The sequence below is a fragment of the Quercus lobata genome, chromosome 4 (assembly GCF_001633185.2).
Source record: "Quercus lobata isolate SW786 chromosome 4, ValleyOak3.0 Primary Assembly, whole genome shotgun sequence".
NCBI classification, from domain to species: Eukaryota; Viridiplantae; Streptophyta; class Magnoliopsida; order Fagales; family Fagaceae; genus Quercus; species Quercus lobata.
Window position 1 is genome coordinate 23,024,235 of NC_044907.1, and position 72,089 is coordinate 23,096,323.

Genomic DNA, 72,089 nt, shown 5'->3' on the forward strand with positions numbered 1-72,089 from the left:
TTTGGTTGACTCTTTTCTCAAAAAAAAAAAGTTTAGTTGACTCTTTCTTTATACATTTATTAGTTTTAGAGTCCGTTTTGATACAATTTATTTTGCTGAAAACTAAAAATTGAAAACTGAAAACACTATAATAAAATAATTTTTAAATTGGTGAAAAATTACTGTTCATTTTTTTTTACTGTTCATATGCCTTGGTGCACTATTCATGTCCCATGAACAGTGCACCAAGCGCTGGTCTTTAAAAAAAATAAAAAATAAAAATAAAAAAAGAAAAAAAAAGCGTTGAAAACGTGCAAACGCAAGGAAACGTTAATGTGAACGTGAACGTGGATCCAAACCCACACTTAAAATACTTCATTTACATGTTGAAAATATTGTAATCTTTTTTTTACATTGTTATTATTATTTTCTTTTATATCATGTGTGTCCAAAACTAATTGAGAGTGCTTGATGACTATTCCTCCAAGCATGTGTAAAATTTTCTCGTCTCACATACATCATATAATTATTATTATGAGGAATTATCTTTATTCCCAAAATACTGGTTAGGAGTTTTGGAACTTAGTCCACTAGTGGACCAGTGTTGGTGACATAGCCCACAATCGTTTTCGCCATTCTGATTGTTGTTTTCACTTTCGTCCTGCCACTCATGATACCTTCATCTACTGATATTATTATTCGAGTCACTAATACGACCATAACATCTAGCAATAGAAACCATCGTCTATCCACTGCCCGTTGCCATATATATATGGTGTCAATTAATCTAAATTGACAAATTGAGAGATGTTAGAGATTTTAGTTTGAGGGAGATGTTTGAGATGTTAGTCTAAATTCAATGTTATTTGTACAACTTGTTCTACTACATCACTTGTACTGAACATCATAACTTTGACTACAATTAATAATTATGGTTAGTTTAGAACTAGTCTCTCTCTATATACTCTTAGTAGTTTTTTGTTGTAACCCAATAATTTCATATACTAATGAGACTTTGTGTGTGCTGGCATAAACAGTCAACTGAACCAAAACAATAATCTTTCACTTCGGGTCTTAATTTATCCTTTCTCCCTCACAATGCTCTCTATTACATAAACAATTCCAATATAAATGAATAGAAAGTCGAGTCCCTCTTTTTCCGTCGTGGTCTGCGAGCAAGTGAGCAACTATGATATCCCTCACCATTTAAACACCAAGTGGTTGGTCCTCCAAAAAAAAAAAAAAACAACGACAAATGGTTGGTGGAATCTAATCCAACGTAAATACTATATTCCAGATTAATCAAAAAGAGTGCCGCTGAATGGGGACCATTACTAACATATTAGTGTTTTCTTGAGGTACAGTTTATTAAAATAATTAAACATTTCTCTTTCTTTTTGGTGAGCTTTTAAAACATCTATATCTTATTAGAAATGATGATCACTAATGTTTGAAAGTTAAAACACAGGTAAAATCGCTTATAGATTCAGAGTCTAATCCTTAATTCTCATAAAAAGTTCATTGGCTCACAACAAAGTCCTCACATACACGTGCTTGTGCACGTTTAATCTTATTTCCTTGATAAGTTTCATTATCATTGACAAATCCGAATCATTTACTAATTCATTTTTTTGCTCTATAGCTGTAGATTAAAACCAAGTAAAGCCTGTTCAAGTTTCAACTCACTGTATCATTCAGTACGTAATTAATTATTATACACCACAAAATGAGGTACTTCTCTTTCTCTCTCTCTCTCTCTCTTTATTGGCCTAATAAAAAATTAAAACCCAAAAACATTTTTTATGTTTTGGGGCCAAGCACGATGCATCCTTGGACATAGACATATACATCAAACAATTCACCCCATGTTTTACATTACTTTTTAAAAAGCTCATTAGAAAATAAATTAAACTAAACCACCAATCAAGAACATAATCTACAAGATAATATTTTTGTTCTTTTTTTAATACAAGTTTACTTTTTTGGTTGAGAACAAGTGGGAATGGCTACTTCTGCTACACCCTTTTATCTCTTTCCCTCTTCTCTTCCCTATTTCCCTTCTCAACTCTCTGCACTTCTCCGATTCCCCTTTTTCTTTTCTTTTACTCTAGGGTTTTCAATCATCATGATCTCTCATTTTCTTTAAAAACAACCTTAAAATATTAAACCCCACTAATTATTATTATTAATATTCTGAATTTCACTTTACATTTTTTACTATAATTTTTTTTTCTCTTTTGGTTTTTTGTGTGTTTTCTCTCTCTCTTTCTATAGAGCTTTAGCTCGATCTGTGTATGGCTGGCTTAGACTTGGGCTCAGCATCTTCTCGCTTTGTTCAACACCTTAACCTCCAAAGACAACACAACAACGACGATGATCATGAAGAAAACGACCACAACAACAACAATATTCCACAAGAGCTCGAGCTGGTCAACCCTAACCCCACTGGTTCAGGCGATATTGGGGGTCGCAGACCAAGAGGTCGACCCCCAGGTTCCAAAAACAAGCCAAAACCTCCTGTGATAATCACAAGAGAAAGTGCAAACACTCTCCGAGCTCATATCTTGGAGGTCACAACCGGCTGCGACGTGTTTGACTCCATCGCCACCTATGCTCGCAAGCGTCAACGTGGGATCTGTGTTCTAAGCGGGACGGGGACCGTCACAAACGTAAGTCTCCGGCAACCCTCAGCTTCTGGCGCCGTTGTCACGCTACCAGGCCGTTTCGAGATACTATCACTGTCAGGTTCTTTCCTACCACCTCCTGCTCCGCCTGGCGCCACTAGTTTGACCATATATTTGGCTGGAGGACAAGGGCAAGTCGTCGGAGGTAACGTCGCCGGAGCTTTGATCGCCTCAGGACCTGTCATCATCATTGCTTCGTCGTTCACTAATGTGGCTTATGAGAGGTTGCCGTTAGATGAGCAAGAAGAATCATCGCTACAGCAAGATCAGCAGCAGCAGCAGCAGCAGCAAGTCTCACAATCCTATGGTGGTGGTGGAATTAATAATCCATTTCCGGACCCGTCTTCGGGGCTGCCGTTCTTTAATCTGCCGCTTAACATGCCGAATGGTGGTCAGTTATCGGGCGATGGTTGGGCCGGGAACTCAGGTGGACGGCAGCCTTATTAATTGACCTAATTTGGTTCAGGAGAATTAAGGTTAGGGCATCCCTTTTAGACCTCAAAATCTTTGTACAATTACTAATCATCTACTGTGTACTTGCTTGTTTAATTTGCTGTGCTTGTTAATGGTTGTGAACTTTAGTTTCTGACTTTCTGAGATGGATTTTGAGGTGGATGTTGATCTTTTATGGATGGAACTTCTTTTTTCTTCGTTAGAAGATGTGGTTTGTTCGGTTAATTTCTGCTCACTGACCATCATGGAGTAAGTAATATTGTATAGTATTATAGTTTATAAATAATCTATAAGCAAGCCACAAAATCTATCAAAAGGTCTTCCAAATTTTAAGCAGTTGAGAAAAATGAGTGAATATATTATATCTAATTGAATAGTATTTTTTTTAATAGGATATCTAATTCAATCTTGAAGGGTCAATGATGAACTTGTCTTTAAATCTTAGTAAAGAATGTATAGTTAGATTAAATAAGATTTAGTTTTTCTATTTTGAAGATTAAATAAGATTTTAACTCCAAAGATAATTGGTATATCCATGTGATCTTGGTGGACCTGCGGGTTAATAATAATAATAATAATTATTATTATTATTATAGTAATAAATAAAATACTAACCAACTTTAATTTATCTCCCTCCATCACAAACTTTATTTATCTCCCTTAAATCCCTCAAGATAAAATCTAGGAACGTTCCTAATATTCAGGAAAGTCTGTCTATGGAATTGATGTTTTTTTTTTTTGGGCCAAGACTTGTTTGCTGTTGGAACAATTCCTGTAATAATTTGGATGATATTCTCTTGGACCAATCATTTCTAGGCATCACTTGATCGTTATTTTGATAAACTGACTCAAAAATTCATTGAACAACAAATAAGAACAAAAATAAAATAAGATCCATTAGATCACATCAGTTCCAGGAGTTCAACCAAAGAAGGGGAAATTTTGTGACGATATCACTTATGTTATGTCACTAAAATTTCTTAGGCAGTCGCACTTTGGTTATTTCCCTTGAGAAAAATCACTATTTTTTGGGGGGTATTTGGTGTGTCTACCCTTCAAGAAATACTGTGTGTACAAAATGAATTATTATATGTATCTATATAAACTTATGTTGTTATTAGTAGGCATTCTCTATTGAGCAATTATATGTAGTTTGCTCTTGTTAAGCTCGAGGAAATTGGGGGCGAGAGCTAGCTAGTTTGTAAATGATCAATTAGGCCATTTGATGCAATGGCCTTTTTTATGAAGTCATATTCATTTACTTAACGAAAAGTATTTCTAATTTCTTTGCATATATTAAAGGTTATAACTTTTCATCATAACGACTTTATTCTGGGGATAACTGCATCTAAGACAATGTCCAAATGATAAGAAACCTTAGAAGAAATGTTGAGTAGAATTCTCTTTAGTGGATGAGCTAACTTTGATAACTAGATTGAGTGTATAACGTTCAATCTTTTATGAACATATAGATTAGATGTCAACATTCTTTTTTTTCTTTTCTTTTTCTTTTTTTTTTTGAGAAAGGGATGTCAACATTCTTAATGGGAGGAATAAAATAAATTCAAATTTATTTAACCTACCAAAATTATAGGTTCAAATTTCAGAGTGAGAGTTAGTGACAAAACACTTCTAGAAGACAGCTGTTTATATTTTTAAGCTTGAAAGCAATCGTAGTTGTTTTGATATCTATTAACTTAACTTTTTCTCTCATCAAATCCTATTTTATGCCCTACATATAATTGTAACCTTATTTTAGATTTATAGGCAGTGACGTAACACAAATTCAACAAGTGAAGAAAATAAAAACAAACCAAGAATTAGTAATTAAAGTTGCTTGAAACCAATACCAAGTATATAGAAAGTAAATCTAGGAATCAGTACTGATTAAGATTGAATGAAGTCAGGAGAAAAGTCTCAATTCCATGTTATTCATCGAATTCAACATATCCTATAATGTTAGTTTGGAGCCTTTAAGTAGAGCTCAACAAATAAGGATAGGAAAAACAAGGTGATAAATTACACCAAATTTCATACATATAACTAATTCAATAAGAGTATAAAATAATAGTAAACCTAGGGAATCAAACACCTAAGGAGGCTAAAAAGAAATTCAACATGTCCCATGATATCTTTCTGGAGCCTTAGTAGAGTTTACAAGGTTAAAGCATTCCCATTAGGTGAGGTAAAACCCTAGAAAATGCAAAATGCATTTTCTAGTAAACCTAGGGAATCAAACACCTAAGGAGGCTGCAAAGAAATTCAACATGTCCCATGATATCTTTTTGGAGCCTTTAAGTAGAGTTTACAAGGTTAGAGCATTCCCATTAGGTGATCCAAAACCCTAGAAAATGCAAAATGCATAACATTTGTAAAGGAAATATTTTATGTAATTGGCTAATCGTTTGACAAAATGCATTTTACTTGTAAATGGGTAGATCTAGGATAGGTTTAGTATTTCAAGAACATATTGTTGAAGCCAAGTATTAAAGCTATGAAGATTGGACCAAAAAACAAGTGAAGAAAAGCTGTTAATTAAATCTTGATAGATATCTCTACAGAAAATCTATCGAGACTTAATGAAGGAAGCTTGATAGAAGCTGAATCTATCGAGACTTACGAAATCAGAATTTTCAGATCTGATTTTCGGTCCATGCTTGTATATTTATATGAGGTTTCTTTTTCCACAACCCTAGACATATATAAGGTTTATTTCAAAAGCCGTCATGTATGCATTGAGTGAGTATGCACATAGAGAACATATGAAAAATTGACTGAGTGTCTTATTCTCTCTGTAACAAGTTACTGTGTCTTTTGCGCCTTAGGGTTTTGTAACCAAGTACTTCTTAATCTTTATTGTTGATGAAGTGAAGAACTTTACAACCAACAACATCTTCTTTAAGTTGCTATAGTTAGTCACGTACTGGGATTCATGCATCATTGATTAGTCACGTATTGAGATTTTTGCAAAAGGGTGACATTCATATATTTAAGAGTTCAGAAGTTCTGAAGTGGTAGAAGTTTTCTACTGTAAATTCATCTACGGGGATTGTAGAGTCTAGGGACAAAAGTTTTGTACTAGATCTGAAACTTCTCTTTCAAATATTGAAGAGTTCAGACGTTTTGAAGCGGTAAAAAATTTCTGTTATAAGTTCATCTACGGGGATTATAGAATCTAGGGACAAAGATTTTGTACTAGATTTGAAACTTCTCTTTATTATAGTGAATTGCTTTTTGGGAAGGTTTTCCCCTAGTTTTTTTTACTGTAAAACTAGTTTGTTTCATTAGTTTTCCTGAGTCATCATATCTTGTCTTATTTACTATTCCGTTGTGCATGATATTGATGTTTGTTTATTTTAACAAGATTTATTCATAATAAATCTAATTAACAACTTGAGTTTAATACTTATTAATTCTATCAACCGGGGTTTAAATTTTCCAACAATATTATTCACACAAATGCACCCAAAAAAAAAAAAAAATGCTCCATCCAGTGAGGAATTTTGCATTTGAATTTTACAACTTGCTATAGTGTCATGTACATTTACGTGCTGCTGTAGCAACATGTAAATTGTTTTTATTGTTATTTTATTCTCTCTTTTTATTCTCTGCCCCTCTCTCCTCTTTCTTACACTCTCTCTCCTCTTCGAATACTTCCCTAAACACCAATGTTGCAACTATTGCATGTGGTGGTCATTGCCGGTAGTCTTTGGGTGGTGTGAGTTAGGTAGTCACTGGGTTGTTGTGACAGTCATTGGTGTTGGTGGTCGTCGGCATTTGCATCAACATGTTGTTACATTTTGTAGATCTAGGTTATCTTGGTGAGTTTCTCTCATATTTGGATTTTTTTTTTTTTTGGTTGTATGTTGTTAGTGGTCATTGACATTAGTGTGGGTTGTTGCTGGGTTAGAGGTGGGTATAGTTTTGGATTTTGGATCTTGGTGGCAGCTGATTTTGCCGTGAGGTGGTGGTGTTTTGAGCTCAGTTGCTATCGTTGGTATGGGCAGAAAATAATCAAATATATTATTTTGATGTGATAGAATGTAAAATAAAGAATGAGATGCAGGGTATGTTGTAAAAATGGTCATGTAAAATAGATAATGTGTCTTTTTGATAGGTAAAATGATTTTTCTTTTTTTTTTTCTTTTTTTGCATTTCTAGATGAGAATGCACTTACAACAAACAAGGAAAGAAAAAAAAAATGTTATCAATTAAATTAAATTAAAATGTAAAATCAAAATAAAATGTATTACTATTAATTTTAGTTGCATCCCATGCATCATTTTTTCTTGGTTGGAGAAAACTTCACCTCAAATTTAAAGTATTTAATGATAAAAGATGTTGAGCTTGACATGCACCAACTCTTGAAGCACTTTTGATAGTACTAAAAAGAAAAGGTTTCAGTTCTATCAATGAAAATGCATTTAAAATGATAAAATTAATGGGTGAATCAATAATGCATAATATATAATATTATCTTGATACATAAGAACCATCATTGTATAATATCCTTTTCACTTCATGTACTATGAATTTTTTTTGTTTTTTGTTTTTTTTTTTTTCAAATAATGTGCACCATGGAGATTTGAAGAGTAACGTATGCATCAAACTTATTTTCACATGTGCACCCTCTAATACTTTTTTTCTCTTGTTGCACTTTCCCTTTCAAGTTGTGACTCTTTGTTTCTCAAAACAAAAATGAAGTTTTGACTCTTTAATAGGCAATATTAGGTCTACATATGGTTGACTCTTGGCCTAGGGCTATTATAAAAAGGCCCCCTTATTGCAATTATAATTTTCCTGTAAAACGATACTTAAAATTAAATTTGATAAAAAACTAAAGATAAATTATATCACAAGATCTTCTTATCAAAAAAGAGATGAGAGCAAGCTTACTAGATGCAAAAACTTAAGTAGTAATAGTGTATCTTAAAAGGCAAGAATAGTGGTTTTTAAATTTAGAACAATTATAATATAGAAAGTTAAATAAAGGTTATTTACATAATATTAAATATTAAAATTTTCACTTAAATTTATCATCTTAGGTCTTGAGTCGGTCTTGGGTTTACTACACATGGTTTAAATTGTATTAATTCTACATATGTCGGTACTTGTGTTTCATTTTTAGAATTAGGCTTTGATGGTACTTGATTTTCCTCATCACCAAGATCTTGTTACCATTGTCACTTGTGTAGGAGTCTGTAATTTTATTGTCATCCTTAGAACTAGAAGCTATGTGAACACCTTGATATTTATTCGGGTAAATATCTCTTGATGGGGTTGGCGTATATATTTTTCTCCAAGTTCTTTAATTTCTTTTCAATCAGTTGTCACAAACTGGTGCCTTCCAAGTAGATTATTACCATACCAAAAATCCTTAGCTCTACTTATGAGTTTCAACTTTCTATGAGTAGAATGTGTGTTGTATCAAGACTCTAAAGCATTTTTTATTTTTTTTTAGAATCAACCTCTAAGCAAATAAATGTCACAAAAAGAATAACAAGTTTTTAGGAGTATAATTAAAAATTATAGTTTTTAGGAGTATAATTAAAAATTATAGTTGCTCTCTCTCTCTCTCTCTCTCTCTCTCTCTCTCTCTCTCTCTCTATATATATATATATATATATATATGTATGTATATATATATATATATATATATATAGAGAGAGAGAGAGAGAGAGAGAGAGAGAGAGAGAGAAAGAAAGAGAGAGAGAGAGAGCCTCATACATTCCCCACAATTAGCTCTCTGCCCTTTTAGTTCAATTAACAGATTCCTTATGTTGATGTTGCTTAATATGGATTTAGGGTTGCGCATTTTCAGCAAGATATACTTCTCAAAACATAGCTAGTAAGCCGTAATTTAATGAGTGAGCAAGTTATGGCTGCTTTATGTTATCCGGGTGTCATCACTAACTTGCATTTTGTAATTCCCAGAACGCTGAAGTATGGATTATAATGGATTAGTAAGCAATATATAAACCATAAATGCAAACTAGCATTGTAAATAAATAAACAAAGTTGTAATGAAAAACATAATATGGAAAAGATGTTCAGTTTGATCTCAAACAAATAAATCTTGGAATATAACAAAAAGTTTCTTGCTTATATAAAGTTCTTTTGCATATTTTGATAATTCCATTTATATTTCAATTGTAGGATAAAATTAGGGAATTAAGAATCCCAACTAAAGTCAGAACACTCTTTCTACATTACAGAACAAGCATTTGGATTTTCATCACTAAACATTTGGGGAGCATAAACGTAATGAATAAAGTATGGCGCATTGCCCTCTTTAGTTTTAACCTCCACAACCTTCTCTTCCTTAAATTCTACAATCTTGGTTGTTTCAGTGATTTTCCCTTCATCTTTCCCAGTAGTTTTGCCATCTCCTTTCTCACTGGGTTTACTTTCACCTTTCTCGGCTGGTTTACCTTTCTCTTTCTCTTTCTCTTTCTCTTTCTCTTTTTCTTTTTTCTCCTCCTTTTTCTCTGACTTTATAATCTCTGCATGTTTGTGCACCTTCTTTTTCAAGTACGATAGTAGTTTTTTAGGCTCAATGGTTCCTTCAACCGTTAGATTTTGTGCTTTCATGTCAGTTTTAACGTTGTGAATACCTGCATATATATGTTGTTGACAGACTTATTATGAACCCTACATCAACATGGAACAGAGTTTAATTGTTTTAACACTCTTTTGGTTGTTACCTTTGTGCCTTAGTAGCCTTTTCCTCAGGTCTTGCTCACATTTGTCACAGTGCATGTGAACTTTCACTGATGTTGTACGCGAAATCAACTTGTGAACAAATAAACAAGACCAGTTTTTACATTTCCATAAGTATATAGTAATTGAAGAAATGTGTGTTTAGAAGATGCTTTTTTACCTAGGGATGAGTATAATATTTGATAAAATCAAGATAGAGCACTTATAAATGAATGGAAAATTGTGAACACCATATTGGAAACGCAATCAGTTCAGATAATAATAATAATATTTACTACGGTCCTCCAATGCTAATGGACACAAGATATTCTGCTATGTGTTACATATTGCATTCTTCAAGTTGTTTGAAATAATTCTATTTTTTGTTGGGTGTGAAGTATCATCCATAACATGCATGAATGACAATGTTTTTCAGTGATAAAAAGCAATGTCCACCTCATTGGAGACCATGCATGTTGGTTTCTAAAATGAAAATGGGAGGGTTTCTGTGGTGCATGTGATGCTAGCTGTAATGGCTCAGTTCTGGATGACAGAGTTTCGTCTGGAAATGTTATGAAGTACAAAATTGTTATTTTGAGTACTCCATGTGAAATGCAAACATGCATGCATCCAGATCATAAGTACACACACATGCAAATATTGCTTTTTGTGATTTCCATTATTAGTAAGATGCAGGTTCTGGTATTAAACTTTATAGTTAGAATGAAATGATACTGACTTCTTTAGTTTCTTTGACTTTCTTCTCTACTGTAACACTTTCCTTGGCCTTGATTTTTGGAGATATCAACTCAACCTTTCTCTTACTTATTTTCTCTATTTGTTTCTGAATTTTAACTGGGTCGATCGCACCTTTAACCTTCAATTCACTCTTCTCCATGTCAGTTTCCACAGTGTGAACCCCTGGTCACAATGACAGTGCCATGACAATTTCGCTTTAGGCTCCACGCATATCAGGTTAACAAGTGAATAATAATGAAGGAAACAAAATAGAAAACTTGAAACCATATATGAGAAATCTTTAATATATATATATATATATATGTGTATATTAATTTTAGCAATTTTGTTCTATAAAATTACATTTTATTTGCCTTGAACAATATCATTGATTCTTTTAAGAGTAATATTATATTCACAAACTTTTTTATAACATTTTTACAAACCTTTTTGGTAGCAAAGTTTTATTGGTTCGCATATGGACACACCATTTACATCATTTTTTTTATTTACCAGTAACCACTTATTATTTAGGTAATTTATAAAAAAAACTTGAAGTTCTAGTATTTTCCTCATTTTAGTGACCATAAAAAAATTTATAGATCTAAAATCTAAAACAAAATATACAAGCCAAAAAAAAAATCTCAACAGCAAAAATTACTAGTAAAACTAAAAACAAAATTAAGCTCAATTAACTAATTTTATCCAAAATAAATAACCCTACCCTTTAAAAAAATTCTTAACAAAAATAATTTTGTTCTTATCTACAAAAAAAAAATAATAATAATAATAAATAGTCTTAGCAGCTAAGTAGCAGAATTAGAGGTTAAAATCACTGTACACAGCCAACAGTAAAACCGCCCCCCCTAACTCAAAGTTCTAGTTCCATCCCTGCCGGGAGACAATTAAATAGTTCTAATTAAAAAGAACTGCATGCAAATAATTCAATAAGATTTTATTTCCGGAATTCAATAGTATACAAAGTGTCATATCATTTAATAGACACTTATAGATCGTAAGGAGTATATAAACTAAAAACATGGTATTGGATTTTATAGCACAAAGATTGAAATCTAGTGAAAAGACTACGGAAGGAATCCACAGGTACCTTGTGTACGTAAAAGAGGCTTCTTGATATCGTTTGCGCATTGCTGGCAATGGAGATTAACATTGTAAACCGCAGTAATCACCTCAATTTTTTCTTTCTCTTTCTTTTCATCTTCAGCTGCCATCACTCACTATAATGAGAAACAAAAGAACAATTCCAAAAGCAAAATGGCAGAGACTATGAACAATTTAATACCGTCTCAATGTTGCTTTCAAAAAGTTCAAGAAAGAGCATTGAAGTATTGGTGTTTGCTTACTTTTATTAGGCAACATATTGGTGGGATTTGGTGAGGGTAGATCACCAGCAAATTGAAACTTTAATATATAGTATATGCTGAAAATGCATGGTTTCCTTTTTAGTGAGTGCACGTTAGATGACTATTATTCACTAATATCTATATGAAACTTGCACGTATAAAATTTTAAAAAAATTTTAAAAAAAAATTAAAAAAAAGAAAAAAGAAAAGAAAAGAAAGTGGATATTTCTTCCTAGTGAGGGGCATATTATTAGGTGCTTGTCTTTCTTTAGGCAAAACCTAAGGCAGTCGTCTACTTATTAAGTCCACTAAGATGATAATCATGTGCTATAAAGTCCATTATGACGATTTGATGTGTGAATCTTATCTCTCCCACAAAAAGCTAACACTGTAGCAATTTATTGACAAGCAATTTTTAGTGGTATTGGACATTCGGACTATCCATGTTCACTTGTCCATGTTTAAGGGTATGTATTTCTACATTGTCATATATACCCTCTCATGGGTGTGTCTCCTTAAAGATTAATAAATTACATAACACGTTTAAACTCTCAAATATATCTTATTTTTTGTTAACTTTATTTCTATTAATTCATAGAATTAATCTCTATTTTAAAAACATTTGAAGCCAAAGGCCTTGTAGTTGAATTAGCACCTCCCCATGCACAAAATGCTTAGAAGTCTAGGGGAGAAAAAGTTCGAACTACGAGTTTAGTAGCATGTTGTAATTATCTCTCAAAAAAAAAAAACATTTGAATTTACAACCTTTAACGAGTTGGTTTATCATTATTTTGCCTTTTATTTTGTTAAAATTCTCAATTTCAAAAAATACCCAAAAATTCTTATTTTATTTTTAATCGAAGTCACACATTTTTATTTAAAGCCTAAATATCATGTTTTTATTAACCAATAGTTTTCTAGTCTTTTGATCTTAATTTCAAATTCAAATTTTTTTTGGCTTTTATGAGCATTTAATCTTTTAATTTTTCCAACCCTTACATTTGGTTGATTATTAAAAACTTTTGAGGATAGAAAATGTAGGAAGGATAAAAAGTAAAAGAATGAAATTTTTTTCAATTTTCACTTATGTGTGTGTTTGGTATAGAAGATGAAAAATTGAAATGATAAAAAAAAATTATGTTTTATTTAGTTGAGACAAAAAAAAAAAAAAAAAATTGTATAAATTTATCATTGTACCATCATTACATAAACAGTAATTTTTTATAGTTATCTAGTTTCTAGAGATAAAATTATTTATATAACATAACTAGATTCAACCCTTATACTAAAACTTTCGAATTAAAAGGTGCTCTATTACGTTAAATCAATTCCTCGGATGAAATAATTTGATAATAATTTTTTTACAATCTATTACAATAGTAAATACGAAATTGCAAAGAATATATAATTGTAATAACCTAATATCAACTATTTCATAATCTATCGAAATGACAAAATGAAGTAATTATTTATTACAATGAAAATATTATTGCAATAATTTAATTCAACTTATTTTTGTCAATTATTTGCAATCTATTACAATAAGACTCACGAATTAATAGCCTATACCTACAAGATATTCGAAACAATAAATTGTTTATTGCAACAATAAATATATATATATATATATATATATATATATAATTTCATCAAAGTTATCATTAAAATATTTTGGAGTTTATTGCAACAAAAGTTTTTTGTTGCACAAACCTATTACCCTCATATTTTATTGCAATACCTCATATCAACTATTGCAATGATGACCCATATATTATTGAAACGATTTTTTTCGTTGTAATAAACTTTTTAACCTTCACTTTCTATAAATTTTAACCTTCATTGCAATTCTATAAATTTTAGTTGTTGAATGAATCCCCATTTTTTCCCCAAAAAAAACAAAACCTCCACTTTCACCTTGTCTGCCTTTTCTCCTATCTTAGATGCACGTGCACTTGCAAATGAACTCTCGCTCCCACCGTGACACTGTTGCTTCTAGTGGTGGTGGTGGTCAATGAAAGGACATTGTTTGCCTCTTTGACTAGTACCCTAGCAAAAACGCAACAACAACTAGAACACAATATTTCAAGAAAATTCCCACGATTAATTAAATCAGAACTTTCATCTCGTCCTCTAAAAGCAAGTCCTTGAAACGCAAGCACTTTGAAAACATCAATTGAGGCCTTTAACCGCAATCGATTGCTTACAATTTGATCAGAATTGAAATTTTCAAGTACCTTTTGTATGTGTTGAGACTGGTTCATCAAATCTATCATGGCTTGCTCAGAAGCTCTATGAAAAGAGTTAGGTTCTTTCCCCATATGATTCAAAAAGGAACAATTATTTCCATCATTAACTTTCTTCCAATTCCGAAATCCATCCTTAGTGAATATATGACTCCCAGAATTCCCAGTTGGCTTGTCAAAGAGAAAGCAAGGTAGACAAAAAGCAGCATCTTTACTAGGTGAATATTCAAGCCATGTACTAAATGCCTTAATTGCAAACCATGAATGTTTAAATTTACGAGAATGACTTCCAAATTTAGTTTTCTTGTACTCATCTAGTTTAGGCTAGTATGGACCAAGCTTAATGTAAGCTCGTCGAATTTCATCCCGTTCATTAGCATCATATTCCCATATTTGATTACGCATTCCAAGATCACGTACAAAACCTGTACTTTCATCAATGGTGACATTTGGAACTTTTGTTTGGAGATTTTCAGAAATTGGGACATCAACGCTAGGGGTTGGCAATCTTGCATCATCAGTTATGACTTTAGAATTATTTAGATTTTTTCTTTTGAAAAAATTTAATATTGTAGTGGACTTACTCATGATCTAAAAATTTAAAAAAAAAAAAAAAAAAAGTTTCATTATTTCCATATTTCATGGTTCTATACACCAACTAAAAAAAGGGACTTCTCAACCAAAAAAAAAATCTAAAACCAAAATAATCACAAACAGACAAGCACAAGTTTATATATATTACTAATATTAGCCACATCACACAAAGTGACAAAGACAATTTTTGATAAAACCAAAACAATCAAACCAAAGACTTGGTCAATTGGTCACAAAAAAAGTCACTTATGACTTACCAAAGACTAGTCTTCACAGTTAACAGTATTCACAAATGACAAAACAGTGACTACCAAAGAGGCAAAGACTACTCTCACAAATTCACTATCACAATTCAATACTCATATCCTATTGTCCCGGTCCCACTTTATTTCTTTATAGATAAAACCAAAAAAAAAAAAAAAGGTTACAAACACTTAAACCAGTCCACACAATCACAAAAAGCCACAAACAATTATACAGTAGTCAATACAAAGCCACAAACACAAACTAGTCTATGGTCCAATGGTCCACACATGACACAACACACCAGTCCATAAAAAGCCACAACTCACAAATACTAAAATACAACAGTCACCACAGTTCATAAAGAACGCAAAGCAAGAGGGCTAACTGGCTAAGGCAGAGCAATATAGCAAAGAAAAAAAAACAAAAATATGAACTTAAGAAAGGAGAGAAATTTCTTAGATTTACCATGTGTGACTGTGATCAAGGATCTGAGGAGCGGATGAGTAGCAACAGCAAGAGTTTGGATCTGATCTGAGGAAAAGAACAGCAGCAGCAACAGTGATGGAGGAGGCATTGATGCTTGATGAGGTTGAGTGGAGGAAGAGCGAGGTTAGGGTAAAATTTTGAGAATTGTAATTTAGGTTTTCAGTCCATATTTATTTTTTATTTTGTAGTTTTTAGTTTGTCGATTATTATTATTATTATTATTATTATTATTTTTGTATGAGAGTTTGTCGATGATTTTTTCATATTGCCCCCCTCCCCCCGCCCTACTGTAGGTCCATCCCTATTGATGGGTGACAATTCCATTGTTAGAGAGGGCGGCAAAGTGAGTCCAACAGCGACGGCGATGGGGTTGGCAGCAACAATAGACATGGCAGGTGCGGTTGGGAAAAACGATGATTCATAGAAAAATTAGTGGTAATCCATTGGTGGATCGAGGTGGAGGTGAGTGATTGAGAGGAAGAGACAATGGAGAGATATAGAGAGAGAAAGGGGGATTCCGGCTTAGATAGTGTAGTCAGTGAATTGTGGATTATTAGCCTACTAGCTGCCCATTCTAATCCTGAAACTTTTTTCCTCATTTTGAATCTGAGTTTTTTCAATATGATTTCAATTCTAGAATGTTTTGTCTCTCCTCTATCTTAATTCAAGTAGAAAATTTAACTTTGTTTTGTTTTTTGTCTCTAGAAGTTGGTTATGTGTTGAAGTTGCTTATGTGCCAGCTTAATTTAAACTGAAAAATTAATCTAGAAGTTTGTTATGTGCTAACTTAATTCAAACTGAAAAATTAATTTAGAAGTTGGTTATATGCTAGCTCTGAAGGTAACTTAATAATCATCTTAGTGGACTTAATAATCAAATGATATAATGCCTTAGGTTTTGCCTTAAAATTGTTGCAATAGTAACTTAAAAATTTTAAATTACTGCATCAACAATAATAAGTTGCAACAACTTATAATTTTCAGTTGCAATAACTTTAAATGAAGAAATCATATAAATTGATATCAATTATTTTTGCAATCTATTGCAACTAAAATTTTGAACTAATAGCTTATTTCAACGAAGTTATTATAGCAATAATTTGATATAAATTTTTTTACAATCTATTGTAATGACAAACATGAAGCTGCAATGAATATACCATTGCTTATTAAGTTTAATGTCTATAATTCCTAAACCTCCCATTTGCTTAGATTTTGTATTAGTGTCTTAAGATAGTAAGTGAATGTGTCTTTGGTGTTCAGAATCTCCCCCTAGAAAGAAAGGCTCTGAAAGCTTTTTCATGAATAGGCAGTGCATGTGATAGTTAAGAGTAGGTAAAAGTACATATTTGATGAGAGTTAGTCTTCCTTCCATAGACAACAACATTGGCTGCCATGTGCGAATTAGAGCATTAATTCGATCAAGCAATGGTGCAAAAGGTACTATTCAGAGGTGAGTGATTGAGAGGAAGAGACAATGGAAAGATAAAGAGAGAAAGGGGGGTTTCAGCTTAGAGTGTGTAGTCAGTGAATTGTGGACTATTAGCCTACTAACAGCCCATTCTTTTTTCTTTTTCTTTTTTTGAGAAAGTACTAACTGCCCATTCTAATCCTGAAACTTTTTTCCTCATTTTGTATCTAAGTTTTTTCAGTATGATTTCAATTCTGGTATGTTTTGTCTCTCCTTTATTTTAATTCAAGCTAAAATTTAATTTTGTTTTTTGTCTCTAGAAGTTGGTTATGTGTTGAAGTTGGTTATGTGCTGGCTTAATTCAAACTGAAAAATAAATTTAGAAGCTGGTTATGTGCTGGCTCTAAAAGTAAAGTGAGAATGGTTTTTAAAACCGGACCGACAAATCCAACTGGGTTAACTAGGAAACGGTCATAAACCGGTTTTTTTATGAGTGAGAACTAGCTAAATTTTTCTTAAAAATAGACAAGGCCAAAGAGCTAACTCTCAGACACTCAATTAAGAACAAAGACCAAAATTGTAACCATCAGACCACTTGCCCTACTTGTATTTAACTATAATCTATTATTATATTTATTTTATACTTACATGATTTATATAATCTCAATATATTATGTTACCTCTCTCTCAATTTATTAAATATTACTAAATTTTTTTTCTTTGATAGATTTACTTGTGATTTAATAATAATTCTCATTTGCATATAGGAATTTACTAAATTAATTAAAAGTATTTTTTTTTAATTTAACCAAAATGATTTATACCTGAAGGATAATTATACAAGTTTATTTTTATGCTTATTGATGTTGTATTAGTTTATATTAACCTTATAATATCATGAAAATTTATTTGAATTTTTTTTTTCAATTTTTTATAGACATTTTTAGTCAATCTTGCTAATATTTACAAATTTAATACAATTATTTTATTTTAATTAATTACTAAATTAATTATGACATCATCACAGTTCGACCTCGATTGGACCTCAGTCCAACCTTTATAACATAAATAAATAAATAAATAAATAAAATAAAATAAAAATTCCAAGTAGATTGAGAAAAGTCAACAAGGCCCAAAAATTCATAGTTGGTCAAATTTATAGAGATAGAATTTATAAGACCCTCCTTGTTACAACCTGTCGAAAGCAATGCAATATTAGGAGGATAGTGGCTATACCAGTACTGGTAGCAGCTTACTAATTGGTAGCTAGAAGAAACTGATAGTGTGTAATAGATCTAGCAAATTCTGTAGCATCAAACAATTTTCTGTGGGCTGTTGGGACTTGGATTTGTAACTTAGATGGGCCAAGATCATCACAGCCCTTTTAGACAAATCTCTACTTGTAGTAACTATATAAAAAGAGCGAATGATTTTATGTACAGTAACTTTCGCTTAGTCAAGTTTTGTCTGTTTGTTGAGAGGCCAAAACCGTGCGTTGGCTGAATATAAAAAGGAGAAAAATACTCTTACACCCCCTAAACTTTCATGCAATGGCCATGATCCCCTCAACTTTTATTTTGGCCATTCCCCCCATTGTTGCCAGCCGCCATACTATCAACAACCACCATTTTTTTCGCCGCCACCTCGTTGCCATTGGTTTTTTTTTTTTTTTTTCCTTCAAATCATCCATGTGGAAGTCACTGCTTGAGTTTCATAGTTTGGTTTAAATTTTGGGGTTAATAAATTTATGAAACCTTTGATGGATTGGGTAGAGTTGGTTGTGGTAAAATGCTCATATAATCAAAACTAGTTTTGCAGTACTTTCAAGAATGCTATTCAGTTGTTTGATGAAATGCCTGAGAGGGATATATGGCCAGTGCTGTAATTGGATTTGGCTATTTGATTAAACATGTTAAAATTCAAAAAAATAAAATCTGGAAGAAATGATTGGTTAAAAAATGTAATTCATTCATTCCCAAAGACTAGATTACAACTTATATACAAAAAATAGAGCATGACCAACTCTGTCGTTTATTCACACTAAAACTAACTCTACCACTAACTCTCACTAACCAATTATTACCAATAATGTATGTAAACAATACGGATGTAGTTTTGAATGTTAAATATAAAGAGAACTAAGCTACAGGATGTATAATTGCATCATTCGCAAACTGTTACACATGCTATGCAAACTGATACATATGCTATGCAAACTGATCTAATGAATCTTGATTCATTGCATTCTAATAACATGTAAACTTATGTTTTAGTCATGCAACATTTCTATTAACTAAGGCTTTTTCCAATCATCATTATGAAATATGGTGTTGCAAAGTAATATATTCCAGTGTCATCTCTGCTAAAAGTCCATGTAATTTTAACTTTTAAGTTCATATTTATAATCATAGTTACAGATGCATTAGCCATAGGAAGTGATATTTAGACAAGATAGCATGGATCTTAATGGAAAGAGGTTGAGTTCAAAATGTTTGTAAATAATGAATGACTAGGATGTTACAAAGCATATATGAGAAATTATACTATAAACCCTATTAATGGTTAAGGAATGAAATGGCAAAAATATGAATAAAAATCTTCTTGGTAGGACTCCAATTTTCATTAATGGAGTCCTGTTAATTGTAACTCCTTAGGTGCAAGTACAAAGTTTGGGGTGGTCATTTTTTTCATTTTGGTTTCACTTACATTGTTTTGGTTTCTACATGCATAGTCTAATTTTTTTTTTTTTTTTGGCTTGTGTAGGATCGTAAAATATGTAACTAATTTGAGAGGCATTATATTGAATTCACACCAAGGAGCAAAAATGTTATTAACGGACTATTGGACTCTAATCGAAGGCTAAAGAACAAATCTTGTTGGTTTTATTCCGTGCCAAATTTGCTTGTAAGTTAGCAATTAGTAACCCTGTGTTTAGGTGGGAATCATGTAAGGGTAGTGTGTGAGAGAGTGTGAAGAAATGCTCAAGACTGTGCAGTGAAGCAGGGACTCGCGTGTGGCTCACGGCTTGCAAGCCACTAGATGATGCACACGAGTGAAGTATGCAAAGAAGCTGAACCGTCATGCCAGCTATAGCACTACAGGACAAAAAGTCCAGACTGGCCATTCAGTTAGCTCGCGACTTGAACTCTCAACTCAGTCAAGTCGCAAGGCCAAGTTGCCAGTCCACTCTGTTATGGAAAAACTGACTCTTCGCATTCCTTTCTCACTCCAGTATAAATACCTCTTATACCCACGAAATATAGAGAGCTTCCAGAGAGAATTTTGAGAGAGAAACCTTAGAGAAAAACAAAATTGACTCATCCACAATCTTTACATAGTGACTCTTCAAATTCCTCAACTCTCACCCTCTCCATTGTTACATCCTTGAGAGGTACACTGGCCAAAACATTTTCTCACCATACCCATATCTGTGAGAAGGCTATTTGGTGCTTGGGAAGCAATTAGGAAAGGACCAATTCATATTGGTTGATGCTATGGATTATAGCAGAATCCAGTAAGCTAAAGAAGAAATAGGTTCGGCGTAATCTCGTTGGAGTAAGAGCTTGGAGGGCTCAGGTACACTGGGTAGATTAGACTTGGAGGGTCTTCTGCTATTCATGTATCCCAACTTGATTCTTTAGTGGATTATTGATCACTTGGAGGGTGGTGGAGAGGTTTTACGTCGAGGGCTTCGGTTTCCTCTTCAATAACACATCGTTGTATTGTCCTTGTGTTTGCATCTCTCTTCCTTAATCTTTGCCATTTAATTTCTGCTATGGATGTGATTTTATTTGGTTAAGATTATGTTATCAATTCTGTTTTAGCTTATTTACATTTTCCGCACGTACATTGTTTGTTGATAAGCTTGAATTGGTAATTTGTAAATTGGGGGTCTAAATGTTCATAGGTGTTTTATACACATTTTGAACATTCGAAGTCATATTTAGACAAGATAGCATGGATCTTAATGGAAAGAGATTGAGTTCAAAATGTTTGTAAATAATGAATGACTAGGATGTTACAAAGCATATATGAGAAATTATACTATAAACCCTATTGATGGTTAAGGAATGAAATGGCAAAAATATGAATAAAAATCTTCTTGGTAGGACTCCAATTTTCGTTAATGGAGAGTCCTGTTAATTGTAACTCCTTAGGTGCAAGTACAAAGTTTGGGGTGGTCATTTGTTTCATTTTGGTTTCACTTACATTGTTTTGGTTTCTAAGTGCATAGTCTAATAAGTTTGTTTATTTTATTTTATTTTATTTTTTGTTGTGTAGGATCGTAAAATATGTAACTACTTTGAGAGGCATTATATTGAATTCACACCAAGGAGCAAAAGTGTTATTAACGAACTATTGGACTCTAATCGAAGGCTGAAGAATGAAGCTGCAATGCATAAGATGATCCCTAAGTGGGATTGTGATAGCCTTTTGTTTGGGTCCAAGTGTTAATGAAGGAAGTCATCTTTACTTGTAGAAGTGATAAAAGAAAAAAGGAGCCTATGATGTAATTTAACTACCTATTTAGATTAGATGTAATGTAATATAAAAATGTTCACAACTATGTAATGTTCAACTTATATGAAATTAATGGCATTCTACCAATGTACAAGATCCTGTGAAAACTTCTAGCTTGAAGTGCTAATGTGAAAATTTAAAGAAAATTTCTCCAATTAGGATATAGAGGAAATTTCCAGAGAAAGCTAAAGAAAATTATTAAGAAAATAGTAAAAATTTCTCCTACCAAGAAGAGGCCAATATGTGGCTTGTGTAAGTTATTGTGGCTTGCATTAAGTCAGTATAGAAAATATAATTTGGGGATCAATTCATTCCCCTTAATTAGCATTGACAAATTTACTTTATTGATTGCTTGGATATACATTAAGCAATGAAATATCAAACCAAAAGGTTACAAATAGTAAATTGTTCTCTTCAACTATCATGAGTTGAAATATCAATGAGTGTTTACCAATAGTAAATTGTTTCACACAAAAAAAAAAAAAAAAAAAACATAATAATGAACCAATAATTACACTTTTCTAGCAATATAAAAAAAGATGCACTGCCCTACCACTATCCTTAAAAGGATGGGTATCACTAAACAAAATATTAAACCAAAAGCTTAATTTTCTTCTTGCTACTATTAGACCTTGGCATTTCACTTGTCTTTCTTACTTCCACTAATGCTAAAATATCACCTCTTGGCAAGCATGCTCAACCGTCTTGCTCTCTAAATTGTATTGTCCTTCACTCTTGTTGCACCAACTAAAAAGAGATGAAAAAAAAAAAAAAAAAAAAAAGGAAATCAATTCAAGGCATTGAAAAATGAACCACAAAAGTTAGTAGAAATGCATCAAAATATATTTAAATATATTTAATTGTAATGTTGCTTTACAACAACATAAGCCCATCTGCTTATGTAATAGCTAGAATTCTTTTTATAAAAAAATAGTAGCGTGATTTCCAATGTTTAAAAATATATAGTTGACAATGGTGACTCAAAATTTCTTATGTCACTGTACAAGGTAGGGCCCCAAGCCCATTGGGCCTTGTAGTAGAGTACATGACCCTATTCCCATTTGACCTATGACTTTGATCCGAACACACTTTAAGGCCCAATCTGAGCCCAAAAACCATAATGAGTCCATCCTATCTTGAACATATCAAAAGCAAGCCCCTGCCTATCAACTTTAGCTTGGTCGGGAGTGTGCTTTCTCGAGGAAACCCAAGTTTTCTACAGCTCAGTGTTGCCTTAGGGAATATCACTGTCGAGTGGTCTTTTGGAGGCTGGAGTCAATTCTAATGCCATTACTACCGTTTCGATCAGAGCATATTTTCATTAGGAATAATTAGATTGGACCCCACCCACACAAGTGAGTTGAAGGAATAATTATGACGCCTCCACCCACCTGAAGCTATAAAGAGGAGAATAGAATGAGAAGGGGGAGGTTGGCAACTCTGAAGAGGAAATAGAAAGAGAGAGTGAACTAGGACAACCAGGGGAGAGAACGACACAGAGAGGGAGTGCTACATAGGGAGGGAAAAGAGGGAATTCATGGGGGATAAGGGGTGCTGTTGGGTCACTCGGCCAAGAACTACCCTTAGTAGGAAACACTGAGCTCACTTGTATAAGTAAATTGTGAGCTCTATTCTAAGCCCGGCCCATCAAGTGGAGTTTGGGGTACGTACAGTCATTATTTCGAAAAGAATCCAACATTAGCATAAGTATCAAATTTTAAAATTTTACATGTTTTATTAGAAGGCAATGAATCAAGATTCATTAGATTAGCTTGCACAGCATATGTAACAAATTGTGAATGACGCTATTACAATGGTCATGCTATGTTTATATATATATATATAAGCTCTAATCTAGTCTTTAAGAATGAATGAATTACATTTTCTAACCAATCCTTTCTTCTAGATTTTATTTCTTTGAATTTTAACTTTATTAATCAAACAACCAAATCCAATTACATTACCGGTCATATACCCCTATTAGGCATTTCATCAAACAACTAAATAGCATTCTCAAAAGTACTACAAAACCAGTTTTAATCATATGAGCATTTTACTACAACCAACTATACCTAATCAATCATAGGTTTCATACATTTGGTAACCCCAAAACCCGAAAATTAAACCAAACTATGAAACTCAAGCAGTGACTTGCACAAGGATGATTGGGAAAAAAAAAAGAAAAAAACCAACTCATACCAATGGCAGCAGAAACAATGGTGACTGGCGACAGTGGCTCTTGATCACCTCCCCCTTCTCTTTCTCTCAACTACACCAAAATAAAAGTTTAGGGGAGTGTCGTGGCCACTACCTAAAAATTTAAGGGGTGTATGAGTATTTAGCGAATGATTCTATGTACAGTAACTTTCGTTTGGTCAAGTTTTTTCCGTTTGATGAGAGGCCAAAACGGTGCGTTGGCTGAATATCACATATTAAAGGGAGAGGGATGAAAGGAGTAAAGAGAGAGAATGAGAGTCTTCCAAAAGTGAACTCTCTTCGTGTATCTTCTCTGCCTTTTCTCTGTATCTGGACTAGATAGGCTCCCTCAAATCAAATTTCTATCAGAAAAAAAAAAAACACATGCAAGACAATGAGGGAAGAAAGACCGACTACTTTTCCCATTAAGTATCTCTTCTTCTTCTCCTTTTTTTTTTTTTTTCTCTGTTTCTTAAATTTTTTTTTTTTTTTTAAATATCTGTGTTTGTATTTGTTTCCTTGCGGATTTCAATCTTTGATTGTTTGCTAATTTGGGTCTTTTAGGATTATGTTATTGATCTTAAGTGGGTATTTTGGGTGTCTTTTGAGGGAAATTATTACCTAGTACCGGACTACAAGGTCACCAAGCTGACCTTGTAGTCCCAACCAATAAAAACAAGACATGTAAGATGAAAAAGCTGACATCATTTAAATAGTACAACTTGGCAGCACACTCTTGAAATCCCCAACGTTAATTCTCAAAACAATTAAAAAAATGTCCCCAACATTAGTCAACAGTTAACGTTATTAAAAGAATAAAATATACAAAAGGGAGCCAGCCAGCTGTATTCCAATTGAAACTTAGGACAAGGAGAACCTTTTAGGGTTCTCACTCTTGTGAACAAAAGCCACAAGGTCTTCCCCAGTGCCGACAAAAACCAAGTGCACTGTGTGACTGCAAACAAATGTTACTGTGTGTGATTTTTAGTGAAATCAAGTGAAAAGTTCTAGTGTAAAGAGATAAAATCCTGTTCACATAAGCATGGAAGAGCCCAATTTTCAAAGTAATGTAGGTATTTTTTTTTTGTCTTGTTGTGTTTTGTTTCATTTTTTAAAGAACGTATTATGATTTGTTGTGATATGTTAGATCCTAAATAAAATATATAGAAATGTAATTAGGTATGAATTTAATGCTTTTTTTTGTGTGAAAAATTTAATGCTTTGTTGTGATATGTTTGCTCCCAGATAAAATATATAAAAATGTATTGAGGTATGAATTTAATGCTTTTTTTTTTGTGAAAAATTTAATGGTTTGTTGTGATATGTTTGTTCCCAAATAAAATATATTGAGGTATGAATTAAATACTTTGTTGTGATAAGTTTGCTCCCAAATAAAATATGTGTAGTGATGTATGTTTTTTTTTTTTTTTTTGTTATTATATTATGAATTTACGTGTGTGTATATAAATATATATATATATATATATATATGATAGGAATAAATAATATATTCATCTTTATATTGGTAACTATGTCTAATTTCTAATTATATTTGTGCCTAGAAGTGGGGAAGCTTTGTAATCAAGCATACCATAGGCCTTTAAGAACACATAAAAAATTGCACACATAAGATAATTATTGTATTGTAAATTCCTTAATATTTTATTTCTAACGTTTATATTTTTCATAAAAATTATTGTAGTTATTTGCAATTCAAGTGATATTGAAGGAATTGAAGATTGTTTGTTTGTTGGACGACTAGAAAATAGTGATGACAATTTGTTGGATAAGGTGACATATACTAAAAATGAAGCATATAATTTATACAACAATTATGCATTACGAACAGGTTTTAGTATACGGAAAGGAAAGCCTAGATATTTTAATGGGACAAAGAACATAAGGCAACGTGAATTTCTATGTTCTAAGGAGGGGTTTAAAGTAGATGAAGATCCTTGTGAAGAGAAAAACTGGAAGAAACTAGAGACTAGAACTGGCTGTAAAGCATTTATTCATTTCACAGTTGAAAATGATGCATGGAGGGTTACTGCATTTAATCCAGAGCATAATCATGAACTTGCACTATCATCGGAGAGACATTTGTTTAGATCGGGTCGTCGTATTTCAAAACCTAAGGCAGGTTTAATTGATTCTATGGTGAATGCTGGTATAAGTACAAAGAATACTTATTTGTATTTAACAGAAGAAGTTGGAGGGAGTGAGAATGTGGGCTTCACTGAAAAAGATTGTTATAATCATGTGAACACAAAAAAGATGTCTACTATTAGTGCTGGAGATGCTCAAAGCCCATTGAATCATTTTAAGAAAAGGCAGATAGAAGATCCCATGTTTTTTTACACAGTTCAAGTAGATCAAGAAAATCACATGACGAATTTTTTTTGGAGAGATGGGAGATCGAGGGTTGATTATGATTGTTTTAGAGATGTTGTGGTCTTTGACACTACTTACCGCACCAATATATATAATTTGATTTGTGCTCCATTTGTAGGTGTTAATCACCATTGGCAGAATGTAATATTTGGGTGTGCATTTCTTTTGGATGAAACTACTGCTTCTTTCAAATGGTTGTTCAAGTCATTCTTAGACTCAATGGGGAATCGATCTCCAATAAAAAATTTTACTGACCAAGATCAAGCCATGTCAAATGCTATTGAGGAAGTGTTTTCGAACACACATCATCGACTATGTTTGTGGTATATTTCAAAAAATGCACCTTCCTACTTTGGAGAGTTAAATTCTAATTCAGAGTTTCAGTCCTTGTGGAACAAGTGTCAAAAATATTGTGATTCAGAATTGAAATTTCAAAACACATGGGATAAAATGATGCATAAGTTTAATCTTAAAGATCATCACTGGCTTAATATGATGTACAAAATTCGACATAAATGGAGCACTGCATTCACTAAGGATAGCTTCACAGCTAAATTTAAAGCTTCCTCGAGGAGTGAAAGCACAAACCATGTTTTGAATAATATAGCAGATACAACAATAAGCCTCACTAACTTTGTCCTTAAATATGAAAGTGTGTTGGCAGGTATGCGTTCTTCAGAGTTTAATGAAGAATTTCGATGCAAGCAAGGCGCCCCGCAAAGAGCAGTTAAGAAGAGTGGTATTTTGGGTCATGCAGCTCAAGTTTACACATGTAAGATATTTAGATTATTTGAATATAAATTCCTTAATAGTCTTGCAGTAGAGTGGAAGCAAGTTGATTGTCAAGATACAATTGATGTCTTTGAGGTGAAAGAAGAAGATAGTGAAAGAGTACGCATTGTCCACTTTGATCATTTCAATAGCAACATTTCTTGTTCTTGCAAGAAATTTGAGTCATTGGGAATTCTTTGTTGTCATGCGTTGCGGGTCTTCAATTTAAAAAATTTGACTAAAATTCCAAGCCAATACATTTTGAAACGTTGGACAAAGGAGGCTAAGAAAGGGATGATGGCTTATGAACAAGACAATCATTCAAGTGGCAATGCTAAAGAGGCCGAGATAGTGTTGCATAATAGCATGTTACGTATAGCTAATACAATTATATCCAAAAGCCAAGAGGATGATAGCCTTAAAAGCATTTGTCAAAAGATACTATTGGGACTTGATGAAAAAATCGAAAGAGAGTCATCAAAGTTGGGTTCAAATGCAAATTTGGAAGAAAATGAAGTTGTAGAGCATAATATAGTTGATGAAATGCTTGGCTTATCAAATCATGTGTCAGTTTTAAATCCCCCATGTGTGAGATCAAAAGGCTTACGAAAAGATAGACTTAAAGGCCACTTTGAGAAGCGCAAGGCAAAATCGTCTAAGGATGCATCCTCTTCACGTAAGAAATTCTTTTTTTTCTTTATACTAAATATATGTCATATTTTTATTTTTAATAAAAAATTTTATTTACAATTATTATTATGTTTGATTTTTTTAATGTGCAATTTTATAGGAAAAGCAAAAAAACAAGTTTCTAAAGAAAATCCAAATGTGTCATTCGGTGGCTCATACAATCCAGCTATATACCAACCACCAAATCCCTACTCTCATTTAGGATTTACAAGTGATAATGCACACGATCAATCTTACATGTCATGGACAAATCATTCTCAGGTATTCATCATCATTTTATTTACAAATTCAGAATATTTATAACGTGTAATCATAATTTTGGTCATTGATGTAATATCTAAATATGAATTTTGTCTCTATATAGGAAATGAGTTGTGTAAATGTTCCATTTACAACTATGTTGCAAGGTACCAATGTTATAACACAACTTAGTCAGGTAAATTGACAAGATTGATTATTTATTTGAAATGGAATAAAATACCTATCATTTATGTATTAACATGTGTACAAAGTTTTGTTTCGAAATAATGTTTTCTTATATTTTGATCTCTATAGAATCCAACGACTTATATTCCCTCACAAATAAACTTGTTGATGTATAGCTCCAAGCAATCAAATTCCACACATATACAAGAGGTAGATTTGAAAATTCTTGTGATGTGTTTGCATTATCAATTTTATTACTTATTTCTTGTTCCTAAGGATGACTTCCTTTAGACTTTATTCTTAATGTATTCATTTTTTTTTCCATTCAATATGCTAATATGATTTTTATATGTTTCCAAGTGGGAAGACCGAAGATGTCATGCAGCCAAGAATCCTAGGAACTTCACAAATCCGGCACAAATTATTGACTTGGAGCCAAGTGACATTTATCATGACACCAAGTTTCTTTTGTTTGTTATTTTATTTTTGAGGAATACATTTGTTCTCTTTGGATTTATTTTGACTTGTTGCCAAGTGAAAGTTATGTATTAACTATAGTTTTATTGTTAATGGAGATAGGAGTATGGCTTTGGAGTAGAAAACCGTGATTGGAACCGTTTGTATTAACAATAGTTTGCATTATCAATATTACGCTCAAGGTTAAATTCCATTTCACAAAATGGCATGTGTGCAATTGGTGATTTTTTATTTTTTTTGATTGGAACAGTTTGTATTCATTCAACTAAAAATGGAAGACAACAAAGTCCAAATACAAAGCTATAATAGAGCAAAAACAAAAAAAACAGCTTCAAACTGATACAATAAAACATTAAAGTCTTATCCAGTTGAATAAGGTGCTGCACCATAGGGGGTGAAACTCCTTTCCAGACCTGATTAGTGCCGCTGCATTTTGCAAACTGTGCTAGCGCACGAGCAACCTTGTTGCAGTCCCTTTTCAGGTGGTTAATCTTCCAAACAATAAAAAACTTCAAGTTTTCACTAATCCTTTGGATAAGATGGCTCCAAGTTCAGGTTGTGATTACATTATAGTAAAATTGATCTTTTGTTGGCACTTGACAGCTTCTCATATTCCACAAATACAGCCTTCAAGCACCTTTTTTTTTAAGATAACAAACAGAATTTTATTGATGTGTAAGTAAACAAAGTATACAAATTAAAAAGGTCCCAAGCTAGCTGAGTTTGTTCCCGAGAATACATCATGAATAGAAATAAACAACCCCCAAGCTTTTCCCCTATTCCCACCTACTACAAACAGAGGATCATGTGTTCAGGCCGAAAGTTGTGTTCAGGGTCATATGGCTAACGCTCCTTCCAAAATCACCTTTAAGCACCTATGATTCCATGAAAATGGAGATTAGAACTTAAATTTGGCACCAAGTTTTTCCTTCTATTTTCTTTGGAACCGAACAGAGGCTAAGAACTTCATTGATGATTCAGAGCACTATAGACAGAAACGTAAAACAACACTTAATTGAGTAAGAGTGTAACACTTTTTGAGCTTTTGAAAGGAGAAAAAAATATTGTATAGCAATGGAAACAGTGGTTAATTAAGACATTTACAATTAAAAGAGAATCCAGTACTCAAAATCAAAATTAAAAGAATCAATACCTGATGAAGCCAAGAAGCAGAGAGTAGAGCACAGAGGACGAGACAGAGACAGAGACCAAAGGAAAAAAAAAAAAAAAAAAACCCAGAAGCAAAGGCAGGTTTAGACGTCGTGAGGGTGAGAAGGAAAAAAAAAATTGTGAGTGAGAGAGATTCTGAGAGATGCGTGAGCTTGAGTGAGGTGAGACCGTGAGCTTGAGTGGTGAGACCATGAGAGTAAGACAGAGAGGCATGAGAGTGAGACAAAGAGGCGTGAGGGTCTGAGATGAGGCGTGAGAGGGTTAGTTTTAGTTTAGGGTTAGTTTTAAAACCTTGAATGAAATATAAGAAAAAAGCGGGTGGATTGAAATTTGAAATTTGAAATTATGGTGGGCCCGAAAACTTTTGAAACTGGTGATAAAACTCTTGGAAACAGGTGGCTAACGGGAAAGGTAACGGAAAGACCAATATTTCCCATGGGGGAATGGTTGATGAGTTGTACTATTTAAATTATGTCAGCTTTTTCATCTTACATGTCTTGTTTTTATTGGCTAGGACTACAAGGTCAGCTTGGTGACCTTGTAGTCCGGGACCAGGTAAGAATTTCCTGTCTTTTGATAGAGGAAGTCCAGATTTCAAACAAGACTCTAAGAAAGAAGAAGAGAAGGGTAGTAGCTAGTTGCCTCTAACAATAACTTCTCTTTGAGACCAAAACGGTGTCGTGTGGTTGCTAGAGTACTTTAATGACAAACGGTGACGTTTTCTTGTTATATTAGAACAATGTCGTTTCAGGCTTCTTCCTCAACTCAAAAGTTTCCAGTCTTGCTCTGTTTTCTTGAAGAAGGCTCAAGATAATTAAACTCTGTTGTAGTGGTAGTTACAAAGGCTTTAGTGATAGCTGTCATCCCTTGAATTCAGGGAGTTTGTTACGTTAGGGGTTGTTGTAGTTCAGTTATGAGAGAATCTTTAGAAGGGATCTAATCGATTCTGTGATCTATATATAGCTTTGTATAGTGTATGATTTCTTTTGAGCTTAATAATACATTCTTTCTATTCACTGAAATCTCTCTCTCTCTCCCTCTCATCTTTCTTGTTAGTTTTTCTTCCATTGTTAACCACTTGCAAGCTCCAAAATCTTTCATCTTTGGCTTCTTCTTTTTTTCTTCTTTTAACTTTTACCTGGATTTCTAATTTCTAAGGTGAGAAGAGATTGAAAGAGGAATAGAGAAACAGATGATAAAGAAATGGGAATTTGGTTCCATTTTTGGTATTTTTGGCTAACACACAACAGGTATGCTCTCTCTCTCTCTCTCTCTCTCAAATTTCTAGTTTAATTTGGTTATTTTTGTTCAATTTCTCTTAATCCCATGCCATTCTCTCTATTTTTACGAATATATAATCTCTCTCTCTCTCTCTCTCTCTCTCTCTCTCTCTCTCTCTCTCTGTTTGGTTTAAATAATTTTTTTAGGGTGCTAATTAGTTATATTTGATTTGCAGCCCCCAAGCTAAGTTGTGCGATTCAAAAGCAGGGGGCTCATCTTTTGGATATCATCCTTACAAAAGTATGCTTTTGATTTTTGGCAAAAATGTTAGGTTTTTGAATTATTTATTTATTGTGTGTGTAAATATTTAATGCATTGATTCAAGGCATAGCATGCATGATTTGTTTCTTTTAAAAAAATTTAAATAACATCTTTCCTAAGCTCAAAATGGTAGAAGTCTTAGCACAACTAAGTGAACTGATAAATTTTTTTTAATCCAAACTTGCATATTTAATAAAATTGAGTACAAGAGCAATTGTATTTATGTTGTGAGCATTAGATTTTGAGCATAATATGATGAATTTAAGATCTACAAATTTGTGTGGTGCAAGCATGGTTAGTAGAGAGAAGATCACTCTGATTTTGCCCTCCCCTAAAACTTCCTCATTCTCTCTCCACGGCAGTCATGCCGCTAATTGTTGCCACAATTCAGTTTCTCACTTCCTCAATTATTCATTACATGAGTTTGTTTATACTAATTCTTTAATCTTAGTCTTGTTGGGGGGGGGGGGGGGGGTGCCACAATTCAGTTTCTCACTTCCTCAATTATTCATTACATGAGTTTGTTTATACTAATTCTTTAATCTTAGTCTTGTTGGGGGGGGGGGGGTCATATGGTAGATAATCACCTTTTTTAAGGCTTTCATTTATTTGAATAGGTTTGGATCAAGACAAGGGTAAGGTACTAAGTTAGGTTGATCCGGGATAAGTGAGAATCTTATAAGTTTGGGTAATAGAGTGCTATTTGAGTCATTGGCTTTTGTGAAACCAAAAGAATGGGATATTATGTGTGGTTGTAATGAAAATACACATGATATATTATAATACTCTCTCTCAATAAATTACAACTAGTTTCTCAAAATATATATATATATATATTACAACTAAAAATTTCAAAGAGCAATGAAATGCAAGAAAGAATTTACAATGCATGAGGACTAATAATTGGGTTCATAATCTTAGTTTCAATTTTTCTCCGTTGAAATTTGGAGTTCAATTAATGTTCATATATAGCCACCTCAAGCATTATATGACTTAGATCACAATACTTGTATTCTCTTCATTATTATCTTCATTAGACTAAATATTCAATATTAAAATGGGTCATTTCAAACTTGAAATTATATATCAACAATTTGTAAGCCAACAGTTAATATTATAATAGAGCATTGGAGATGTTAAAGACATATTTTATGTAATTGGCTAATCATTTGACAAAATGCATTTTACTTGTAATTGAGTAGATCTAGGATGGGTTTAGTACTTCAAGAAACAAGAGTTCAAGCCAAGTATTAAAGTCATGAAGATTGGACCAAGAAACAAGTGAAGAAAAGCTGTTCATTAAAGCTCGACAGATATCTCAACAGAAACAGTATCTATTGAGATTTAAGAACAAAGCTCGATAGAAGCTAAATCTATTGAGATCTACAAAATCAGAATTTCTAGATTTGATTTTCGGCTCATGCTAACATGTATGTGTAGAGTTTCTTTTCTCACAACCCTAGACATATATAAGGCTTATTTTAAAGGCCATTATATATGGAGAAAATATGCAGAAAGTGACCTAGTGCCTTATTCTCTCTACAAGAAGTTATTACATCTTTTGCCCCTTAGGATTTTGCGACTAAGTGCTTCTTGATCTTCATTGTTGATGAAGTGAAGAACTTTGCAGCCAACAACATCTTAATCAAGTTGCTGGAGTTAGTTACGTACTAAGATCCGTGCATCATTGGTGGCGTTCATATACTAGAGAGTTCAAAGTTTCTGAAGCGGAAGAAGGTTTTTGCTGCAAGTTCATCTACTAGGATTGTAGAGTCTTGGGATAAAGGTTTTGTACTAGATCTGAAATATCTTTTTATTATAGTAGATTGCTTTTTGGGAAGGTTTATTGTCTTATTTGGAAAGGTTTATTATAGTGGATTATCTTATTTACTATTTCGCTGTGCATGATATTGACATGATATTGATGTTTGTTTATTTTGACAAGGTTTATTCATAATAAATCTAATTAACAACTTGGGTTTAAAACTTGTTAATTCTATCAATTGGGGTCTAATTCTCCCAACAGGAGACATAAACTCAAACTTGGATCTTTGAGTTTCTTGGCCATATTTTCATCGAAGACTAAGTTCTTGTCTCTCCTAGAGTTTATTTATGCTCATAATCTTAGACATTGTTCTCTGATTTCTGCTATTTTCCTTTTCCTTTTCTTATGTGTGGGGCTCTTCTTGCACATTAACCATTTAGCTAAGTCTTTATTTTTCCCCTTATTTGTTCCTGCCCTTAAAAACACATGTACACACTTATAAATTTGCAAATTCACTAATTTTAGGTATCCATGTTGTAAAATATTTGGGAATACGTGATGTAATTATAGGTTCAGCAAATTGATTGATTAGATTTATTTTTTTATTTATAAATCATGTTATTTCATCATAAATTCTTTATTATTAATGAGAATATATATTTTTTTATATTTGCAAAATATTTTGTATGGTACAATGAATTCATATAAAACTCAATTTAGCGGCTGAAGAACTCATTAGTTCTTACTAATATAGTTTTACTAATATAGTTGTGTACTTTAACTTTTTGACTTGTAGATAGGACAAGAGGGTAATGGATATTTATTTGATATATAATAGCATTTTGGTGCTTAGATTTGGAAGTGAGTTTTTTTGGGCTTTTTTCACTTTTCACTGGAGAGTGTTGGTAGAGTATATGCTTCCCATGATTTTGTTGTCATACCATATGCTCTACCTAATTTGATATTTTTATGTTCTTTTACAGGCAGGCAAATGTCAATACACGTAGTTGTTGGTGAACCAAATGAGAATATTTGTAAAGTTGTTGGGAATTAGCAAGTGGATTTACTTGTGATGGGGTTTATAGTTTATATTTTTGGAGTGTAATTGTATGTTATTATTAGTCTATTGTTGGAGACTAATGCATAAGGTTGTTATTTATATTGGCAATCCATTTATGCTTTAGAAAGTATTAGAATTGCTAGTTAGTAGGTGTTTATTATTTGATTTAAATCAAACTGGTGATACCTAATAGTTTCTAAGGCCTTGAACTTAGTCCACAGTGTTTATCAAAGTGCTATTATTTATAAATTCACTATTTATCTTGATCTTGATGTTTATGCCCTTTTAAGATATGTTTATCTCACTTAGAGTTAGCTTCCTCATAATGGATTATTACTCTCTTTGTATCTTTTATGTTTTAATTCCTTACATAGTCATGTTGTTTATGTTATATATATATATATATATATATATCTTTTTTCTTTTTTGTTCATCCTGACTTGAAAGTTGATTGAGCCAAGAATATTTTGACATTCACCTATAGAAGAATGAGAAGGTTATGATAATATAGAAGGATTAAATTTTGGGATGGTTTGGTTGCATTTTGATAGGGACATTGGCCAAAGGTGAAGTTTATGGTGGTTAGAGAGAAGGAATTGGGTTTTGTGTTTCTCATTGTAGCTTGCTTTCTTGCTTTGTTGGTTGGTGGCAGGTTTGAGACCTTTGTGGGATACGGCTCAGTTGTGGGAAATGAAGTTGGTTTTGGAAAATTTATATTTATTTTATTGTTGTTTAATGTTTTTGTTTGTTTATCCATTAGTAATTTAGGATAATTATTGTAAATTTAAATGCAGATGTGTATGTTTGATTGATAACTAATGGTTCAATCATGTAACATTGCATGTACAAGAACTATATAAAATGTTTTGCATTTTGATGAATCCTAGATGGGTTTAGGGAACTGTATAGGATTGTACAAGAACTATATAGAATGATTTGCATTTTGATGAATCTTGGATGGGTTTAGGGAACCATAAATAATTGCAATATATAATTGTGTGATTTGTATAAATTTGGGTGCTAAGTGTTATTGGTAGAACATAATCCTCAAATAGACCAAGCACGTGCTGCCAACACTAGTTTAATTATAAGACCTTAAAGATATCACTTTGTCTAGCATGTTGTAAGGCCTCTATTAATCTAAGCAAGAACTCAAACGTAAAGTCTGTATAAGCTCTGTAAGTGTGGGTGACTAGGGTTTCAACTCAACCAAAGCCCATTCTTTTCTACTTTATCCACTAGGCCTAAAATTACTTGTTCTCGTATAACCTCTTTAGGCCCAAATTAACTTAAATTTATTAAACTATGGGCCTCATCCTTTTTTTGTATATGTAAATATGTAATATAAAATGATGGGCTGTTACAATGCTTGAGGAGAAAACATTACCTAAGGCATCAAACAATTTTCTGTGGGCTATTGGGACCTGGATTTGTAACTCAGATGGGCCAAGATCACCACAGCCTCTTTTTAGACAAATCTTGTATTAAAAAAATGACTATAGAGTGCTGAAAGAGCCTAGTGATAATCGTTGCCACCCCATATGATTAGAAATACAACCGATAATAATAAAACTGCAAGGGACACCTGATACACTTTTTATTTATTTATTAAAACCCACTCAGAGACTACTAGCAAAATCCACCACTGCCTTTTAGAGATCAAAAAAATATCCACTCAGATCATCAGATTGAAATGAAAAGCTGTAGTTGCTTATCATTTTTTTTTTTTTTTTAAATTCTAATTGCCATATGCAAGAAACTACAGTAATAAGACTAGAGCCCTGACTAGCGACTATCAGCTAAATTCATTTACTAGGTTACTAACCAAAAGATAGCATCTCCAAAAATATATGAACATTTTCACAAAATTGGGAATCATTCCTAGTGCAAGCACATTAGGACATGACATTGTAGATTTCCCCTTTAGCCAAAAACAGAAGGGAGAAAAGAAGCAGAGTTGTCATTGGTAGTAGATCAAAATGAAATGATCTATGTCTCCATTAAAAATCTCACCTTGTGAGGTTTTTTCTTGTCTCTACACTCAAGGGGGCTGGATTTTTTGAGACATGATTTCAGATGCATTTGTGTCTCAGTCAACGAAGGTGAGGATACTGAAAACTTGGTTCCTCTTCTCTTGTGGTCCAGTGGGTCAAGCCAAAACCGGACATTTGCCTCACCAAACATAACCCTCTTTTTCTTAGCATATTTGTAAGCAGCCACTGCATCAGTTGGGTGTAAGAAAACCACCTGGGCAGCTCCTGTATATGAAGAGACATTTGTCCTGAAGGAATCTACTGTGCCAAATCGACTAAATTTCTTTACCACCTCCTGCATTGATGGCAACTTAAAATCCTTGGGAAACTTTATATGCAAAGATGTAGAAGCAGCAGTTGTGGCGAGTTCTTCCAATTGCTGACCCCTTTGCGACTTATATGATGAATCAGAAGTAACATGTTGATGTCTTTTTAGATTCACCAGTTTCCCTGTCAACAAAGGCGGGGGAGCAGAAAATTTGGTTCCTCTTCTCTTGTGATCCAGTGGGTCGAGCCAAAACCGGACATTTGCTTCACCAAACACAACCCTCTTTTTCTTAGCATATTGGTAAGCAGCCACTGCATCAGTTGGGTGTAAGAAAACCACCTGGGCAGCTCCTGTACAAGAAAATACTTTTGTCCTGGAGGAATCTACTGTGCCAAATCGACTAAATTTTTTTACCAACTCCTGCTTTGATGGCAGCTTAAAATCCTTGGGAAACTTCATATGCAAAGATGTAGAAGCAGCAGTTGTGGTAGGTGCTTCCAATTGCTGATCCCTTTGCGATTTAAATGATGAATCAGAAGTAACATGTTGACATCTTTTTAGACTCACCGGTTTCCCTGTCAACAAAGGCGGGGGAGCTGAAAACTCGGTTTCTATTCTCTTTTGTCCCGGTGGATCAAGCCAAACCCTAATATTTGCCTCACCAAATAAAACCCTCTCTTTGTTAGCATATTGGTAAGCAGCCACTGCATCAGTTGGGCATAAGAAAACCACCTTGGCAGCACTTATATAAGAAAAGATTTTAGTCCTAAGGGAATCTACTATGCCAAATGGACTAAATTTCTCCACCAACTCCCGCTTGGATGGCAGCTCAAAATCCTTGGGAAATTTCAAACGCAAAGAATCAGCAATTGTGTCAAATGCTTCCAACTGACCCCTTTGCAGCTTGAATGATGAATCAGAAGTAACTGGTTTATAGAGTTCGTTTTTCTCCTTGGAGCTGTCTTGAAATGCTACATTGATGCTGGCTTCTTTGTTGGATCTAATGGACATAGCGCCATCAATATCACTAGGAAGCATCTCTATTTTATCAGCAGTAAAATCAGATTGTGATGGGCATTTTTTTGCTGCCAAAATATAATCAACACTAGATATACAGGCCCTTGTATCATTTAGAATATCAACATTTTCTGCAGGCTCCTGAACCTTGCCAATTTCAACAACTTCACCACAATGAGATGCTCCTCCTGAAAGGGAGATGTTGAACTTATTCTGAACCGAGTCCATTAAATTACTATCGCATAAATAGGTCAGTCTCTGGGGCTTAGTGGAAGAGTGGTGTTGCATTTTTAATTTCGCTGGAGAATATGGGAAGCCAGAATTAATTAGTTCCACTTGGAAACCACTACTATGTTTTCTTCTCAGGTACGAATCACTGCCATTTAATGAGAATAAAGGCATAGTCATGCACAACTTGAAAGAAAGATCAGATAACGTAGAGTTTTCCTTGTGTCCAGCTTTATTTTTCTGCAGATATGTGCTAGTTTCAGCATCCGAGGAAAATTGCATAGTTTTGTGTACCTTTAAAGAAAGATAAGAATTAGATGGCTGATCAAGCTTCCTCTTTGGCCCCATACTGTTAACAGGAGCAGCCATGTAAGATAAAGAGGGGCAAAAAATTTCCCCACGACTTTGTTTTCTGTCAACCTTCACACCAGACTCAGTCTTTGTATGCCCAGAATCAGAAAAGTGAGCTTCAGGGCTCTTAGGATGCAAGCATTTTTTAAAGCAGAAGTCAGAAATGTTCAGGAATGACAAACTTCTGAACCTCAAAACGTTATGCTCCACGGTATTCAAGCATTTCCCAACTAGATAAAATGGATCTAGAGCAAGACAATGCAAGTTTACTAGCACCTCGTGAACTGATTGCTCCTTGCTTTGCTTAAGTTGAGTATGTGAAAGTTGGTGCTTATGCAGCGGATTAAACGATTCTGTCAGAAAAGGAACTTTTGAGCTCATTCCATTTGTCACAGCAGCTTCCAAATTCTTTTCCAGTTCCTGAGAGAGTAGCTGAAACTCATCTTCCAGTTCTAAAATATCTGATTCATAAGCAATAGAGTTCTTGTTCTTGTTACCTAGAAAGATATTCAAACAGAAAGAAATTACAAACCAATAAATCTGACAGCTGATTGACGAGAACACAAGACTTCAAGCAAGATAGTTGTAAAGAGTTTTAGGAATGGTAAGTGCCTATAAAAGAAACTCCAGGTTCTCTCTCATCTCATCCTATCTACAAACTTCCAATTTTAAAGAATAATAAAATGTACAAAATAAAGTACCATACTAACTAAATTTTTTTGAGCGTCTTGTGAGTCAGCTTTATCATTGATAGGCTGGTTGCTATAAACTAATGGTATTGATTCTCACACACTCCTTATTGTACATTATTTATTCGTACACATCACCCACTTTTTAAATGGGGAAATCACACATGAAATTATGGACAGTGTGTGCACAGAGTGTATATACCAATCAACTGACTTTAAGTACTGGTCCAACAAATAGGAGCCAAGTACATTAGACAAAGAGATTTAGCTCAACACTCTTGAGTAACTTCTAGCATTGGATAAATAAATAAACAGAGAAACATCAAATCCTAATTTCTAAACATTGAAAAGATGAGTATAAGAGAGCAACCAACAAAAGGGAACAAGAAACTAGTTTGTGAGAGCATACACACACACAGCATTTGCTGACTTTTGACTTTGTTCTAGAGGTTCAACTTTAGCAAGAACACCAACTACCTTTTTAACTGCCCTTTAATGACTAAATTAATAGAAAATAATTTCCAAATTCAGAAAATAAAATGATCAAACTATATCAAGTATCAACAACCATCAAAATTTTAAATTAAATTAAAAACCATATACCCTCAATTGTTGCATAACTGTAAGTAACTAACAAAATAACTACCTCTAAGCTTGGCTGATTTGTACCCGCGAAAAGCCTGAACGAAAGCCATCGCTTCAACCGCTTCAACGAACTCAGCTTTCTCAACCCAGGGCGACACGGCGGCGCTGAACACAAACCCCAACACATCCTCGGCCTTCTTAAACGGCGCCGTTTTCGCAGTCGCAGCATCAGCATTGTTCTCGAAACGACGTCGCGGTGTGGTTTTGCCTTGACAAGGGCACGTGAGCGAAGAGAGGGTCTTCAGACCGTAGAGCCGCAACGCGCGGTGGAGGAGCGCGTGGGGAGCGGAGGGCGCGAGGGAGCGGAAGTTGTCGGGGAAGGAAAGGAGGAGGGAACCGAAGACGTAACGGGGAGGAGGGAATTGAGGGAGGGAGAAGAAGGAAACGAGGACGGAATCGTGGAAAGTACGGAGAACAAGAGCCGGCCAGCATGTTTGAGAGAGTGAGACTCTTACCCATACTATCTCTCCTTTCTCTCTCTTCTTCTGTATCATCTCTTTTCTTCACTACAATTCAGAAACACTTTTTAATTGTTGATATACGCATATATGTGAAAGGAAATTACTGTATTGAATTCTTTTTTCCTATTTTTTATTTTAAAACGTTCCCGCTATTCGGACTTTTGGAGCCGAAAAAAAAACCTTTTAAGAAAAATGGGTGGGGCCCACGTGCGAGCTCCATCCAAGACTATTAAGAAATTTTTAGTAATCTATATATAAAATAATAGGTGAAGTAGAGAGAGTGTGAAATTGAATTCCAAATTAGAATTCTAATTTTGTGTCATGTGTCTAGAATCTGAAATTGAAGTTGAATTTTGCATCATGTGGCTAAATGTATGTGAGCTCGTTCTCATTAAAACCACTTCTATGTATCGGGTTAAGTGAGTTACTGTGCTAATTAAGTTTTTTCTTGATTTTGTAGTCAAACGTGAAAACCAAAGAGATTAATATCGGTGATAAGAACTTGGCTTGAGTACATTGCATAATTTCCAAAAAGATAGCAAAGCCACAGTTTGCACCTTTGTTATAAATTGCTTACAAAGTTTGCATCTTTACATTTGCATTGAGTTTCGGATTAAAGTGCTTTCTTCTTGATTCTGACATTGAGTTTTGTTTACTATTCACTTACAAAGTTTGCATCTTTACATTTGTTATAAATTGCTAATATGTGATTAAATGCACATTATGCCTAAAATTCACTATCCTTATATTTGGCTTTTTGTTCAGGTTTGGCACCTATAAAATGAAGAAAACACTACTGTGGACTGATGGATGATACTTTTTGCAGGCTGCAAAGGAACTTAGTGATCAATGGAATCTCACGCGAATTGGAGAGGACCCGGCTGTAGATGTATGGATGGCAGATGTGAGTCACTATGTTTTTAAAATGTTCAGTGAAGGTAAAGGTTATGAACAATGTAAATTTTCCAGAGAGAGATTTATTATTCTATATTTACGCAAGTTTGGTCGCCTTCTTGGAGTGGATCACTCCACCCTGTCTTTCTACTGAAATTTTTTATTCAGATTGTTACAATTTAATTTGAAATTTTATTTAAATTTTCCTATTGTTGTTACTATCATATATTATCATTCCAATTGTTCAATTAGAATCTGTAATTGGAGTCCAATTTTACTATACACGTGTACCATCTAATTATTTTTAATTTTGCTGTCATGTGCAGAAGCTAATGAGATGAAATTAATAACACATTAAACACTCATGCTTTGGGAATCGGTAGTACCAATCTAAATCCATTGGACCTGTTTCGTGATAATACAACTATGAAGAATGTATAAAAACACGCACAAACTCCTCTCTCTATAAAAAGAGATTGGAGATAATTTTTTTTATCAGCTATGGAACTTCAGAGGTTTTTTCTTCACACAAATGCCCATCATGTTACAAAATGACCTATCGTAAAACTACAAAATGAGTACAACTCTGAGGGTTTTTTTTTTTTTTTTAAATTAAAAATTTTTTAAGCTGCGAAAATTTCAATCATCAATAGAGATTGAAGATTTAAAAGCGTGAATGGATCTTTTGGATAAATATTGTCACTAAGGTTCATATTTCTGTGTAAAATATATATACTGCTAAGTTTTGTTAATGAAATTTTCTGGTTAATAATATGAATTTAGACTTAACTGAGTTTTTTAAATATGAATAAACTCATAATTAATAATATATCCATTCCCGTGCGGTAGCACGGGGCTACATTCTAGTATTGTTTAAGTGTTGTAGATATATATATATAAATTAAAAAGTATTGTAAAAATATATGTTGTAGTATTTAAATAATGAGAATTGTTGTTTAAGTACTGCCCATCACAAGACTGCAGGAATCTCAAATTTCCCATATTCTCTTTTTTATCTCTCTCCAAAAATTTTTTTTTTTTAAGCAGGATTTGGATTTGGGTAGTACCCATTTGGAAAGGGTAAGAATATGGATTTGGATCAAAATCTTTAAATTTGAACTAATATTCACATGTCAAGAGCCTCAAACCAGCAGCAAGTGTGATAAGTAATATTTGATCTTAATCATCACATCTTATATTTAGAAAATTAAAATAACAAACTCACAACTTATGAACAGTAGTAAGGTCCAAGTGCCCTTAGGGCATCTATTGATCATCCATTTTAATAAACTTTTTATGGTGTGCATGTTGTGACCAAGCCTTGAATCCCATTACATAATTGGATAATCAATTCAACTTGGCTTAAAATTTGATAATTGGCAAACCCAGGCTCTAAATTTATACCTACAGTATTTGTCCTGCAAACATGTTCTGTTTGTTGGGGATTTCACCAAATCAAGGAGTAATAATGAAAAAAACAAAATGAACACATCAAGTAATTAGAAATTAGTGATTGACTTGGAGGCATAATTAAATGTTCTCCTTAAACAATATTTTTCCCCATACGCAAATTGCTAAAGGGCTTCTACAAACTTGTCTCCAGGATACAACCAAGTAATTGGGTTCTACAAATAGCAATTTTGAAGAATATGCACAAGATTTCTTGTGTTTCAAGTGAACATAAATCTCTATTTATACCCATTTGTAGTATTTGGTGCGGGGTAATGTTTTAGGATTCTCAAAAATGTTTAAAGATTCCTATGTTTGGTTGCAAATCACACTGGAATCAAATGCCAGGGGAATCTAGATTCCCCCTCAACCCCCTTTCTGTAAGAATGTTGATTCCCTTTAAAACATATGGGTATATAAATTCTCAAGCTTAAAGGAAATTGTACTTTTTATAAATTGAATTTTATCCATTTTTCCTTATCATTTAAGCAATTGAGATAAAATATAAAACAAATCATCAATATTTTTCGGGTAAACTTTTTAGGTCGGGTATGGGTATACCCGATCCATACCCTACCCATGGCCATCCCTAGGTGTGGGTGTTGTGTTGAATATTTTTTTTGTTTTTCTTTTTTTTTTTTTTTTTTTCGGGTGTTGTGTTGAATTTTTAATTGAAAAAAAAAAAAAAAAAAAAAAAAAAAAAAAAAAAAAAAAAAGAAGAAGAAGAAGAAGAAGAAGAAGAAGCAAAAACTAGACCCGAAAATTTGTGCCAAATATGAAATGGGTTGGGTAAAGAAAATGAGTACAAGATTTGAGAAATGGAAAATGAGTTCAAAAAATTAATACACCCTTAATGAGAATCAAATAGGGCCTTAAATTCCTGTTTTAATATTTTTATGCAACACCCCTCATCTCATTGATGTTAAATCTTAGGATATGTTCTAATGGGCTTTTAAATTAGGACAAAATTTAGTTACAAACTTAATTATAGTTAATGGCTCGACTCAATATATTTTTAATGGATGTGAATTTTGATAAATCAATCATTTGATTATATTTTCTTTTTATATTGTCTATGCATGCAAAATTTATAGAAGATTAGAGATAAATAACTATGTCATCAATTAAATATTTAAATTTCAAGTTTTTGTATTATAAAATTATGCAAAAAAACAATTTTATAGATCAAATAGTAAATAACATCTGATTGACACCAAATTTGACATGTGCGTTAAGAATATAAAAAACATGAATTGTTTTAATAAGAGTTGTAGTTTTGTTAGATTTTCAAAATATGTGACTTTGTTAATCTTTTTAATAAGAGTTGTAGCGAAACTTTGTCTTTTAAATTATATGAATATTTTTAGAATCAAATTAATTTATAGGCTAAAATACAATTTAGTCCCTCCAAGTTTATACAATTCTTGAGCAGCTCGTTGGCCAAAGGCCATGAAAAAGGATACGACTTGTGTCCTTTTTTTTCTTTTTCTTTTTTTTGGCATTGGACATGCTAAGATGCGCACACATATCCAGTGCAAAAAGGCAATGAACACAAGCTTCAACCCATGAAAAATTATTTCTTAATTATCAAGTTAAAGGTTTGACTCATTTTCTGAATTAAAGGATCTAGAACAACTATCATTAAATGATGGTTGCATCTTTGTTGGAAAACAAGGCTACATGTGTTCGAGTATTTGTGTTTGTTTTTAGCAGATAACTTATGATCCTTTTGGATTAAATGGGAGTAGAGTAGAGATGAAGTTGGCCCAAAATTAGTCTATTTTTAGCTAATTCTACTCTACTTCCCTCCACTTTCCTCTCCAATCAAATGGGCCTTAGGCATTCTATGAGCTACTAAATTTACACAATGTACTTAACGTGAGTGATTCAGATCAGGTGCAATGGTAATTAATGGCTGAGATTGAAAGTTAAAAAAACAACTTTCAATCTCAACCATTATATAAAATATATTAAAAGAGAGTTAAAAAGTAAAAAAATTTGTGAGAGAAAGTGGGTGAATTACATCAAGTGCTATACCTAAAGTATTACGTCTGATCTCAATCTAGTTCATTTGTTCCCCTTGTGTCCTATGTCCATCAAAGTTTAGGTATTGCACCTGATCTCAATCCAGTTCATTTGTTCCCCTTGTGTCCTGTGTCCATCAGATAAACTTTGAATGACCCCAAGATTACTGCGAAATGACTCACCTACCCTTCAATCCACATCTCATTATTATTCAATTGTAGGCCTTGTCTTTCTTTTGTGGACTTGGTCCACATAATGAGAGAAGACTTCGACTAATCTTGACTTAACTTGACCGTCGGACTCGGCTTGTGAACCAAGCTAGCCATTCTCATCAATTGGGTTTATGATTTTGCTGCCCATATTAGTGATTTTTGGGCTGGTTACATGTGGGCTTAATTCAGCAAACTCCACAAAATGTGGTCATGTAATGGCCTTTATGGGTTGATTTTATGGACCTTGCTTAACTTGATTTCAAGGCCCAAATCTGCGGGATGTTGACTCGAATAGTTTGTGTACTTTTCTATTTGTGTGAGCTGCTCCGGTGGCTTCTTGGGCTGAATTTCATGGGCCAGATTAACATGTAATGGGCCTTGTGTGTTGTCAGTTTGTAATTTTATTTTTCCTCTCCAATCTCATTCGGCTCAATCACATGCAAACGGTAAGCAACTACTTCCTAAAAGTTCACTTGGAAATCACCTATAATCAATGTAGGTTCTAGGATTTTTTTTATTTTTTATTTTATTTTTCCAGCGGGGTGATTTTGAAACTTAAATAAAACAAACTTTAATATAGAGGAAACTTGAATATATCACGTTATTAACAACAACAACAACAACAACAAAAAAACTTGCAAATATTTGAAATTTCACAATTTATTTTTACGAGTTTTCATAGTTTGAAATCATTACATAATAATTTAGTTATCATTATCTATTGCTAAAGTGGGTAGTTGTGTTCTTTTTTTTTTTTTCTTTTTTTTTTTTTTAGTTTTTATAAAATTTTTACTTTTATACAGTTGTCATTATCTATTTGTCATTGTTTTTATAAAAAAAAATTATATAAAATGAATGACAAAACTCAATTCACTAGCACAGTATTAATTATTGACTCACACAACCACACTCATCCATGCATAAATAATACACTAAGTGCCTATTATAGTTATGCACACACATCCACACATACATCACAATTCACACAAATAGCACTATAACAAAAAATTTTAAAAAAAATAATGCACACAATTAGAATCAAACACACACTCAAAGAAAATCCAATTAGATTTTAATTGGATCCTTAATTTTGCGCTACGTGTCCCATTTAATTTTTTATTTTGTACCAAGTGAATTATTGAATGTAAAAATCTAAAGGTCTAAATTCAATTAGATTCTAAATTGAATTGTGGCGAGCAAATTATTGGGTGCAAAAAACTAAAAGTCTAAATCCAATTAAAACGTCTGACTTTTCATTGACTGCACCTCATTGCGCCACGTACCTACACAAATTATTGACACGTCATATTAACAAACACCGAAACATGATGTCTCTTTGTTTGGCCAAATGTACGACACGTTTCCTCTTAAAAAAATTGTACAAAACAATTGTATCTTTCAGTTTTGCTTGTTAAGTTTCACTATCTCCTAACTGGTTGGGATAAGTTACATATTAGAACAATTAAAAAAAAAATGGCAGAGAGATATAAATGTACATATATCAATCGAGATTAGAAAGCATCCATAAGACACAGAGAGAAATTTGATAAGATGCAGAGACAGTTGGAGAGAGAGATCTAAGGAAGCCATCTTCACTATCAGATCGGTCTCCCTCTATCTTCCGATTCCACACAGTTGTCAATAATTTTTTTTTTTTTAATTCTTTCATTGGATTGCAGAATTGCCACACAATACATAACATAAGCACGTTTAGGGCTCATTCAATTACACTGACTATTGTTTGAGAAATCCTCTTCTTTCTCCTCAATCTCATTAAAATGCAGAACTCCCTCTGGTCTTTCACTAATTCGCTTTGTGGTCGATTCAAGCCTTTGCACAACCAAATTATTGTCCAAGCTCCTGCTAGCGTCAGACCCCTTTGGGCGTTTAATAGAATTTAGTTTTAGGTATTTTGGTTGGCTGGTTTTGATTTACCTAATTAGGTTAGATTTGGTTTTAGTTAAGGTTTTGATTTAGTCTCACACTTTATTTGGTTGACCTTACCAGGTCTGTCTTTGTCTATCTTCTTCTAATTTTTAGAGATCTTGTTCTTTTTTTTTTTTTTACAAGATATATTTTTGATGGTGGAATGCTTGAAATGAATAACAGAAACTAGTAGGCTATAATAGTTCTTCATTGCATGAGAGGAGAATAGAGGCAACCCCATTACCCTCAAAGTGTTTGGCAAAGTGCTAAGGTATAATCTATAATCAATTCTATTTTTTATTTTTATTTTTTGGTTATGTGATAACAAAATTATGATTTTAATTATCAAATATAAAAGTTGAATGCTTCTATTAACTATAAATGACGGCTTAGATTGATTTTATTTGTTATGCATTATTTGTTTAAAGGGTAGTGTTTGTAGTTTTTTTTTGGGGGGGGGGGGGAATAGAGAGATATTATTACTAGAAAAAAAGGTCCCTGTTTCCCCATAACTTATAACATTCTACCGTAGTGGTGGCTATCACAATTAGATTGCAAAACCAATTTATTACCAGTGCCGAGTATGAGTAGATGGAATCCACCACCTGTTATATGATTTAAAGTATACTGGGCTGTTCATTTTCTGCAAAATACTGATGTTGTTGGTTTAGGAATTGTTATAAAGGGTAGCTTTGTGCAAATAATTGTAGGTCCTTCTAAAAAATATTAGGGTTGTTAGTTGTGTCCTGATTTGATCTTAATGTTGGCATTTTTTATGTTATTTTTGAAACAGAGTTTAGCAAGTGATCTTTGCTATGCAATCTTCTAACTCCAAATTTCATAGCCACAGACTTTTAGTTGCTGCTATTTTAATATTTTATACTCTGTTGCCAGGATTTCATTAATGGAAATTCAATTTCATTCCAGCCAATCTAAATAGGGTTGTTGTAATGTTAGCTAATTATGCAAGGTGAGGCTATCTTCATTCTCATAATAATAATGATTTTTTTGATTGTTATTGAAAAATTGTATGAATCAAATTATGAATAATTATGGGTTTTTATTTAGTATGTTTGGGATTCAAGCATCTTTATATAGCTGTTTTATTAATTAGCTACTATTAGTTTCACTATATGTGTGTGTGTGTGTGTGTGCGTGTGTGTGTTAAATTGTTAATGATGGCTGGTACAATGACAAAACAATCACATAATGGACTATGCAAATGGTCGAAAATCTATATAGTTGAGGGTATCATGGTGACATTGCTTCTTTGTTTGCTATTGTAACATTGTCATTTTGTAGAACTTTTAAAAGTCAACATGAATGATTATAGTTAGATTCTGAATCAATAGTTCTGAATTTGTTGATGAAAGTTTTATTTGAGTACTTTCAATTTGTCAATGGAATGATTTTTAAGTTTAAAAAAAAAAAAAAAAATTTAATGTAGGATAGTTTATCATCCTAATATGATGCCACTCAATTTTATTTGGTAGTTTATACTTTAGAGCTCATTCATGATAATGTCTTTCTAATCATGACTGAGGTTATGCATTTACAAGTTTCCAATTATTTGAAGTATGTAGTAGTTTCATTCTCAAGGGTTCTTGCTGCATTATATTGAACTGGACCTTTTTGTGTTTTAAAATTAACTTGAACTCTTATTAAAAACATGGTTTTGTATTTACTTTATGTGAAACACCTTAAAGAAGTAAACTTTGACCTTGTGAGAGTGCATTTTTTCTTTAGCACACAGGCTCAAGGATCCTGGGCCAAATAGTTGTAGTTTGGTGGACTGGGCTTAGTTCACCGTAGCTAAAATGGCTGTTTAAGAACCAAGTGGTGCACAAGGCAAACTTCTTACAATACACATAAACTAGCAAACGAGAATATTTGTATTGAATAACAATGAAAGTAGCAAAAGACATGTAAAGTAATCAGGAAATACACAAAACAATTGTTAGGGATCCTCAAATTAATAAGAAATACTTCATTAGTTTTTCTTAATCGTGGATTACAAATGTGCTCATTAAGACATGATACAAAGTTCAAATAAGCTCAAAAATTACAGACTTTGATGGCTATCCAAGCTTCTAAGACTTGCAAAGTTTGAATTCTTTTGAATCCAAGTATGTGCTATAGTAGCTGTTTCTGGGATACTGGGAGATATTTCACTACTTTTTTTGAGTTTTTGACAGAATTTTCTCAACAATTCTGTTGTGGTTTTCTATTACTGAATCCCTTTCAATGTTGGCTACCTTCCCCTTTTATAGTGTCATTTTAGGGTTCAGGATATCATTGATTCCCCCCCTTTGGCTCCCTGGGTACCAGAGCCACTGTTATGTCAGCCACTTTTAATGGCTGGTTCTTTCCCTGTTTCTGATAGTTTTCATCTTTTAGTACTGTTTCTCTAAAAGTCACTTGCTAACTTTCCATTCCGGGGCGTCCTTGGGCAGCTAACCTTCAATCCCTCTTCTTTCAAGGTTTCCCTCTTCTTTCAAGGTTTCTTACTTTTCAGACTTAGCTTTTGGTTGTCTTTCCTTGCTGTGATTTTTCCCAGGTGAGTGGAATTCATTTCTGCTAGGTTGAAGATTTTCCCAGCCACTTCCCCTTATAGTTATTCATTCTGGATTCCCTGAGGTACCGGCCTTTTGTTCATGAATTGTCACTCTCCAAGCTCTCTGATTCTTTGCTGCACCACTGGGTGCTTGAGAAGGACATATCTATTCTTCATTTCTTGTAATTCGTGATACCCTTCTTAAGCTGTCTCAATCTCACATTAGCTGTGCTGCACGTCCCGAGGATCCCGAGCCTCTGACAGCCTCTAGGTATCTCGGCCCAATTCTTTCACTGGACTTTGCTGGGTTTTTTTAATAGCCTCTTTGCTGGAAATCTAAACATACATAGGGCCTTAATGTTGATTCTTCTTGCTGCTTGAATTGGGCCTTCTTAACTTAATGAATTGGGCTTTCTTTTGTTAAAGCCCATGGTCTTTTCCTACTTTTCATGGAATTGGCTTTTTTGTGAAATTTTGGCCCTCAACAGACCTTTTAGTTTTAAATTATTAATTTTAAAAAAAAGTTTTTTATTCACTTTGATTTCTCTATAGTCAAACTAAGAAGGGTGAAGGAATTTTTTTCCTTAAAAAAAAAAAAAAAGGAAAAAGGCTCACGGATTTGATGAGATGTATACATGTTGATAGTGATTTCTATGTACACATTTTCTTTAAAAAAACAAAAGCTTGAACTACAGAAAATGTTTATAGAAGTTTGACTTAAGAGAATTAAATTTTATATTTCCATATTTGTAGTCAATTTTTTATTTTTAGCTTTGAATATGAAATTTATTTTGAGTTAAATGATAGAAATTTTATTAAAGGATTACAATGATTAGCTTTTTAAATTTTTAGCAAAGACTTCAAAATTTTTGATTTAACAATAATGAGTTTTACTAACTTTTGCCCTTAGGTTATATATTAATAACCTATTTTAGGAAACTTTTTACAGCAAAATGAGAAAATTAGTTAACTTTTTGGGTTTGACTTACCTCCAGTACTTTTTTAACTTGAGATCTCTTTTTATTTTAAATAGACAATGACAAGTGTTAGTGAGTTTTAATCTTCACATTTTATTTAGTTAATGGGTGATGTGGCAATTTCTCATTAAAATAAATAGAAATTCCAATTAAAAAAGTACTAGAAGTAAGCCAAACCCTAACTTTTTAACAGTTTTTTAAATTTTCCATAAAAGCTTCTTAAGGGCATGCATTAACCCAACCCAACAATAATTGCATTCACCATTATCATTCATTTTTTTTACCAAAAACGTTTTTTTTTTAATTGGCATGGAAAGATAATTGTTTCCTTATGGTGTCAACTTAATAATTAATTTTATTGATGTTCATAGAAAAAAAAAATTTTATTCCTTCCAAAAGAAAAGATTCATTTTTTATTTTTGAGAAACAAACACACACAAAAGGGAAAAGAAATTAGATAAATTAAATTGCAACATTGCACTTATTTATATAAAAGATTGCAAGTAACTCCCAATCATAATTATTAAACCTAGAGCAGTTCCGCTACTAGAGTTTTATTTATAACAGCTCAACCCAATTGGGTTTAAGGATTTTTTTTTTACCACTGCGTACTTATAGCGTGATGGTCACTTTATAAAATAAATGCCTGTAGAGTGTAGGGGGTAAGAGTTAGGGTTCAAGTCTCTAGGAAAAATCTTCACACACATATATACATAGATTATGATAGAGTAGAATTTTATCTTATATAAAAAAAAAAGATTTTTTTTTTAATTTTAATTTTTCATGCGTTCCAAATTTTATATATACCTAAATTTAATTTTTTTTTTTATATATATAGTATAGGAGTTTTGGTCTTTTGAAAAAATTTATCTTCTATACCAAAGAAATATTTTATGTGCATAAAAGAGCGTGTTGTATGTAGTATAACTTATTCTACCATTCCTTAAACATTACCATGACTTTTGAGTAGAGTTTGTGATGTGCCTTTGTGTTCAAACCTCGTTCCCCCTCCCCTTGTGTGTGTGTTCGTTTTCTAAAAAAAGAAAAAGACAAAAATAAAGGAAAATAAATTATGTATGTTTTGATAGAGAACCTCACGTGAAAATAGTTTTCTATGTTTTCCCTTGTTTGGTAGTATCATAAAATAAATTTTTTTAAAAAAGGTAAAAAAAATAAAAATAAATAAATAAAAAAACTATCTTTTGATTTCCTCTATTTAGTTTGATGTGAGATAGAGTCGCTTTCCACTAAATTTTTTGGAAAACAACTCTATCTCTCGCCAAATTCAAAAAATAGTTTTTCAATTCATTTTAAGGTTGCTATCAAATATAGAAAAATGATATGGTTATCTAGAAAGGTTTTTTTTTTTTTTTTTGGTAAATGATTCATTTTTCATAAAATGTTAATGTCGAAACAAATGGAGATTCATTTCTATTTTTTTCTTAATTGTATCACTTCCTATATACTTACCATTTGACCTCCACCACTCACAACTCGTCACATGATGAGTTTTGGCAAAAGTTCTGAGACTTTGTGTGTCCTTAGCATTACTAGTTTTTTTTTTTTGGTCTAAGATGCATGAAAGGGGGACGAGAGATAAGAGAGAAGAAAGAGTTACAGAGTGAGTAACGTCTTTGACACCATTTAGGGACTAAATTGTACTAGACCAAGTTGGTTAGTTTTAAAACATTTTTGACATGCTTAGCATTAACCCAAACCTTAATGAAAATTAACCAAAAATCTAATCCAAATTTTGTAAAAATAAAAGAGATCAAGAAAATAACTTGTCCGCAAGTTTGACTTTTTTTAGTCCATGGGCTTGAAGATTTGAAGTTGGGCAATTTTGAGAAGGGAAGCAGATCTAAGGTAGATTCATCAACCGACAGTTAAAAAAACAGCCCATATTACCCAACAGTTACTCATATGAGTTTAGACAACATAGAAATTGTAGAAAAATACAAGTGAAAATTATATTTTAAACTCTATACTTTAAGAGTAACAAATTAAAGTTTATAGTCTCAAAAGTAACATACTAAATAATGAAATTAAAAAAAAAAATAATAATCAATTTAAACCTCAACTTTTTTAAGTCTAATGGCATTGTATTTGAGATTTAATATAAGCTATGGGTTTAATTGGTTACTTTTTGAAACTTTAAAGTTCAATGTGATACTTTTGTCAGCAATCCTTCATGCTTAACTTGCTACGCAGAAATGAAACACCCATATATCTCACAGGGATTCTCCCTTTGGTTTTGTGGATGAATGACCGATACATAACTGTAATAGCATTTTTCTGCCCATATATCTTAAGCCAATTCAGGTCTCCCTCATTGTTTCAGCTTCCCCTTTATCTCATTGATTTTTTGGAATCACCGGAAAACCTGCTGAATATGGGGGAAACTTGCTGGACCTCACGCTGGTTTGGTTTGGGCAGTGAATCTAGAATTAAGGGTGGGCTCAGCAATCTGTGGGACTCGGCTTGAGAAGTGACAATTTTTGTGGAACCAAGCTAGCCAATCTCAATAATAGGCCTTATGATTTTGCTGCCCATATTAGTGGATTTTAGTCTGGTGACGTGTGGGCTTAACTCAGCAACCTCTACATGCTAGCATGTGGACGTGTTAATGGCATTTCTGGGTTGATTTTGTGGGCCCAGCTTAACTTGATTCCAAGGACCAAATTTAGGCTTGAATAGTTTGTGAACTTTACCATTTGTGAGGGCTGCACTGGTGGTTTCTTGGCAGTGGCAACTCCAAGAATATTTTTTAGGGGGGTCATTCAAATTTGTGTTGAAGAGGTTGATAAGGAGCTCTTAGTAAATAGTTTTTTTTTTTTCATCTTGATCATTATGATAATATTGATGAGATCTTTCGTAACCTATGATCCAAATGAAGATTTTTTTAAGTCAACACGAGTTCTTTTAGATAATAAATCTTAACTAGGAGATAAATCATGCGGTGCGGTATATGTGACTTCCTTATCAAAAATTTATTCATAGTATTAGCAAAAGAATTAAAGATAAATTATAAGTTCATTGGGCATATGTTTTCCTAGTATAATAAACATATTAATTATTATTGCTAAGATTAAATCTTGTAAATTATCTATTTTGTATTCTCTATTACTATAATAAAGTTATTAGTTATTGTTGTTAAGTGAATTTTAATTATTGTTACTTAGAATACTCTAATTCATTATTTATTAGTTTTTGTTGTTACTCTTTTCAATTCTTTTACTTAACAATTGAACTCATTTGTGACAACTTATAGGTCTTTATAATTCATTAAGAAGATTTTTGTCGTGTTTTTTACATTATTCTATTAAGAATTCAATGCAACAATACAATCATCAAAAAACAGTCTTCACTCTTCTTTGTCTCACATCCCACTTCCACTATCTCACACTTAAATTTATTTTAGTGTTTACACTTTACAGCTCATTTAATTGTCTTTTTCTGTGATTTAAGATTGACAAATTACTAACTTTTGTTGTTGGACTTGCTTTTTTTTTTTCTTGAGATTTTATATCAAATTGGTTTGATGTTGGGTTTTTTCTTTTTGTTTAAAAAGGCCAAGATAAATTTTAGTATTGAATTGATTTGTTCTTTGGACTAAATTTAGGGGTTCAAAATTTTATTTTAAGGTATTCAAAACAAAAATATTTGAAAATGTTATATGTAAAAAAAAAAAAAAATCACAAGTCAGGGGGTTCATTTGAACACCCTGAACACCATGTGGCGCCGCCACTGCTTCTTGGGCTGAATTTCATGAGCCATTTTCGTGTCTTATGGACCTTTTATTGTATCAAAAGTGTCCTCAACAAGCCTTAACCCACTCTGAGTTCAAAGTTTAAATACATGCAAACCAGAAGCAAATACTTCCTAGAAGATAGTAAATCAATTCATCTTTCCCTTTTCATTTGGTCCTTGGTTTGTGCCAAGAACCTCTTTGACTTTTTGTAACCATATAACGAAATGTTATAAATAAATAAATAAACTTGGGTTGGTATTTCTAATAGAGATGTACAGGATTCAAATTCCTCCTAATCCCAATTATCAAGTTATATAAATAAGTAAAACAATAATAACAATAACAATAATACACAAACTTGGTTGGCTTTCCATAATGAGACCTTATACTTATCTTCACCTCACCATCACTACAATAATAACAATAACAATAATACACAAACTTGGTTGGCTTTCCATAATGAGACCTTATACTTATCTTCACCTCACCATCACTCCTTTATGAATAGTCTTTTAGCATTTCCAACAAAGACGTTCAAGATTCAAATTCCTTCCTCTACCAACTATCAAGTTATAATAATAATAATAATAATAATAATAAATAAATAAATAAATAAAACGTGGTTGGTGTTTCATAATAAGGTAATAAGACCTTGTACTTATCTTCACCTCACCACAACTCCTCTATAAATAGTCTCCAAATACAGTAATCTAGCATACTAACATCAAATTAGTGAGACAATGGATTTTGAGAGAATGATCCTAATTTTTGTTTTGTGTCTCTATTTGACAAGCAGCTATCAGGTGGATGGAACCCAAATTACATCCAAAGAAGAGGAATTGGAGTTGGAAAGACAACTAAAGCTCATAAACAAACCTCCTGCTAAAAGTATTCAGGTTTTAGACTAACTCAAACTCGTGTTTGTTTTGAATTTTTATATGTTGTAATACTATAATACTTCAAGCATATTCTGTGCAATGATATTTAAACATTCCATTTAGAAATTATGTTTTCTTATTATTGTTAATTATTATTATCAATTGATTGTTCATTTGAGTAAGATAAAATGCTCTAGAGTATTGAGACTAAGTGTTATTATCCAATTCTCGCATAAAAGAAGAATTTGAGTTTGATTTCCACTCCCCTCTTTATTGTAAGGGGAAAAAAGATAGAAAGACAAAAGACTAAAAAAAAAAAGGCAAAAGACTTTGGTTAAGTTATGAGATTAATAACAACCATTGATTTAATTGGAAGAATTGAGACTTAATGAAAAGAGTAAATTTATATTTAATTTAGACTGAATTATGTGTTTGACCCCTTAAATTTTGCGTTTTTTTTTTCCTTACATTTAAGATTTTTCATCTTGGTACACTCTAAGTTTCTTTTATCATATATTTAATAATGATATGATTCGCTTCAAGGGGAAAAAATGTAATTAAGTGTTACATATTTGAGACTGCATTATTTCATAAGTTCTTTTAACTTTTATAATTCTTGAAAGTTTAATAATACCTTATCTAAGCCAAGGACTTTGTAGCTAAATTGGCACCTCCCCATATACAAAGTGTTTGGGGGTTTAGGGGGGAAAGGGTTCGAACTGCGGGGTTAGCAGCATGTTGTAATTATTTCTCAAAAAAAAAAAAAAATTAATACCTTATCTAAGAGCACAAATTTTCAGTACTTAATGATTGGTGCGGGCTCAACCTAGAAATGCAAAGAAATTAATCATTCCTACGGAATGATTCCTCCCTCCTCTTATAGGAAGTCTCACACCTCTAGGCTTGAGCAAGATCCCGTTCCATTAGCTTAATGGGCTTTATACTCGTCCACTAGATTCTATGCAATTGAGAACGCATTGGTGGGCTCAGTAAGAATCCCTTCAGCCCAAGCTCAGTTCTTTGAAACCAAATTAACCAAATGCAGGCAAAGAATTAATCAGCATCGTCCTTATTAGTCCCTACCACAAATATGGTAGGAAACATTCTTGACCACATGCCTTGAAGCCAATGCGAGTTTTGTTGGCAGAGGTAGACTTGCAAGCCCTCCAGATTAGCACCTTAATCTTATTTGAGACCTTGGAATGCCAAATAGCTTTCCACAATCCTTGCTTTTCGCAGTTATCTGAACATTCAAATTGGTGGGGTTAAAGATCGGTTTTGAGTGAAAGCCAATTGATAGGCTGATCGCACATTTTTTGTTGTCCATTAGTGAAACTCTCCACACATGAACATGGTATTTGTCTTTGGAATACACAACTTATTCTAGTTTTTGGACGGTAAAACCATTTTTCCACCACCGTTTAGTAACTATTTAGGTAGTGCAGTGCATGGTTTCAAAGCATCTTGTCATATGCCTTAGCTTGCTCCTATCGATCGAGTAATAATGGCAAGTGACCCAAAGCATGTGCCTCAATGAAGCCCTCTTCTGGATGTTTATTGAATACCCATGAAACCCGATGTCTTCTACTTCTAGAATATGAGTCTCCCAAAGTTGCTTTGAAAGCTTCCATTTTAGCCGTGTCATATTTGAGAAGGATCATGGTAAGGTTAAGTATATTATTGATACTCATTGAAGTACTATAGTTGAATAACAGGAAGCTCATGCAAACCGAAATAACGGTCCATTAATTTATGAGTAGCACTGTTTATTACACACATGTTCTTACGGACACTGAAAAAAATAACTTAGTTTTGGGGAACCCAACCATAATCCTTCAAACGTAGGCCTTTGTTGTTCCGAGACATTTTTAAGGAAATAAATTTGTTTTTGTTTGGGCTTCTAAGCTATTTTTTTTTTGCTTTTTAGCTCCTATGTGCATAACTTTTTAAAATTTTATTTTTATTAATTTATTACTTTATTTTTTTTTTACTTTTTTAGAGTAAAATTATACTTTAGCATATGTTTAACAAATAGCTAAATAATATGTTCCCAAATGGACACATTAAAAAAGTTAAAGTTGTAAAGTTTGTTGTTTTCAAATTCTTAAATGTTAAAATTTTATTATTCAAGCATAATTATTCAATCTTTTTATCCTAACGAAATATTTATCATAGACATGGGGATTTAAAAAAATCCCTAAGATGAGACCAATCTTACTACCACATATCATTGAAGTAGCTTTAATACCCTAAAAAGCTAGGAGAAAAGTCTAGCAATATTAAAATTGATATTATTTGTTTGCCTTCTCAATTATCTTTCTTGAGGTTCACAATCACATATATTTTAGATATTGTCTAAATCATGGAACACTTATTATTATTGTTTGTTTTAATTTTTTAAATTTCATATATAACGTGTTATAGACCTTGCTTTCACGTTGTAAGAGAACTTGTTTATCTTGTGTTATAGAACTTGTTTTCATGTTATAAGAGAGCTTGTTTATCTTTGAACTTATAGACGGAGTTTGGATATATTGTTGACTGTGTCGATATCAATAAGCAATTGGCTTTTGACCATCCTTTGTTGAAAGATCACAAGATCCAGGTACATGAGCAGTAATCAAAACTTTTTATTCTTTTATCTATAGCAATAAACAATACATTTTTTTCCCGTATTTTTCCAGTTGCTTTAGAAATTGTAGTAGTTTATACTTTTTGAACTACAAATTATCATAGTGATTACAATGTCACCCATGCCTCATCATGTTAACAAATTTCTATTTGACTAGGGCTTATCATCTGAATGATTAATTAAGCAAATCAATCGTATAGAAAAACATTTTTGAATTAGAATTGGATTACAGGCTATTTACATTCTAAATATAGCAAGAGATAACCAAGTTTGGTATCCTTAACCATGAAAGTATCAAGACAACGATGGTCCTTATGAATCATTCACTCTTGTAAGTTTATATATTTACATTAGTTTAAGTAAATGTAATAACAAATGACCTATCAATATAAGGAGATATATATTATAGACATAGAATGACTTAAGATATGATAGAATGACAAAAAAACAAAACATATTTCGACTAATTATTTTTAACTTGTTGAGAATTCATAATTGACCCCAAAGTTTTAGAACTAAGATTCTTGTCATTATTGTTGTTGTTGTTGTTGTTGCAATAAATGGATAGTGTTGGAAGAGGAAGTGAGGTTTGAACTACAAACATGAAATATCATAAATGATGTAATTGCGATAAGTAATCACTTATTATTATTATTATTATTATGCAAAATAAAAATCTATAATTATTACGTCTTTTTGGGTTAATTTGAATTTTTTCTTCTTCAGAAAAGACCTCGTTTTCCACTAAGAAGAACAAAGAGTGTAGGTCTCTCGCAAAATACACTTTCAATGATTGGTTTACTGAAAGATGATTGTCCATTGGGAACCGTTCCTATTCGTAGGACAACGAAAGAAGACCTCATAGCAATTCGGTCAATGTCAAATAACATTTATCCTCAATCAACAGAACATCCCGGTGTTCATGTAAGTTCTTTGTTATATATTTTAGGATGTAGGATGAAATCATTGCCACACTTGGTATCAATATAAATTGCATGTGATTATTTTCGCAAAAATAGAGCGTTGTAATAAGATTTGTGAAAATGGTGCATTAATTAAATGAACCAATTTTGAAATACAGTTTGGAGTTTGATTAGCTAAGCTTAAACAAAACTAAAACTTGACTCAATATATTTGTGATCCCTAAACCTAATAATATATTCATTATTTAATTATTTCAATTTAAAGAAAATTTGTGATAGATGCATAATTTTTTCTTGTTTTAAACAACCTTGAGTTGTTTTTAGTTTTAAATATTTTGATTTTTTTTTTTTGGTCTCAATTGAGCTCCTCTCTCCAACAATTCTCTCTCTAGCTCTCACTCTCCGAGTTTCTCTCCCACCCAAGGCAATATCTTACATGCCCGGTGTATGAGACTTATGTCTCAAACACTAGATGTATACAAGATTTTCCCCACTGTATACCTTATTTAGAAACAATACCACTACGATTGAGATGTGACTTCATAGTGACCAAGATGACACGACGACGACAGAGAAGAATCATCTTAACAAGGAAGGTCAACCACAACTTTTCCCACAAATTTGGGTTTGGTTGGTTGTTTTTCTACAATATCTCTCTCTCTCTCTCTGTATTTTTTGTCCTTTGTGCTTGATTTACTCAAAGTTGAGTTGATTACGATTGTAAGTTTGATGTCCTTGTCAGTTGCATGCCTTTTATGAGTTAGGGATGTTTTAGAAAACAAAACCTAGAAATAAAAAAGATTGTAGGGGGATGTCTACATCAGATGAGCCCTGGGTTGAGGAAGGCCCATCCAAGTAGCAATTTAGAAGGTCTAGGCCTGGCCCAAGTCCTGCGGTCAAAGACTAGAGGGCCGAAAGAAGCTACAAAGTAACTTGGGCTCCTTCCCGAGGTAAGCCAAGAATCCTTCAGCTAAGGATAGGGACAGCAGTATAGCTGAGGAGAAAAAGGTTTTCTAGAATACTCGCTGACTCGCTGAGGATCCAAAAGAGACATATAAAGCCCAAAATAATGGTCACCTTCACATTAATTAGGTGTTCCTACTTAATGTTAGCCGCATCAAATGATGAATGACTAGCCTAAAGAGTGGAAACCCCCCAAAAAGTCTCCTTTTATGAACAAAAATTAGCGGAGAGGTTTTTAATGGGACAAACATCTTTTGACATCTAGCAAGATGATGCATATCAAGAGAGGGAGGAACTGAGGGGATAAAAGGGGACCTTCCCATAGAGGGGATCCTGCATTTTAGAGAGAGAGAGAGAGAGAGAGAGAGTTTGGTAACAATATGAAAGCTCGAAAATGTGTTGAAAACACAAGTGCTGTTTAGACCCCCAAATTAAAGTTACGGCTCGATTGATTTTACACTAACTTAATACTAAGTGCGGAATAGTGTAAATGCGAGCGGATAAACAAACAAACTACTCTAACACATATTCAAATAATCACAGCAGTAAAATGAAATGTAAAAGAGTAGGGAAGAAGAATGCAAACATAGATAACACGCTGATGTGTTATCGAAGAGGGAACCAAAGAACTCAGCGAAAAACCTCTCCGCCGCCCTCCAAGCGGTAATCGATCCACTAGACAATCAGTTCGGATACATGGGTTAGTAAGAGATTCTCCAAGCCTAATCTACCCGCTGTACCTAAGCCTTCCAAGCTCCTACTTCAACAAGGCTTCTCGAAATCGTGTCTTGTTTAGCTCTCCGAATCCTGCAACAAACTCCATGTTGCATCTGCCATCCTTGGCTACTTTCAATACTTCCCAGCAGCACCAAAACCTCACTTGACACTCTGAAAGGGTGTGGTAAGTGTTTGGACTATGAACCTCTCAATAGTATGGAAATGAAGAGGTAGGAGTTGAGGAAATCTACAAGCTAATGTGTAGAGATATATGGGTATAATAATCTCTAACTCTCAAGTTGTTTGGTTAGGGTTTTCTTCAGAAGTACTCCTTAACATTTGTGGGTAATGAGGGTATATATAGTGTGGGTATAGAAAGTATGTAGCAGATAGTACAGTCTGGCAGAACAAAATGTCTCGCGAGTGTCTCGTGAGAAGGCCTTACCCGCAAGATACTCGCGAGACACAACTATGTCCATCTGTACTGACTCTTTGCATTACAGTCATGTGCAGGGTACATGCATTACTTCGTGGGAAGCAAAGTCATGAAATATCCATGAAAACCTCTTCAGTCTTCAATAGCTTGAGTCTTCACACACTCTCTCTCTATCACACAACCCTTACAATCAAATCCCACAATAAATACAGGGTACACAGGATTGAATAAAATTACAATCAAATTTGGCACAGAATAAAAGCTAACAAAATACATATTTGTAAATCTCAACTTTACACAATAGAATGATCATTGTGTACCTTGGCAAAAGCCATTTTTAGTCAAATACAAACAAATAGTTCATCTTGATTCCTAACTACATCTGTTCAGTCTTCCCATTGTGGATTACCTCCTTGTCTCTTACAAGTTTGTTGTGTCGATTAATTGCATTGAGATTGTTCTTCTTTCTTGATGTTTTTGACCCCCACAAAGATATTTTCAAAAAACAAATTTGAAGGGAGAAAAACACTGAAAAAAATAATTTTGTGAATAAAATTCTCAATTTTTTTTGTTTGTTGGTTTTCAAAATTGAAAACACCAAAAAAAAAAAAAAACCCAAAAAATTGAATAATTATGGTATTTGATAGCTAATATGTATAAAGAAAGGTAGTTTCAAAGATTTGTTATGTAAAATTTGAATTAAATTAAGTCGATATACTTAACTAAATTGATAGAGCTTGTGAACAAAGTAGGCTTGTTCAAATAATTAATAGAAGAACCATAGGCTTGTTCTAAATGCTCAAGTTCAGATCGTCTCCATAACAAACAAACCAATCTTGAACACTTTGTTTGACTTGTTACAACTTACAACCCCTTAATAAAATTATAACATTTTCTTACAATATATTTTATTTCTTTAATTTGGAATGTTGTTAAACAAGAGTTTCTTAAGTAGTTATTGACTTTCAGAACTTCCATTGTACAGACTGCAATTATCCAAATGCTAGACATACCAGGTCGTAGTTACACTGGAGTTCAAGGAAATATCGCTGTCTATAATCCTGATGTTAAGCTGGGAGAAAGCTATGCAGAAATACATGTCATTAATGGCGCAGAATATAATACGAATGCTATCATTACGGGATGGATGGTATTTTAAAATTTACACTTATTTTTTTTATTTGAAAATTTATACTTGTTGATCTAGGTAAAACTATCCAATCAAGAATTGCAACAAACAATGGGCATTTTCAACAATGATAAATGTGGTAGTTATTCTTTGATGAATAAGATGTAATTCATATTGAGGAAACAATCATTTTACCATTGGTTAGGATACTATGACCAAGAACTTAATTATGTTGTTGGTTGAAAGGGTTCAAATTCTACTCCTAATATTTATATAAAAAAAAATGAGTGAAATGAATTGGTAAAGGATAACGGTTATCAGGAAAATTGAAAATTATATATAAATGGAACAACATAACTAGATTTTTCACAAAGAATAATTTTGTGCTGCTTGATTCAAACAGGTTTCTCCAACTATGTACATGGGTACTAGTTATTCTTATTTCTTTGCACATTGGACAGTAAGTTTTCTATACTTTTTTTTTTCCAGTCATTTAAAAATCTATTTGAAAATTTTACGTAGCGTTACTTGTTGGGTATACATGAAAGTTTGTTGCTTTGCATACTAACAATACATTTAAAAATTACAGATTGATGGTTCTAAATCAACGGGCTGCTTCAACCTTTATTGCCCAGGATTTGTGCAAATTGACAGAAGAGTTCATCTCGGGGCACCTATAAGCAATGTATCCATTCCTTACGGTCCTCATTTTGAGATTCCAGTCTCTATTTTTAAGGTAAATATATCATCAATTATTATTGAATGTTATTTAATTTTTAATATTAACATTATATGCATATGGTTCCATATATTCAAAAGTTGGAACAAAGTTGAAAAAGGTTTCTACAGTTGTAGGATCATATGCTCTTGCTCTTTAATGTGACAGGAGGATGATGGCAATTGGTGGATAACATACAACGGTATTAATGTTGGATATTATCCAGCAAATATATTTAATAATTTTACTAATCCTCAAATTGTTGGCTGGGGAGGTATCGCTGTGGTTCCTGATCCTACAACTGGAATTAGCCCACCCATGGGATCTGGAGTATTTCCAGACGGCAAGTATGAGCATTCATGTTCAATTAGATTTGTTCAGTATAAAAATAATTCAGGAATTCTAGATGGACCTTATGGTGGCAGCTATGAGAAAATCATTGATAGTCCTGGCTGTTATAGTGTAGCGGATCCTGTATATCGTGCGATCCAGGGATACAACTTCGATTTTGGTGGCCCAGGTGGAAAATGTGGCAACTGAAATATTTTGTACCAATCATCTTGCAAAGAAATTGGAAAGTTACTCCTTTGGCTATGAATATTCATGTCAACTAGATTGTAACCCGTACTTACCACAGAAACATTCAATAATAATGGTGATGAGAGGATTTTACTTAAGTGAGTGAATGACTTATTTGACATCAAAATTAAGAAAATTAAAATGTACACTTACCAAAATATATAGGAAAGTTCAATAAAAAAATATTGATCTATAATACATTAAAAGGAAAATATGAAACATATAAAAATGATTGCACTTCAATATATATATATATATATATTTTTATATAATCAGTTAAGTTCAATATTGTCTAATTATTTGGGATTTCCAATCTATTTCTTTCAGCCTTCTAGTTTTAACCATCGCCAACCCACTAAGTCCACTATCATGAGAACAAACTTTTGATTTACAATTTTCTCCCCAAAAAAAAAAAAAAAAAAAACTTTTAATTTACAATTGCATATAAGCGGTCCAAAATTAAGCAGAGTATGCAATATACAATATGCTATTACATACAAGCACGATCCAAAACTATACAATAACAAAAAAAATTAAACTAAAAGCATAATAATAGGTAAAGATAATTGTTAAGAGAATTATTAAATTGATTTCAGAAAAACTACTGGCTCACGGAAGCTAGTATTGGTGTGATCGTTTTAGACAGCCAAGGCATGGTAATGGCTTCTTTATCTCAGAATATCCCTCCACCACATTTTGTTGTGGAACTAGAAACGTTGACCGCTAGCAGAGCACTTGAATTTTCCGTAGATATTGGCTTGGACAAAGCTATCCTCGAGGGAACTCTGAGATTGTAATGAACGCTTAAGGATAATTCTTCATCTTTGATTTCTTTTGGTCTTTTAATTCGGGATGCTCAAATGTTGGTAGGCTTGTTTAATTGTACTGGTTTTTTTTGCATATTAGTAGAAAATGGAAACTCTATAGCTCATAACCTAGCTAGACAGCACGTCATATCACTGGTTTCTCTGTTTGGATGGAAGATGTTCCATTCCATACTCTTGCTGCTTATCAAGTTTGATTTGCCTGTTTTTTTTTTTTTTTTAATAATACTCATTGTTTTCCTTCTCAAAAAAAAAAAAAAAAAATTCTGTAAAAGCAGCAATTCCTGCTCCTCTCAATTCTCATGCCACTATTGCGAATTACAGTCAAAAACAAAAACCCAACCATTCCGTTACCTTCCGCCTGTTTGGTTTACTCTCTTCTCTGTTTGTAATCTCTGCCGCCTCAAGTATTACCTCTCAAGCTTGGTACGTTTTTTTTAAAAAAACTTTTGCATTGCTACAATTGTTGTAGAGGATCCTGAAGAAGTATATTAATTTGAAGCTCTAGAAAACCCTGACATCCAATTACGTCTATTACGCAGTTATGACTACTATGCAATTCAAATCTAAGTGATGAAGACCAACGACAAAGCTTACTATGCATGGTTTGTATCAGTTTTATATAACTAATAAGTTATTTGTGCGATGCACGGATAATGTTGTAATGTTTTATGTAAGATGGTTTTGGAGAATGTAGTATATGTATTCTAACCTAATTTTTTATAGAATTTTATTAGTAATGAGTCCATCATAAAAAGTAACAATTATAAATTTTACACACATATCCACTATAATTATTCTATTGAAGTAAAAAAAAATAATAATAACAAAATTAAAAAAAAAAAAACTTTGGAGGAATATTATAGAATAAATTTGATATAGAATGTGTATTTCTATTTCTCTTACAAATGTTTTGTCAATCTCAGGTTTTTTATTTTGGTAATAGTGAAACAGTGTATTTTATTTAACAATCCATAACATTTTCGTATCTCTCTATCTCTTCCCAAAGCCTTATCCGATTAGTTATATTAGTCCTTAATATTTTTTCTTTAGCTTTTAATATAACCTACCTACTATCCTCAAAACACACCTTCTGTAGACCCTAAGCTCTAGGAGGCTTGCAGGCTTGGATGTAAAACACATGTGACAGTTCCTTAATTTTGCACCATTTTAGAAATTAAGTATCTAGGAACACAAAGTTATATTTAGAGTAAAGTCTTAGTAATGCGTTCAACAATGAATACAATAGATTTTCTTATATATTGAAATATAGTAATGTAATATTTATAATTGACCAATTTATTTAAAGGGGAAAAAATGTAACTAAACTTCACCAAAAATAAAAATAAAAATAATAAAAACAGTAGGTAAGATGTTGCAATTGGGCCTTGGCTCAAGTGGTAGAGGGATGACTGATGAGATATCAGGCAGTACTTAGCTACAAATCTTGCTCAACAAACATATGCTGAGATGATGACCACTATTTTCCTTCCAACATTAGATTTTTAGTTCTAAGCTACCACCTAGGATTCAAAACAAATTGAAATTAGTAAATTACAACATGCTTGACATGGGTTGAATAAGTTAGCTACAAAAGCTGGGACACCTGCAAGCATGTATGCCACACACACATATTGATACAAACATATCTATTTATGAATTGTTCACATGTGATAAAAGATATTTCAAGATATTCATGACACTATTAGCTTACTATGTTAACAAAACACATGCTTTCCAAACTGCAAATAATACAAACTTCTAGGTCCAGCAACACATGAAATGCCCCAACAAATTGGAAACTTTACATAGATGCAGCATCAAAATAAAGAGTAGCATCTTCAATGTGCTCTGATATCCAAAGACAGAGGTGAATAAATAATATTAGAATAGATCAACTAAATGTTGGACAAAAGTAATCACATGTCTAGTTAATACCATCACTAAATTCAAAGCAACTGCAATATTGAACTCTACTTAGTGCCTCTCAAAGGCAAATACAAAGCAGAAACACATTCAAATACATGCATATTAAGAAAAAAGAAAACTACTTTGCAGCTAGACAAAAGCTATGTCAGTGATCAGAAAACTCTCATTAGACTTGTGATTATGCCTCTAGTAATAATATGCCTAGTAAAAATTAAACACACAGAGAACATTGAAGGCATCATCACTCTAGGATAAAATTTGTTAAGTACAACTTATAAGGCATCAACTGTTTCACAACCTTCACCAAATTCATTTTGGTCTTCAACTTTGTGGTGTAATCCCTATAGCCTAGGTGTCTCCTCTACTTTCCAAAGAAAATAACATATGGACACTAAGAACTAAGAAGACAACATCACAAACCTCCAACATATGCTTGTTAGATTTAAATCATACTACATATATCCCAACTCTGATCAAGCAAATCAGAATGTTCTTTATAAAATTAGAGATCATTTTTACAAAAATATTTTATATAGACAATTCAAAGAACTATTTAAAAACTTGAGACCAAGGATAAAATAGTTTTCACCTAACGCTATAGATGAAATGGGTTGACAGATTGCAAATGGATTCTTGAATTGGTTATCTCTAAAACAGGGAACATGAATTGGCGTGTGTACTGCTCTTTCTTTTCTTTTCGTTTTTTTTTTTTTTTTTTTTTTTTTTTTTCGGAGGATGTGTACTGCTTGTTAGACATTAAGCTTGAGTCCAAGTTAATAATGAGTGTCTAAACAATCAACTAAGCGGGGAAAGACCTTAGCTTTTCTAACTTGCCCACGCTTGCTCCTACTTTTTCACATAAAAGTACATTACATAAAAATAAGTTGATACAGAATTGAAAAAAGAAAGAAAAGCCGGAGCTAAATTATTGGGCCTTAATAGATCTTGTATATACTGTAGGAAGAAATAAACACATCCACGAAATAGACTTGCAAAATGGAAATTTTACAAAGTTAGATTCTACAAAAAGAAGAAAACATTTAGGTATTTTATCAAACAATTTCTGTGCATGTAATAAAAAGTTTGTTAGTTAAGTCCACCCCAGCAAATAGCAAATTTTTTTGAGAAAAGGGGGTGGTTGGCAAAGAGAGAAACAAATTAAACTTTAAAGAATAGAAGATAATCAAACCTTGAATTACAAGGTGAAATCAATGTAACCAAAACATGCTTTAGTTGTGTCAGGGAAAATAGCTGTGAGAAGAAGATAAAACACTCCAAGCAAAATGGCATCAGAGTAAAATTCTTGAGTGTGATATATAATTGGCTGAAAGGATAAGGGAAAGTGATTGGATTGAAGTCCAAAAGACCAAATACTGAAATCTCTTAAAGCTTCTCTGCATTTATCACTTCAAATAATCAATGAATTTGGACTGGAATTCAAAGAAGTCGATGAGTGTTGTCTGAGGGCAAGGTCATTGCTTTCATTACACTTGGGGGAGGCTTGGGATTTTCAAATAATTTGTAATATAGCCATATAGGAGCATTCACAGTAAGGGAGTTAAAAAATTTAGCTTTTACCAACACAAAAACCTACTTTATTTATTTTAACAACACATTTTACAATTTACCCAATATCAAAACATCTATTTTAACATCTACCACATTAAAATAAGGTCAAAATGCAAAAACTCACCCTTTATGTTTCATTACTTTTCATTTCAGTTCTCTAAGTTTTAATCCTCCTCAATTCAGTCCTTCGTTAACATTCCATCCATTTCTGCCGTTAGCCTGTTTAAAACTACATCGTTTTGCCCTTAATTTAATATTTAATATATATTTTATTATTTATTTCTTAATTTATATATATATATATATATAAAACCTTAGTTAACAGAAATCAGAAATTAAAATAACACTCATCCTTATCCAAAGAACATGAATTGGACAAATGAACACAAATGGTACCTCAGATAAGTCCAGCTCTTCAATCATCTTCTTCAGTCTACACCAGCTCCAACAACCCTACCCAAAACCTCATCTTTGACAGCAGTGTCCAGATCTAGAACATGCCCATCTCCACCACCTTCATACCCAACAACCCCATTTGGCCATCCCTCCTAAAAGGCTGAAACATAGGCATTTTCAGAATCCCCTTTTGAAACTAAAAACCAAACCAAATATACAAAGCACCCACCCAAAATCACTGAACTAACAAGACCACTCTTCAAGGCACATTACACCTAGCTTGCACATGAGATGTGAAAAGATGGGATAAAAGAGAGAATATAAAGGTCGTGAGTGGGTGGGTTTCAAGTCGTGTTCTTCAGATAGGGAGGGCTGCTATGTTAATTTCTGGGGTTTTTTTGTAATTAACATTTTTATAAATAAAAAAAGAAATAAATAATAAAATAAATATTAAATATTAAGTTAAGGCCAAAACGACGTAGTTTTTGGCAGTTTAACGGCAGGAATTGATGAAATGTTAACAGAATATTAACGGAGGACTGAATTGAGAAGGATTAAAATTTAGAGGACTGAAATGACAAAATGCAAACTTAAAGAATTGAAATGGAAAGTGATAAAACTTAAAGGGTGAGTTTTGCATTTTGACCTTAAAATAATATAAAGAAACTAATAAGATAAATATAATAATCAACCTCAACAACCCACTGCCACCATCATCCATGATACGGATGATATTGCAAATATGAATACTCACTGACGAAAAAGGCATAGAGCGACGTACCAAACAAACCTGTCGGTCTTACTTGTGACTATTGATAGGTGACGACAGTAGAGAGTCTACAGCTCAAAGCTGATGAGGTCAACTTGGGAGGAGATGAAAAGCTGACGACACTAAGCTAAAGGGTATGCACGAGACTGACGGTTCTGACATAACCTTACTTGGCCTCCAAGCATGCGTATACAAGGAAATATCTTGTGCCCCACGCTTAGAAAGACTCCTAAAAGGAAAGGGTTCCGCAAAATACGCTCATAAAGACTCCTATAAGGAAAAGACTTCTAAATCAAGGAAAAGATGTTAACCCTCTACTACTATAAAAGCCCTAATACCCTCACTAACTAAGGTACACATAATTTACCCTAACTCTGGCACTCTAGAGTGGTGAAAAGTTCTAACTTAACTGTCGGAGGGTATTTGGCCGGCACCACACCGGTGCTCTCTGTTGGGTCATATTTTTTTATGATGTGCAGATATTGTTTTGAGCATGTAAGGACCGTGTGACTTACTGTTGATTTTTCGGTATCATTAGTTGGCATCGTCTATGGGAAACTTCAGCGACTTGTAATCCATACTACGCTTCCCGGATAAAGAGTTGCATGGTACTTACTCGCTCGATGACGACCACTAACAACGTTCAGGGAGATGAGCTGCGATCCACTGCCCTAGAGAGGCAGATCCAAACCCTCACAACAGCAGTGGAACATCTCACCAAACAGAATCAAGACCTAGAGGAACAGTTATGGTAGAAGAACGCAATGATGGGTACCCAAGAGGAAGACTAAGAAGGTACCAGAGCTGAAAGAAGGGACCAAGAAGGGCTAGAAGGTAGCAATGCCCCAAGTAAACCAGAACGACAAGACATGAGTCGACCATCCGTCACAGATATGGCTCCACCTCACATGGTTGCAGAGATACAAATGATGAAGGAACAAATGGACTTTATGATGAACGCCCTTAAAGGATGAGTATCCAGCGACTTCGATGACTTGGTCCACCGAACCGATTTGCCATTCACTACGTCTGTCAATTCATACCCCCTTCCACCAAAGTTTCATATGTCGCAGGTAGAAAGCTACAACGGAGCTAAAGACCCTCTAGATCACTTAGAATCCTTCAATACCCTGATGAACCTTCAAGGGGTCATGTGTAGGGTCTTCTCTACTATGCTGAAGGGGCTGGCAAGAATATGGTTTAGTAGACTAACGTCTAACTCCATCAGTACTTTCAAAGAGCTAAACGCCTAGTTTGCCTCACACTTTATTGGGGGACATAGGTATAAGAAATCTACTACGTGTTTGATGAGCATCAAGCAATGAGAGGATGAGACATTGAGGTCTTACATAACTCGCTTTAACAAAGAAACACTTTCAATCGATGAGGCTGACAAGAAAATACTTGTAGCCGCATTCACGAATGGATTACGGAAGGATAAGTTTCTATTTTCATTGTAGAAGAACGACCCAAAGACTATGTTGGATGTACTTTACAGGGCGACCAAATACATAAATGCTGAAGACGTGCTTCTGGCCCAAGAAGAAAGGCCTAAGAAGAGAGAAAGACAGCTTGACACACGGCAGGACAAAGGGTGGAAGATGGCAAGAATGGGAAAATGAAGGGATGACAGGCGCTCCAAGCCCCCTGCGGGGAGGTTCACGAGCTTCACCCCACTGACTACCCTAATCGACCAAGTCCTAATGCAAATCAAGGATGAGGGAGCCCTAACTTTCCCCGGCAAGCTGAAGGGAAATCCCAACAAGCGGTCCAGAGACAAATACTGTTGTTTCCATCGTGACCACGGTTATGACACAGCCGATTGCTACGACTTGAAACAGCATATCGAAGCCCTCATTAGGCAAGGAAAATTATAGAAGTTTGTCAGTAGAGAGAGAGCGTATCCACCCCAAAAGCAGGGTCCCCGACGGGACAACGAGTGCCTAAGGCCACCCTTAGGTGACATAAGGATGATTGTGGGAGGCAAGGCGACTACCGGTTCATCCAAAAAGGCTCGAAAGACTTATTTTAGAATGGTTTAGAACGTCTAGCTAACGGGCGTTGTCCCGAAGATGACGCGGATCGACAACCCTATTATTGGCTTCTCAGAAAAGGATGCCCGATGTCTTCACCACCCGCATGATGATGCACTCGTCGTTAGCATCCAGATAGGGGACTATAACACGCATCGGGTCTTGGCCAACAACGGAAGTTCCGCGGACATTTTCTACTACTCGGCGTTCCAACAAATGTGGATTAACAGAGAACATCTAGTCCCAACCAATGCTCCACTTGTTGGATTTGGAGGAACAAAAGTATACCCCTTTGGCCCAGTCACATTGCTTGTAACAGTTGGAGATTATCCTCAGCAAATCATTAAGGATGTGACATTCCTTGTTGTCGATTGCTCCTCCACCTATAACGCCATCATAGGACGACCTATTCTTAACTCGTGGAAGGCTGTAACTTCAACCTACCACCTGATGATCAAATTTCCCACGGAGTATGGAGTAGGGGAATTACGAGGAGATCAACTAGCTGCACGCAAATGCTATATTGCGATACTAGAGATAGACGACCATCTATAGACCATGAGCATAGAAGAACAGCGAACGGGGAAGGAACTTGTAGAAAGGCTCGAGGAGATACCCCTTGACAGCTCCAGACTGGACAGAACCACAAGGATCGGCACTCTTGCCAGTCCAACAGTTTACCGAGCACTCGTAGCTTTCCTCAAAGAGAACTAGGACGTGTTTGCCTGGAGTCATGAAGACATGCCAGGAATCGACCCTTTAGTCATGGTGCATAGGCTGAATGTGTTGCCCCCTTGTCCGCATGTCCGTCAGAAGAAGCGAGTGTTCACCCAAGAATGAGAACAAGTAATAGTGGAAGAAGTTGGCAAGCTACAAGAGGCAGGCTTCATCAGGGAAGTATACTATCTCGATTGGCTTGCGAACGTGGTAATAGTCAAGAAAGCCATCAGGAAATGGAAAATGTGTGTAGATTTCACGGACTTGAACAAAGCATGCCCCAAGGATAGCTACCCTCTCCCTCGAGTCGACGTACTAGTAGACTCTACAGCTCAGCACCAACTATTGAGCTTCATGGATGCCTTTTCAGGTTATAATCAGATACGGATGGACGAGGCAAACCAGGAGAAGACTTTATTTGTTACCAGTTAAGGCATCTTCTGTTATAAAGTAATGCCGTTTAGCCTCAAGAATGCGGGCGCGACGTATCAAAGACTCATGAACAAGATGTTTACGAACCAAATTGGCAAGAATGTTCAGGTCTACATCGACGACATGTTAGTAAAAAGCCGAAGGGAGGATGACCATTTGCAGGATCTTAAGGAAACATTAGACACCCTTCACTTCTACAACATGAAGTTCAATCCGAGTAAGTGCGCATTTGGGACGACAACAGGAAAATTCTTAGGGTTTATGGTGTCTCAAAGAGGTATCGAGGCCAACTCGAACAAAATCAAAGCCATAGTAGAAATGGCCCCCCCAAATAACGTGAGAGAAGTACAAAGTTTAAACGGCAAAGTAGCCGCCCTGAACAGGTTCATGTCAAGGGTGACGGATAAATGTTTACCCTTCTTTCACACGCTGAAGAAGTCTTTCGAGTGGATTGCCGAGTGTCAGCAAGCGTTCGAAGATCTAAAGGCTTACCTTTCTTCCCCATCATTGCTAAGTCCTTCGCGACTTAGAGAAGAGCTCTTCCTCTATCTGGCCGTCTCCCCAGCAGCCGTCAGTGCAACCTTGGTTAGAGAAGAAGACAAGGTCTAAAAGCCTGTGTACTATACCAACTGAGCACTTCATGGTGCAGAGGAAAGGTATCCACCCATGGAAAATCTCACCTTCGCTTTAGTTACAGTAGCCTGAAAACTCAAACCATACTTTCAAGCCCACATAGTGATCTCCCTAACAGACAAGCCCTTACGACGGGCAATGAGCAACTCGGAAGCTGCTGGTCGACTGGCACTATGGGCGATAAAGTTGAGTGAGTTTGACATTTAGTACCGCCCACGCACTGCAATCAAGGGACAGGTTGTCGCTGACTTCATAGTAGAGTTCATAATGGGGAAGATAAGGGGGTAGATGAATGCCTTCAATGGAGTATACATACGATGGGTCGTCCAACAGGCAAGCCGGTGGAATAGGTATCGTGCTTCTTTCTCCCAAAGGAGACAAGACTGAATGAATGGTTCGCCTCGACTTCCCTACCACCAACAATGAA

The 72,089-nt window shown here is 33.6% G+C and overlaps 5 protein-coding genes across 5 annotated transcripts; 3 read left to right on the plus strand and 2 right to left on the minus strand.

Annotated features, from left to right (window-relative positions):
* Positions 1-2,243: 2,243 nt before the first annotated feature.
* LOC115987791 (AT-hook motif nuclear-localized protein 23-like) lies at positions 2,244-3,228 on the plus strand. The gene has a single exon (XM_031111398.1). The coding sequence runs from the start codon at positions 2,274-2,276 to the stop codon at positions 3,108-3,110; it is 837 nt and encodes a 278-aa protein (XP_030967258.1). The 5' UTR covers positions 2,244-2,273; the 3' UTR covers positions 3,111-3,228.
* A 6,073-nt stretch (positions 3,229-9,301) lies between these two features.
* LOC115987256 (heavy metal-associated isoprenylated plant protein 4) lies at positions 9,302-11,874 on the minus strand. The gene is made up of 4 exons (XM_031110765.1): positions 11,662-11,874; positions 10,555-10,736; positions 9,821-9,908; positions 9,302-9,730 (listed from the first exon to the last, which is right to left on the minus strand). Exons 1-4 carry the CDS (start codon positions 11,783-11,785, stop codon positions 9,321-9,323), a joined length of 804 nt encoding a protein of 267 aa, XP_030966625.1. The 5' UTR covers positions 11,786-11,874; the 3' UTR covers positions 9,302-9,320.
* A 12,781-nt stretch (positions 11,875-24,655) lies between these two features.
* On the plus strand, positions 24,656-30,336 carry LOC115984857 (protein FAR1-RELATED SEQUENCE 5-like). Its single transcript, XM_031107851.1, has 7 exons — positions 24,656-24,686; positions 25,316-27,451; positions 27,566-27,726; positions 27,830-27,901; positions 29,934-29,949; positions 30,053-30,093; positions 30,274-30,336. Exons 1-7 carry the CDS (start codon positions 24,656-24,658, stop codon positions 30,334-30,336), a joined length of 2,520 nt encoding a protein of 839 aa, XP_030963711.1.
* A 5,286-nt stretch (positions 30,337-35,622) lies between these two features.
* On the minus strand, positions 35,623-39,647 carry LOC115988107. Its single transcript, XM_031111746.1, has 2 exons — positions 39,138-39,647; positions 35,623-38,299 (listed from the first exon to the last, which is right to left on the minus strand). Exons 1-2 carry the CDS (start codon positions 39,628-39,630, stop codon positions 35,895-35,897), a joined length of 2,898 nt encoding a protein of 965 aa, XP_030967606.1. The 5' UTR covers positions 39,631-39,647; the 3' UTR covers positions 35,623-35,894.
* A 14,479-nt stretch (positions 39,648-54,126) lies between these two features.
* Positions 54,127-62,410, plus strand: LOC115983588. Its single transcript, XM_031106305.1, has 7 exons — positions 54,127-54,281; positions 56,782-56,868; positions 57,622-57,819; positions 60,920-61,084; positions 61,467-61,523; positions 61,653-61,799; positions 61,950-62,410. Exons 1-7 carry the CDS (start codon positions 54,141-54,143, stop codon positions 62,319-62,321), a joined length of 1,167 nt encoding a protein of 388 aa, XP_030962165.1. The 5' UTR covers positions 54,127-54,140; the 3' UTR covers positions 62,322-62,410.
* Positions 62,411-72,089: the final 9,679 nt, after the last annotated feature.

Coding starts and splice junctions, on each gene's coding strand:
- LOC115983588 (XM_031106305.1), top strand. CDS start 54,141: ATGATCCTAATTTTTGTTTTGTGTCTCTATTTGACAAGCAGCTATCAG. Junction 56,869..57,621: donor TGAAAGATCACAAGATCCAG/GTACATGAGCAG, acceptor TTTCTTCTTCAG/AAAAGACCTCGTTTTCCACT. Junction 57,820..60,919: donor CAGAACATCCCGGTGTTCAT/GTAAGTTCTTTG, acceptor TCCATTGTACAG/ACTGCAATTATCCAAATGCT.
- LOC115988107 (XM_031111746.1), bottom strand. CDS start 39,630: ATGATACAGAAGAAGAGAGAGAAAGGAGAGATAGTATGGGTAAGAGTC. Junction 38,300..39,137: donor CAAATCAGCCAAGCTTAGAG/GTAGTTATTTTG, acceptor ATATCTTTCTAG/GTAACAAGAACAAGAACTCT.
- LOC115987256 (XM_031110765.1), bottom strand. CDS start 11,785: ATGGCAGCTGAAGATGAAAAGAAAGAGAAAGAAAAAATTGAGGTGATT. Junction 10,737..11,661: donor GCCTCTTTTACGTACACAAG/GTACCTGTGGAT, acceptor CATTGTGACCAG/GGGTTCACACTGTGGAAACT. Junction 9,731..9,820: donor AAGGCTACTAAGGCACAAAG/GTAACAACCAAA, acceptor ATATATATGCAG/GTATTCACAACGTTAAAACT.
- LOC115984857 (XM_031107851.1), top strand. CDS start 24,656: ATGGAAGAGCCCAATTTTCAAAGTAATGTAG. Junction 24,687..25,315: donor CAATTTTCAAAGTAATGTAG/GTATTTTTTTTT, acceptor AAATTATTGTAG/TTATTTGCAATTCAAGTGAT. Junction 27,452..27,565: donor TAAGGATGCATCCTCTTCAC/GTAAGAAATTCT, acceptor GCAATTTTATAG/GAAAAGCAAAAAAACAAGTT.
- LOC115987791 (XM_031111398.1), top strand. CDS start 2,274: ATGGCTGGCTTAGACTTGGGCTCAGCATCTTCTCGCTTTGTTCAACAC.